The sequence below is a fragment of the Topomyia yanbarensis genome, chromosome 1, assembly GCF_030247195.1.
Source record: "Topomyia yanbarensis strain Yona2022 chromosome 1, ASM3024719v1, whole genome shotgun sequence".
In the NCBI taxonomy this organism is placed as follows: domain Eukaryota; kingdom Metazoa; phylum Arthropoda; class Insecta; order Diptera; family Culicidae; genus Topomyia; species Topomyia yanbarensis.
The window spans coordinates 74,061,329-74,133,417 of record NC_080670.1 but is presented as its reverse complement, the minus strand read 5'-3'; the positions used below and the strand labels follow the sequence as shown (position 1 = coordinate 74,133,417).

Below are 72,089 nucleotides of genomic sequence, written 5' to 3'. Positions count from 1 at the left end.
TGCGACAAGTTTCGAAAATACTGTGAAATGGTTTTTTTTAATGAAAAAAATTCATCAAATTTCCATGAACATTTAAAAAAAAGGTCATTGCGGGAGAGATGCCGCATGTGCGGGTGAGATGCCGCACCATGGTCACAAACTGAAAAATGGTGAACAAAAATATTTTTACCTATCATTGATGTTTTTGTGATTAGGGGTCTTCAGCTGAGTTTCATGAAGTTTGATTATACCTATAAATCGGCCAGCACCTTCATTTTTCTTAAGGGGGTAATACCGTTTCTAGAAACATTTTTTTATTCAACATTTTAAAAATATTTTATTTTTGCAACCTTGTGTAACGGTTTAGTTGGAGTAACTTAATCAAGGGTACTGTTTATTTATATGTTTGTACGAGCGATTTATTGGTAGGGGTTCCTTAAAAGCAGTAATGTATTTATATAACTTTGGTTTGTTCTTGAAAGATTCATTTTAAAAAGCATCAATTGCCAAAATTGACATCACTACAAATCAATTCCGTTTACTAAAATTAGTGCCTGAAACTTTAAAGAATAAACCGAAGTAACTAATACTTAGATACATATCGCCCGCTCAAATATATAAATAAATAGACTCATATTCCTATATGCCACTGTTTTAGGTCCGTTAGTTTGCGGATATACCTTATTAATAATCTATACCTGACGCAAATGATCATTTAATAACATTTCTAGGTGAAAAAAAATACATTTTAGCTACGTATCCTCCGCCATCGAGTGCGGCATCTCACCCGCAACTTTGATGCGGCATCTGTCCCAATTGTATGGGAGAGATGCCGCACGACGACAGTTTCCTCTGAAATTATGGATGACCGTGCTCATGATGGTTTCTACCTTCCGATACTCCGTAATGCAACTGGACGCACATAAGGGGCCGTACACCAGTGGCGTAGCCAGGGGGGGGGGGGGGGTTTGGGGGTTAAACCCCCCCCCCCCAAACCAAAATTAATTGGATTGAAAAAAAAATGATGCTGATGAATTTAATTTAATATTCCACAAAATATTTTTGGAAAAATATTCTCTGATCACTACATTGAGAACTGTGTTTAAAGCGTCATGAGAACTTTTGGAAAATTATGGGAAGGGGATCTTGTAACTTATCTCTTAGCCAAAATCCCATAGTTGTCAAATTACTTCAATGTGAAATAAAATAACTGTCTGAATTATTATGAGCTCATTTTTGGAAAGATACTTCAAAATATGGATTAGAGACAATTTTTCGAATGGGAATCTAAATTTGAATAGGTTGATTGCATATAAAACATAAGCTTGTTTACCGAAAACTTACATACATTTCAACATTTGCTGAAAATGTATTTTTTTAGATTGTGTAGAGTTTAGACAACAATTCAATATGGTTAACAACAAGAATAACATTTCAGAAACTAGTTGAAAGCTGATGTAATTTTGTCTCTAGCAGGTCAGGATCGGTTTTATGAGCATTGGATTTTTGTTGTATTATCAACTATATGAATAGCCTCTTAGCAGGATGCAATGAATGGCGTACTAAAATTTTGTGTGCTACGTACTAGTACTGCAAGTTGTGAGGTTGACTAATAAAGAAAAGTAAAATTAATGCTCGATAAATTTTAACGGTCACGATCACATTCATTCAAAACTGCCAAATTTCGATGTTAAGTAACATTGAAGAATTTCAAAACGTCAAACTGTTCATCTGCTGATAGAATAATTTTGACGGTTAATCCTCCTAGAAGTAATTATAGACAAGAATTACTCTTCAACCAAATTTGGGTCGAGACTTAATGTCTCCAGCAAAGTTTTCGAAAGTGCTATTTCAAACAACTTTGTCAAAGACATAAATATCCCACATATTCAGAGTATCGAAATATAGTAGTAGAAAATCTTTACAACAAGCTATTCTGAAATTACTGTATTTGATAAATCTCTTCTGCGGTAATTAAATAATAAATTCACATTGCGTTCAAGGTGCCTTTGAAGCTTACAAAAAATTAAGGGAACTGGATATAAAACAAATAATTCCCAGATATTAAAAGGACTCAAAAACACAAAGAGTGATTCCATTTTCAGGAGCTAGCATCAATTCGGCGCAAGCTTAGTCCGCCCACCAAGTTAGTGTCTGATGAGATGAAGTCGAAACGCAAGTTTCAGTTCCATCCATCTATAATTTAGTTATAGGTTTTGTGTTCTCAACTCGCAATGATTGTTTCAAACAATTTTATCCGTAGCGCAGAAAAAAATAGTTTTCACCTAAATTTTTCTTCACTAAGAAGAAATATTGCAGGCCCAGTCCATTGAAATCCCTATATGTTGAATTCATGTAGCCTTCATATTTTCAACAAAATTGTTTGAAATGACATTATCAAAAACTTTGCTGAAGGCACCATGTCTCTTAATATTTTTGAAAAATTAATTCACCATAATTACCTCTATGAGAGTTAATCACTAAAATTTCTATATCAAAGCAGGCGCTGTTTTATGTTGATAACTTCCAGAAGTTGTCAAACCTTCAAAGTCAAGGATTATTATATTATATTATATTATTATTGGCGATAGACAAAATAAAATAATATTGGCTAAAACCGTGACCAAAAGCCATCTCCATCTGTCATTATATTAGGTGATCTTGAACGTTGAACATTTTTTAGATCATTTATCCCACTTTAAAAGATCGCAATTTTTGACTTCATTGACATATTATACAAGAAAATAATCTATAGAGGTTTGAAAACTGTTCCATGTTGATCCTTCTTGTTTGTAGACTGGAATGACATCTGTTAGACTACTTATGTTTTTGAGTTTTCAATAATTTATCAAACTCATATTAAATTTTAGCATTTTTTCAAAAAACTTGTGATTTTCATCAAAACCCCCTCCAAACCAAATTTCTGGCTACGCCACTGCCGTACACTAATTACGTAAGGCTTTTTTAGAGCTTTTCAACCTCCCCCTCCCCCAAATAAGAGTTCGTAAGATTTTGGTGAACTCCCCCTCCCCCTACATAAGAAAAATCAAATTGTTAATTCATGAAATAATAAGATAGCGAAAACGATATGTATAGAATTATTACAAGAAAACTCATGACAAAATTTAATTGTAATCATCTGCAGAATTTTATTTGCATGCCAATCTCGCCCAGTAGAAATAATAACTGTTGTCAGAAATTCAGTAGCTCCAATTTGGTCCACATGATCTGCTTTGCTATATTCCACTTCCTTTGAATCTATTTTCTTGTGATGTAGAATTTAAAAGAGTTTATAACCTCTTCTGGCATGAATTTATTCTGAGTTCCAGCTGTGATGCTTATCCTACGCATAGCTCCGAGTTAACCGTCTTCGAATTTTCTTGAATTAAAATTCAGTTCACACTCTGGAAAAATTCGACTTTCAAGATCTTTGACAATCGCATGTTACAACATTTTCCAGATACCTTCCTGGTTTGAATCGAACGTTTGAAAAGAACAAAGTCGGTCTAACAACACGAAGGGTATCAACACTTCTTAACTTGTAAGGCATATTGTGATTATTTTAAGGATTATTTTACATCTCCAGTGTTGTAATTCTTCAAAAGACAAACTCACAATATCATATTACCGTATAAAAGCGACCCTATATACGAGATATAGAAAGTGCGGCATCTCTCCTGACGCGACATCTCTCCCGAAATTACCCTACAACTGAATTAAATTTGAGTTGATGTAGTTTTCAATGATCACCTCTCTACCAATAGCGCAACGTTTTGCAGGGATACCTCTTTCATGTTGATGGTGTGAACATTTGAAAATAGTTATAGTTTTCCCATAATGCAAATATTTTGTAAATTTTCTCAGGACTACAAATATTGTATTTGCCATGTAGGATGTATTATTAAACTTGTTTCGTGTGAGGAATGGCAAATGATGGTTAATGCCGTGACCTTATTTTTATAGGTATATTATGCGCTATATTGATTCCTTACATCCTTATTATAATTAATCTAAGTAGTATTTTTTGAGCCATAACCAGTATACATAACCTAAATCTTGCAAAAGAGCTAAATTTTCGCTAGAGTTTTGGGATTCAAAAATACAATTGCTTTAGGTGATGCCACGAGTATAATTATATGAGAAATCTTTTATCTCACTACTAGGTGAATTACTTGATGATCTATACCTTCAAAATTTAGCTCACGATTGAACGCAGCGCCTAATCCAAAGGATAAATACTGAACTCTAGAAAAAATTTCACTATGAGGTCAACTCACACATTATTTTGTTTTTGAAATGAACTTACATATAAAATTTTGAAAAATAGTTCATTTATTATAGAGGTAATTCACAATTTTCAATGTCGAATTCCTTGAACCACGTAGATGTGTTTTCATACCCCGATATTCAAAATCGATTTAGTTTTGCCCCTAAAACACCAGTAATGCAATTCTCTGTATGAAAAGGTCTCCTTATTAATTCGTGAAAGTTAGTAACCGAGGAATAAAAATACAAAATGTTTAATATCTCTGCCGCTCGTGAACGGATTTTGACAGTCTATAGCTTGTTAGAAAGGTATTTTTACATTTTTTAGCTTTCTATTTATGTGCAGCATGTGGCAAGGCCTATATATCGAAAAACAAAAATAATAGTGTCAAATGGTAACGGTAGTCCTTTCATTTGAAACTAGTTTCGTTAAGATCGGTTCATCCATTGCTGAGATAATTACACGACATTTTGTAAATACACACATACACCTACAGACATTGTCTCAATTTGTCGAGCTGAATCGATTGGAATATGAGACTCGGCCCTCCGGGCCTCGGGAAAAGTTTTCAATGTTTGAGCGAATCCTATACATTGATACAATCTTATATTCGTACACCTCTAGTGTATATGTTGAATATTGTTTCATAAATGTTTGCGCTATTTAATATACGTATTGTTTTGTAAATGTGGTAGTAGAATCATCATGTGTCATTTTCTTATCATTCGTAATCTAAATTGTGCAAGTTTCCGTCAGAGTTGAAAATAATCGAAGCTCTTTTTTGACGGCTGCAAATGAACCTGACGCGACTCGCGGTGAATAGAAAAAATATTCATTCGAATATCCATCCTTATTCATTCAGTTGACTATCGGACAATATATTCATTTCACTAATTATCTAGGAAAATGTTTTCAAATGCCAGTAAAGCATATGAAACAACAATCATCATCGCTTACATTGTGCCAGGGCCTACTTTGATGCGTTTGATTCGTGGCTGCACGGTCGCTTCGTGTAATAATCGGAGACGAATGAAAATCTGCATGGATGAATGGGCGGTTTGTTCGTTTGACGTTTTCAGCATTCGTAATCTAAATTCTGCAAGTTTCCGTACACTACACATAAAAAATTATTACTTGGTGTGAAAATGGCACAATTTCATATTTGTACACTTGTGAAAAGTCAATTAATTTGTCAATTTTAAGACCTGTTATTTCTTTATGTTTTGTTTTACTTAGAAAAATAGATTTTATGACTACAGAAAAGTGTTCATTGGCACAGTTTCCTCTACACTAGTTTAAGAAATTCCCTCAAATTAACGTAATGGTTAAAAAAGTAAACTAGCTGCCATTATGGACGAAAACTAATTATTACTCACTAAAATGAAGGTAAATCACTTCATGGAATCATTGAAATTGTTCAAAGGTTGCGTCCAACTTTTTAAAATGTCTTTGAAAACTTTGATGTGGCGAAAGGTAGCGCAGATATTGCGAAAAACTTGAACTGTAAACAATTTTCGATGCGGGATACACGATTTTTAATTATAAAAATTTGGGAAAATCGAGTAATTAATGTTATATACATGGTAAATAAATTGAATCATAGCATTTAAGTATAAGTCTGCTCTGGTACGGCTCGTAATGTATGGAGAACGGATAATTACAATGCCTGTGTTCTGAGCAAGAAGCTGTTCATCAATGAGAAGAACAAAGAATTGATTTTTTATTTACTAAACAACATTGAAACATATTATCGGAATATTGGAAAGATTGTAAACTTTGTCTACGAGTCCAAATTCAACATCTTTGACTCAAATGGCTGTTGTTTCGAGTGGAGAAAATCGATCTCAGACCTGGACGTAAAAGCCTTACAACAGCAGCCAAGCGCAAAGACTGTGGGCTTTTTTGTATGGGGTATTATATGTCCACTAGAAGTGCTAGAAATGTGGTCTTCATTGATGGAATGATGAATCAGAATGTGTATTTTAATATGAATATCTTAAAATAAATTTTAAAGCAAAGCTTCCGTAAAATGGTACTTTTACAAAGAAATGGTGGATATTGGAAATTCTATAAGAAGAAGAACCTAAAGCATAAGGCATGCAAAAAACTTAAATTTATAATTTATAATTGTTTGAATGCTATGGATTCTCCATTGCGGACCCCGTTTATTAACTGATTAGAAAAATAAATAAGAGTATTTGGATAAAAAGGGCAAAACTATCCGGATTATAATGAGAATGATCTTAGAAACTACTATTTAGAAGAATGGGATAAAATTTAAGCTGAATACACACAAAAACTAGTGGTCAGCATTCCAATACAATTGAAAACTGTAATTACAAACAAAAGCTAGCACATTGAATATTTATTATAGAAATTTCAATTGATATTTGAAAAAAATATGTGTACTGTACGAATATGAGATTGCGTGTATCATATTTGGAATCATGATTATTTTTGAAAAAATGAGCATTTGTAGTACAAAGATAATTATTGTATCTTCCCTATGCTGTCTAGTAAACTATTTCTACATATATTAAATGTCTCGCAAACTTATTTGTACTTGTAAAATGCATATAAGCACTCCGCGTAGCGGTGTACGAAAATGAGATTGTGTCACTGTACATTTCTTTTGTAAGAAATGTAAAAAGTAAGTAGCCATAGGTCTGAAAATAATTCGAATCTCGAAAAACTGTTCAATTTATATTTATTATTTACCGTTGTGAACCCATAAAAAAATTTTACAAAGAAAGCTCGACCGACGAAAAATTGATTGCACACTTGGCAGATTTTGACTCTTATGCCAGTGTGTTCCTCTGACATTTTTACACATAAAACCATGTAAGTCCACGGTGGACGCTATCAACTCAGTGGTCAAGACCGCCGAGATGGCGATCCAACGGAAAGGCGAGGTGCGTTAGTGACACTTGGGATGCCATCGCGCTCTCGTTACGCCGACTTAGCCTGCCGGTGGGTCTGTACCGGATCTTAGAAAGCTTTTTCCGGAATCGTGTACTACTATATGAGACCGATGCCGGTCAGAGAAGCATTAATATAACTGCAGGAGTCCCGCAAGGATCAATTCTGCACCCGGTATTATGGAACCTTATGTATGACGGGGTTCTGAGATTAAATTTCCCTCCTGGTGTCGCCGATTGATGTAACATTGGAGGTCTACAGGGAGTCAATCCCCGAGGTAGAACTGACTGTAGCACATCTTTGACTCAAATGGCTGTTGTTTCGAGTGGAGAAAATCGAACTCAGACCTGGACGTAAAAGCCTTACAACAGCAGCCAAGCGCAGAGACTGTGGACTTTTTTGTATGGGGTATTATATGTCCACTAGAAGTGCTGGAAATGTGGTCTTCATTGATGGAATGATGAATCAGAATGTGTATTTTAATATGAATATCTTAAAATAAATTTTAAAGCAAAGCTTCCGTAAAATGGTACTTTTACAAAGAAATGGTGGATATTGGAAATTCTATAAGAAGAATAACCTAAAGCATAAGGCGTGCAAAAAACGTTTAGAGTAAATTTATCATTGTTTGAATGCTATGGATTCTCCACTGCGGACCCCGTTTATTAACTGATTAGAAAAATAAACAAGAGTATTTGGATAAAAAGGGCAAAACTATCCGGATTATAATGAGAATGATCTTAGAAACTACTATTTAGAAGAATGGGATAAAATTTAAGTTGAATACACACAAAAACTAGTGGTCAGCATTCCAATACAATTGAAAACTGTAATTACAAACAAAAGCTAGCACATTGAATATTTATTATAGAAATTTCAATTGGATTTTTGAAAAAATATGTGTGCTGTACGAATATGAGATTGCGTATATATTTGACTATCTTTGGAATAATGATTATTTTTGAAAAAAATGAGCATTTGTAGTAGGGGAATTATGGCTAAAACCGACACCTTAAGCTTAACATTTTTTCTAAGTTGCCACAAAACCAATAAAATTATAGTTTTTATGCAGAATTCTTCTTCAGAAAATTCTTAACAAGACTTAATTTTTTCAGCGCTTCAAAAAATTAATTTCATTAAAAATTATTGGTTGTAAAACTTGGAAAACAAAGTGACTTTTTGTAGGCACTGCGGGTAAAACCGACACCCTATAGGGGTAAGATCGACACCCCCTTTAATTTATTTTCTCTCCACTTTATTAAAATCTTTATCTTTATTAAAAATTAGATATATGCGTGATTAATAAAGTGTGAGTATGTATGATGCAAATATGTGCTTTTTATTGCTTCATCATGTAGTGAGACGAAGAAAGTTCGAAAGCGTAGTACTATAAATAAGAGTATTTTATGCTATAGGATTATTTATTGATGAGTATTTCCAAATAATCCTTGCGCACATCATTGCAACCTCCAGTGTCATATTATTTCGTAAGAGAAGATTTGCAAGCGTTCTACGTTCTGCTAATTGGATTAATTCACTTATAAGTGACACACACACACTTCTTAGTAAAAACTATCTTTTTCAGATTTGATTTTTCGGACTCTGATCATCAACGATCTATTGGGGTATACATAAGATCACTGTCTCATTGTGATAAAGTTCGTCTATGACAAACCAAGAGAACACTAGAAATTCGGTTTGATGAGCTTTGTGCAGAAATAGCAAAAGCTTCGATAGAATCAGATAAGCAAAAATTCCAATTTTTGATTTTTAAAGAGACTTACAAGAAATAAACACATTAAAAATATTTCTGTGCATTTCTGTTGATACTATAGTGTCTAATAGGCTAATTGAAGTGTCACAAAGATCCCCAGTATTTTGAAATGAATCGCAAGTATACACAACCATCTTAACAGCGTGTCGGTTTGACCCTAACCATAGGGTGTCGGTTTTACCCCAACTGCGCACATTTTTTTATAAAAGCGATTAAAAATATTGAATTTCTCAAACTCGTCTTCAATGCACCTAGTTGATCATAGGATAGGCCGATAATAATAGGTACTGAAAAATGTGGTGATTTGAAAAGCTTTGGTTCGGTTAAAACCTTAAAATCTACCAACGAAATTTAACATCCAGACGAGTATGAACGCTGCTGTCGTATGTTTTTTTTTATGACATTCGGCGTACTAACGTAAATCCAATTTTTCTTCAAATGCTCTAAATAAACGTACTAATAATAATATATCATTATGAAATGAATAAAAATTTGATTTCTAGGAAATGCTGTGGGGTGTGGGTTTTACCCACAGTGTCGGTTTTTTTCCACAATTCCCCTACAAAGATAATTATTGTATCTTCCCTATGCTGTCTAGTAAACTATTTCTACATATATAAAATGTCTCGCAAACTTATTTTTACTTGTAAAATGCATATAAGCATTCCGCGTAACGGTGTACGAAAATGAGATTGTGTCACTGTACATTTCTTTTGTAAGAAATGTAAAAAGTAAGTAGCCATAGCTCTGAAAATAATTCGAATCTCGAAAAACTGTTCAATTTATATTTATTATTTACCGTTGTGAACCCATAAAAAATTTTACAAAGAAAGCTCGACCGACGAAAAATTGATTGCACAATTGGCAGATTTTGACTCTTATGCCAGTGTGTTCCTCTGACATTTTTACACATAAAAGCATAATTCCGCTAGCGAATGACGGATCTCAATAGTGGCATGTCTGTAATAATATACGTACATGGAACTATTGAGAACCAGAGCTACAGGTCCAAAGCCCTGGTAAAGGAGGATGGTTGTGATGATTTGAGCCGCGGTCACCACGTAAAGCAAGATAGGTCATAACCCCAATTCCAAGGCGTGAAGCGACCCGTGCCGAGGGATGAGTGATCGAGGGGGTGAAAAAGATGCTCGATCGTTAACGGAGCCTGTGGGGTACCTGGGCAACCCCACAGTAAGCGTCCCTTACCACGTTAATGCGGAGCTCTAGCGTGGCGGACATTTATTCTCGCGCTACTCGTGGGTACTAAAATGGAGAACAAAAATAAAAATAACAATAAACAAACGGAGGTGCCAAACCCCTTTGCTAGAGGTGGTTTGGCGAGGACTCCCCCGTGGGGAGAGTAGTGGAACGACGAGTGGTGCATCTGATAGCACCAGTGACCCCCCAGTAGTGGTAGGAAATAGCCCTACCAACGCACTGGACGGGCCACTATCCGCGATGCGCAAAGTGGTGGAGCAGCTCGATTCAATTATCGAGTTCACTAGCACAAAGCAAAACATAAGCAAGGAGTTGAAGCAGAGTCTCCTGGTGCTCCGGAAAACTGTTCGTGTCGCAAGACAGGAACAGCAGGCTTATGCCAAAAGGGGGGAATGTCGGGAGAAGTCCGACAGAGAAACCCAGACAGTAGCCTCCAAGAGGGAGGGAAGAGAGAAGGTCGATACAGGCACTCAGACAGTGGCCTTCACCTTCTATGGAGCAGCCATGTCAATCGGAGCGGCGGCCGAGTTCCCCTCGAAGGGAAAGGCAAGAGCAATCGTAAGACGGCGCCGAACGCGAAGCGCCCTAGGAAGTCGCCAGGCGAGGGTGCAAAAACCGACACCACACGGCGTGCAACCGTTAAAGCCAGACGCCGTTTGGTCGAGGTAAGCGAGGGCGAGAGTGACCTCACTGGGCAGAACGATGGTACCAGCAACCCGGCGCGACCGGAGCAGGGGGGGGGCGTAAACCCCTGGACGCAGGTCACCAAGAAGAAGCTGGCACCGACACCGGAGATACCGCGGCCCGCGAAGAAGGCCAAGGACAGAGGTAAGGCCTTGTGGTTAAAAACCGACAAGGACAAATACGCCGACGTCCTAAAGTCGATGAAGGCCTCTCGGCCCTTGGGCAATATGTGCGTAGCGTGAGACGCACCAACACGGGAGAAATGCTTCTGGTGCTGGAGCGAGGCGCACAATCTAGTGCAGTGTACAAGGCCTTGGCCCAAGAGGTCCTTGGTGAAGGCGCCCAAGTCAGGTCGCTAGGGGCGGAAATGACTCTCCAGTGCAAGCATCTGGACGAGTTCACGACCGCAGAAGATGTCGTCGCAGCCGTTAAGGAGCAATGCGACGTGACAATCGAGCGGGCCTCTGTGCGTTTTAGAAAGGGACCCTCCGGTACCCAAGTAGCCTACCTCAGGCTACTGAAGGCGGATGCCAAAAAGGTAACCGAGAAAGGTAAGCTGAAGATCGGCTGGTCGGTATGCCCAATTAGCATACCCCAGCCGCCTTCAGTGGATAGGTGCTATCGGTGCCTTGAGTCCAGCCACAAAGCCTAGGAGTGCAAGGGCATAGACAGGAGCAAACTATGTCGTCGCAGCGGCGAGGAGGGGCATAAGGAGCGGGGTTGCACTTAGGCGCACAAGTGCCTTATCTGCACCGCTAAGAAGCAAGCCCATAAACATGCTATGGGCGGACCTTCGTGTCCCTTCGGTGAGGTAAATAAGAAGAAGCCGTCACGTCACACAGCTAAATCTTAACCATTGTGCAGCAGCCCAACAGCTGCTGTGGCAGTCGGTCTCGGAGTCGAGGACAGATGTCGCCCTCCTATCAGACCCGTTCAACATCCCTGCCGGCAACGGCAATTGGGTGTCGGACGGGTCTGGAATGGTGGCAATCTGTACAACGGGACGGTTCCCGGTTCAAGAGGTAATACACTCCTCCGCCGAGGGTGTTGCGATTGCCAAGATCAATGGTGTGTTCTATTGCAGCTGATACGCTCCACCAAGGTGGCCAATAGAACAGTTCAACCAGATGATCGACAGGCTGTCGTCAGACCTAGTGGGCCGGAAACCGATAGTCATAGCGGGAGACTTTAACGCTTGGGCAATGGAGTGGGGCAGGCGCTGTACAAATAGCAGGGGTCAAGCGCTAATGGAGGCGTTTGCGAAACTCGATACTGTGCTAGCTAATAATGGCTCCGCTAGTACATTCCGTAGAAACGGGGTGGAGGCGTGGATTGACGTAACATTTGCCAGCCCGAGTCTAGCTCCAGGCATGGAATGGAGGGTAGACGAAGGCTACACCCATAGCGATCATTTAGCAATCTGCTTTAGGATCAACTATGGTGTGCAGCATCCGAGGGCGGGAGATCCCTGTCAGGTACGCGGGTGGAAGTCAAATCACTTCGGCAGCGAAGCTTTCACCGCGGCCCTGGGACTGGAGGCCAACACCGACAGTCTAAGCGGGGATGCGCTGGTAGCTGTTCTATCACGCGCGTGCGACGCCACTATGCCGAGAAAAACACTGCCAAGAAACGGCAGATGCCCGGTATACTGGTGGAGTGCCGAGATTGCAGCTCTACGGTCAGCCTGCCTAAGAGCTAGACGTAGGATGCAAAGAGCTCGCACCGAGGATGCAAGAGAGAACCGCCGTGAAGTGTTTCGAGCTGCGAAATTGGCCCTTAACAAGGCTATTAAAAGCAGCAAGAGAGCGAGTTTCGACAAGCTGTGTGAGAATCCAATGCCAATGCGAATCCGTGGGGTGACGCCTACAGGATTGTGATGGCCAAGACCAAATGGGGCTCTTCACCCCCAGAACGGTTTCCGGACCGGTTGGCAACGATTATCGAAGTATTCTTTCCGTCTCGAGCCACAAGCCCCTGGCCACCTGCACTACGAGACAGTACGGGCACTGCCGAAATGGTGGCTCCAGTGACGAATGAAGAACTACTCGCAGTGGCAAAATCCCTAGCAATGAACAAAGCTCCAGGGCCGGATGGAGTTCCAAACAACGCTCTCAAGGCAGCGATCATAGCGAACCCGAACATGTTCAGGCTAGCTATGCAGAGATGCCTTGACGAGTGCCGTTTCCCTGATAGATGGAAAAGGCAGAAATTGGTGCTGTTGCCGAAGCCCGGGAAGCCGCCAGGCGACCCATCGGCGTACAGACCAATCTGTCTGATCGACACCACTGGCAAACTGCTTGAGAGGATCATCCTCAACAGGCTAACCCCGTACGCGGAAGGTAGGGACGGCCTGTCAAGCAACCAGTTTGGCTTTCGGAAGGGTAGGTCCACAGTGGACGCTCTCAACTCAGTGATAAATACTGCCGAGATAGCGATCCAACGGAAAAGGCGAGGCATTCGATACTGTGCGTTAGTGATACTTGACGTGAAGAACGCATTCAACAGCGCAAGCTGGGATGCCATCGCGCTCTCGTTACACCGGCTTAGCCTACCGGTGGGTCTGTACCGGATCCTGGAAAGTTACTTCCAGAACCGCGTACTGCTATACGAGACCGATGCCGGTCAGAAAAGGGTTCCGATTACCGCCGGAGTCCCGCAGGGCTCGATCCTAGGCCCGGTGCTATGGAACCTCAGGTATGACGGGGTTCTGAGACTGAAGTTCCCTCCGAGGGTCAAGATCGTCGGCTTTGCCGACGACGTAACCTTGGAGGTCTACGGGGAGTCAATTCCTGAGGTAGAAATAACCGCAGAATACGCGATCAACACGGTGGGGGAATGGATGAGCGTGAGAGGCCTGGAGCTCGCTCATCATAAAACGGAGGTAGTTATCGTCAACAACCGCAAGTCGGTACAAGATGCAGTTATCCAAGTGGGAGAAGTCGAGATCACTTAACAGCGAAGTATGAAGTCTCTCGGAGTCATTATAGACGACAAGCTGACCTTCGGCAGCCATGTCGACTATACATGCAAGAGAGCGTCGACTGCGATTGCGGATCTATCTAGGATGATGTCCAACAGCTCAAAGGTGTGCGCCAGTAGACGTAGGTTACTGGCAGGCGTTGCCGTATCTATCCTCAGGTACGGCGGCCCGTCATGGTCAAGAGCACTGAGGGTAACCAGTTACCTACAGAAACTGGAGAGCACCTACCGCGTGATGTGCCTCAGAGTGATATCTGCCTACAGCACGGTATCACTCGATGCATCCTGCGTGATAGCGAGCATGATGCCATTCGGGCTGGTCATTCGGGAAGATGAGGAGTGTTTCGAGCTACGTGGAAATAGAGGAGCCCGTGAGCGCACCAGGGTGACCTCGGTCGCCAGATGGCAGCGTGAGTGGGACAAGTCCTCCAAAGGTAGGTGCACCCACCGGCTGATACCTAGCATATCAAGCTGGGTGGGTAGACCCCATGGGGAAGTTCACTTCCATCTGACACAATTCCTGTCTGGCCATGGCTGTTTCCGACAGTACCTCCACAGGTTCGGGCACGCGGAGGTCCCAGCCTGCCTGGACTGCCCAGGTGTAGCCGAAACTACCGAACACATACTGTTCGTATGTCATCGGTTCGACGTCGAAAGAAGAGCAATGCTTGACGTCTGTGGCTGGGACACAACCCCTGATACCCTTATTCAGCGGATGTGTCAATCGGTGGAGAAGTGGAACGCAGTCTCGGCTGCTACCACCCAGATTGCCTGTAGGCTACAGGTAATCTGGCGAACCGAGCAACAGACGACGAGCACGGCTAACTAGTGATTGGTTAGTTGGAGCGAAAAAGGCCAAGCGCAAAAAAGGGAGCGAATGGTCTGTTCATGCTGAGGCAGGTTTGGCGCAGCGACTGGCAACCGCGTAAGGGGTAAACCCAGCCACCCCGAAGCAAGAAAAAAGAGTCAGTGTATAGGCGTATAAGTGGACTGCCTCATGCCAAGACGGGAGGGTCGTAGCGTAGTATGTTGGGACTTAGCTATCGATGCCTCATGGCGTGGCAGAGGAGTGAAAGGGTGAGCATCCAAATCAGTCTCACACGGCATGTTAAGGGTGAGCACAAAAGTCAGCCTCACATGGTATGGTATGGTAGAGGCTAGCACAAAAGTAAGCCTAGCAAGGAATGAAAAAGGTGAGCACACAAGTCAGCCTCGCATGCTATGTAAGAAGTGGGGCCTAAGCAAAATGTCGCACATGGGATGCCAGGGGGAGTGACAGAGGTACAATAGAGTGGCACGATCGAGAGTGAATCAGGTGATAGGGTGAGCACCCAAGTCAGCCTCACATGGTATGGGTGAGGCGAGCACAAAAGTAAGCCTAGCAAGGAATGAGTAAGGTGAGCACACAAGTCAGCCTCGCAAGGAACGAAAAAGGTGAGCACAAAAGTCAATCTCATGTGGAGTGTTTGAGAGTGAATCAAGGTGCGATAGAGAGAGCACCCAAGTAAGCCTCATACAGTACGTATGAACGAGTGAGTGAGAGTGAATGAGTACATTGAGTACAGTCATCCCCCCAGAAGTAATACCGAGAGGTAGTTCCTGGGAGGAACGATGACGGAGCCCAATGGAGTTTAGTCGGTATTAATGGCAGCGTCACCATTCGAGCCCGACACGCCCCCAGTGCACCCCGTGCGGTAGCTTGGACCCTTCCAATAGCACGTGTACTGGGCTAGGACGTAAATGTCTTCTCCATTGTAAAAAAAAACACATAAAACCATGTAAGTCCACGGTGGACGCTATCAACTCAGTGGTCAAGACCGCCGAGATGGCGATCCAACGGAAAGGCGAGGTGCGTTAGTGACACTTGGGATGCCATCGCGCTCTCGTTACGCCGACTTAGCCTGCCGGTGGGTCTGTACCGGATCTTAGGAAGCTTTTTCCAGAATCGTGTACTACTATATGAGACCGATGCCGGTCAGAGAAGCATTAATATAACTGCAGGAGTCCCGCAAGGATCGATTCTGCGCCCGGTATTGTGGAACCTTACGTATGACGGGGTTTTGAGACTAAATTTCCCTCCTGGTGTCGCCGATTGATGTAACATTGGAGGTCTACAGGGGGTCAATCCCCGAGGTAGAACTGACTGTAGCACACGCGATCAGCAGTGTGACGAAATGGATGAGCGCGAGAGGACTGGAGCTCGCTCAACATATGACGGAGGTGGTTATCGTCAACAACCGCAAGTCGGTACAACATGCAGTTATTCAAGTGGGAGAAGTCGTGATCACTTCAAAGCGGAGTCTGTAGATTCTTGGGGTCAGCCATGTCGACTATGCGTGCAAGAGGGCTTCGACGGCTGTTGCGACATTATCGAGGATGATGTCCAACAGCTCTAAGGTATCCTTAGGTACGGCGGCCCGTCCTGGGAGAGGGCACTGGGGTAACCAGTTACCTTCGGAAACTGGAGAGCACCTACCGCTCGATGTGTCTCACAGTGATATCTGCCTACCGCACGGTATCACACGATGCATCCTGCGTGATAGCGAGCATGATGCCTGTCGGGCTGGTCATCCGGGTAGACGAGGAGTGCTTTGAGCTGCGAGGAGTCTGCGAGCGTACCAGGGTTACTTCAGTCGCCAGATGGCAGCGCGAGTGGGATAACTCCATGAAAGGTAGGTTGTTCCACCGACTAATGCCTAACATATCGAGCTGGGTGGGTAGACCCCATGGGGAAGTTCACTTCTATCTGACACAATTCCTGTCAGACAATGGCTGCTTCCGACAATACCTCCAAAGGTTTGGGCACGCGAAGGCCCCCGTCTGCCCTGACCGCCCAGGTGTTGACAAAACTGCGGAGCACATACTGTTCGTATATCCTCGTTTCGACGTCGAAAGAAGAGCAATGCTGGACGTCTGCAGCCGGGACACAACCCCTGATACCCTTATCCAGAGGATGTGTTAAGCGGTGAAGAAGTGGAACGCAGTCTCGACTGAAACCGCTCAGATTGCCTGCAGGTTGCAGAGAATATTGCGCGCCGAGCAGCAGACGACAAGCATGACTAACTTGTGGTTGGTTAGTTAGAGCGGAAAGGGCTGAGCGCGGAGAAGTGAGCGAATGGTCTGCTCATGCTTAGGCAACTGTGGCGCAGCGGGTGGCAACCGCGATAGTCACACCGAAGCATGGCAGAAGAGTGAATGAATAAACGTATGTATGGACTGCCCATGCCGAGATGGAAGGGTCGTAGCGAAAAATGTTGGTACCTATCGACATCGATACCTCGTGGCGTAGCAGAGGAGTGTAGGGTGAGCGTCCAAGTCAGTCTCGCATGGTATGCTAGAGGTGAGCACACAAGTCAGACTCACATGGCATGTTAGAGGTGAGCACACAAGTCAGCCTCACACGGTATGTAAAAGGTGAGCACCCAAGTAAGCCTCACATGGTATGCTAGAGGTGAGCACACAAGTAAGCATCACATGGTGTGGCAGGGGTGAGCACCCAAGTAAGCCTCACAGGGTGCCTCACAGGAGCGTCAGGGTGTGACAGAGCGAGCCCCCAAGTAAGCCTCATACTGGATGTGTGCGTGCGTGAGCGAGAGTGAGTGAGGACATTAAGTACTGCCATCCCCCTAGAAGTAATGCCGGGATGTAGTTCCTTGGGGGAAAGATGGCGAAGCCCAATGGAGTTTAGTCGGTATTACCTGTTAGTTTAGTCCTGGTCGAGCCAGACACTCCAGTACGCTTCCGTATAATTACTTGACAACGATTAAGCACGTGTTCTGGGTCAGTGTGTAAATGCATTCTCTATTGTAAAAAAGAACTCATAAAACCACCTGAAACTTAAATATAACTTGTGCCAATCCCAAGGTACAGCGATTGGAAGCAAAAATCTCAGAATTTCTCATCAAGTTTCTTGTTATATCTCAATAACCAAACAGAATGGCAAAATTCTGAAAACGCCATTTTGTAGAGATTTTTCAGACAAGTAATGTGGAATGTTTAACTCAGTTTTCCCCAAAATGGCGTTTGTCATAAGATAGCACAACGGCGACGAACTGTTATGAAGAAGCCCACGCTCACCAACGGAATATGAAATTTCATTTTCCAATTACATTTTCAATAATGTACTAATGAACTTAGGAAAATAGTCTTTAGGTTAAGTATTTCTTAATCGATTAATGGCCGAACAAATGAAATTATTTGATAAATTACAGTTTTAAATCCAGTAATGCTTAAAAGATGGCATGAATTTTAAACTAAAAAGAACACCCACCTTAACTGCTTCTGGAACAGTAAGTTCTTGTTTTAAAATTTTCAGTTTTATGCAGTACGAATCAAAAGTGTTCGAAATGCTAAATCAAAAAGTTCTACCGGGAATGAGATTGTTTCCGTTCCAATTACACTCCCATATAAAATACTACGCTGCTGAACGGTGCTTTAGAAATAACTACAGAAGCATGTTATCAGATGCCTTACTGATAAAAATGTATCACATATAACCAGCGTTGCCAGATGTGGAGATATGTCTTCATTTTGAAAACATTTGAAAGGTTGTGAAGGCAAGTTTTTCATTTTGAAGACATATTTTCTCGGATGTCTTGACTAATTTCTGGCAGAATTCTGGCTCAAAATCTACAACCGATTCAGAATCCTGACCGGTGAAGACAAATGAAGACATTTTTTATGAAATGTGAATGAAATAAAATTGGACTAAACCGTTTTGCGCGTTAAGGGCACAAGACCTAATATAAATTAAGTTTTGTTTTTTTGTGTTTCGAATTCATCTCGTCAGTAACTAGCACCATCTGGGTGTCTGGTTAGACGATGTATCAAAACTAGTTCCTAAATTAGCACTAGTTAGACACAAAAAATTCCAAACAGTTCACACGACATATGTGAACGCCTAAAGCCACATGTCCCGAGTAATGTCTCGGGAAGCAAATATAGCTCTGGTTTGCTGACGTTGACGAATTCGTGTATGATTGAGCCACTAAGGTGCTTCTTATTGGCGGCTCTGTCTGAGAAATCTGCCTCACGAATGGAAATTTTCCCTTTTCACATTTCTTATAAAAGAAATGTATAGAATTCGCTCAAACTTTCAAGATTTTTTCCGAGGCCCGGAGGGCCGAGTCTAATATACCAATCGACTTAGCTCGACGATTTTGGACAATGTCTGTGTGTGTTTGAAACGGACAAACTCTCATTTGTGTTTTTCAGCAATGGCTGAACCGATCTTATCCAAACCAATTTTAAATGAAAGACCTATCAGCCAGCTATTAATTTGTTTTTGATTCTGATGTTTAGTTTCCAAGATATGAATGTTTGAATGAGTAAAAATGGCTTTTCTTTGCAGTTTTTTTTAATTATCTGCCGAAATTGGCAACATAGATTAACAATTTATATATTGTTAGACAGCTTTGCTTTTCTTTGCAGTTTTTTTTTAATTATCTGCCGAAATTGACAACATAGATTAACAATTTATATATTGTTAGACAGCTTTAACGAATACCTTTCGGACAAGCTATAGACATTGTTGAAATCGGACTATTATCAGAAGAGATACTTAACATTAAATGCGTGAGAATTTTTTTTATCATTTCCAATTGCCAGAAATATGATCAAAAACATGCAGGGCTGTAGAGAGAAATTACGGGCCTGGGGGGTCTAGCTTAAGGGCCCTCTCCATCATTGTAGATTTTTCGAACACAGAAACTGTTAAGCTCGAAATCTGAAAAATAAATATCAGCTATGTATTTCATGGAGAACTATAAGAGAATAATGTTGTTAATTTCAATGACTTTTATCATTTCAATTCTTTTTTGTTTATTTTTCGTCGGTCTCTATCCGCACTGAGTGCCTATCACTGACACCAAAACCAGATATCGGTTCATCTACACCGGGACCAACGAGTCTATTTCCCTTGTGAATAAAGACGTGACACAGAGTTTTCACCTCAGAACATCCTAACGACCTCGGTTGGGATTGAAGCCAGATCCACTGAACTAAGCAGCGTTCACACTTACCACTCAATCATAGGCGTCGTCTATGATCAAAATTCAAAAGCAAATCAAAAACAACAATGATTAAGTTCAAATAGCATAAAATACGGAAAAAATATTCAGCTATGCTTTCGGTTGAGTGTCATTAAATTACTGCCATCAAATTCTGTACCACCACCTCGTCCCATTTGTTCGCCACATACATACTTTGACAGTTTTAAGTCTTCTTCAATATTGCTCGGTAGGGCCGATTTCTGGTGTGTTGGGAGAGTTCTTGTCCTTGGGCGCCACCAGATACTTGTAGGCGTTATACCACTACAAGTCCTTCTTCCGTATTGGCAGTATTCAAAATTCGGACAAAATAGCGTGGAATAATCGTGTTACTTCATGAAAGATATTATTTTCATGCACTTTTTCACATAAATTTCCTTGTTGACGGGCTCGGTCGCAATGAAAATGTCGCATCAAACCACAGATACAGCAAGCCTGCCGAATCAGATATTTCTGTGTGATCTTCGACAGCTTCATATGCTTGAAAACATCGGCCACTGTTCCTCCCGGTTGTCATTACGCTGAGTTGATTTGGTTACTTTTAATGGTTTCACTTACTTGGCGTGCAAGTACTTCGAATTCAAGCAATACGCGAGCAAAATTTATCTATGTTTCTTCTCTTACTTGGACGACACTGTCCAAGAGCAAATGTCAAATAAAAAAGTCTGCACGATGGTAAATGAGGGTTTTGCGAATTTGTTGAATTTCATGCAAAGAAATCCGTCAAGTTTAAGCTGACCAAATTTTTATCGTAAACCCTTTTAAATATCTCTACTAAATTTGGAGTGGTTTTGAAAGTAGCCGATTTATCAATATTTTCATATTTATCCAGAAATCGGTATTGCATGGATTTTTTCGAATCTTTGTCTGGTTCCACCTAGAATTCCTCAAAAAACAACACATTCGGCCAAGTCGGTGCGCTACAACATTGCCAGTCTCTGAAAATACAACTTCTCATTTTTCGGTAATGTTGCTGATTTTTTTTTTGGTTTTAAGGAAAACTGATTCAGGTCATTATCGCGAGTGCTTTATTTATTTATTTGGTGCAATATTATTAAAGAACCAATAATTAAAACTTTGCAGAAATTTCGCAAATAGTAGCAAAATGGAAATGTTATAAATTTTAATTAAAACAAAAAGAACATTCAATGGGAATAGAATTTAAAGAGAGAAAAATAACAAAAGGAACAAACGAGGAAAAACTAATAAATAAATACAATGAAACAAAAGGAAAAAGCTACAAAATGACATTAAAATAATGGAAAAAGATTAAAAATATGCAAATAGTCTAAATTTGACAATATCAAATAAAGAAAAAGATCCAAAACGGAAAAACGACAAAAAAGGACAAAATTAAGACAATGTAAAAATTAAAAAAAAAACTTGCATGTGTGAAAACAATTTGAATAAATAGCAAAATAAGCATAATTAAAACAATCAAACTAAACGAAGGAAATGAGAAAAAATTAGACAAGCATTGCAGAAATAGAAAAATATTGCAAAATGGGTAAAATAGTGAAAACGGGTAAATAACGAAATTAAAGCTAAAAAATTGATACAGCAGAAATATAAAAACAAGACTACAATATCAAATATAGAAAAGAACGACATGGATCCTCTGAGATAGTCGTTAAAAAACAATTATGCAAAATGTTTAAAAAATCAGTACCACATTTAAAAATTGAAAGCATGAAAACAGGAAAATAAAAAAATGTTTCAAAACAGAAGAAATGATAAAGTGCAAGAATGGAATAAAAATAAATAAAATAACGATGAAAAAAAATCTCAAAGAAGAATTAAAAATAAAAATAAATGGGAATAGATTGTAGAAAAAATAGAAAGTGGAAATAGCCCAAAAACAGACAATAGTGAAATCATAAAAAACATGTAAAAGCCAAATTGTTTAAATGGGTAGAAATGAAAATCCTAGCGGAAATTGAAAAAACAGGAATATTATCGTGAAGAAAAACTAGAGAAAATTAAAAAAAAACATAAATCTTTAAAAAAACCGAAAACATGCATGTGTCAGAAAAGAAAATGTTAAGTGTAATGGAACATACCAATAAACAAAAATGGGTGAATATTGAAAAAATCCATGCAAAAGAAATACATAAATTTCAAAACTGATAAATGGAGAACAGAAATTTTCACAGCACGAAAAAAATTAAAACGAAAAAATAGAAAAAAAATAAGCAAATGGGAGAAATCTATAATGAAAAATATGGAAAAAAGGAGGATACATAAATACTAAAATAAGTTTATTGGAAGATATGTAAAAATACAAATAAATAATAGAAATTAAATGTTGAGTTAAATAAATTAAATAAATTTAATGAAATCAATTGAACAAACGAATACAAAAGAAACAAAAAAAAAAACGATAGATAAAATGCAAAAATGGAAAAAACATGAAAAGATGAAACGAATTGAAAAATTGGGACAAATGAAAAAAATGAGACAAATTTTAAGAAAGACACAAAAATGGTAAAAATAGAAAAAGAAAAATATGGGGCAAAATATACAAAAAAGTAAAATAAGGTTAAAACAAGAAAATAGAAAGAATATAAAAACTGTTTGAAATGGAAAAAGAATCAAAAAAGCAAATATGAAACAAAAGAAAAAAATCAAAAATTCATTTAAATTGAGAAAGCTTATTAAAGATGTTTGACCAGTCGAGCATTCTAGAAGAAGGTTGCTGAGATTTTTTCTTATTTCTAATACATTATTTTGTGATTCATTTAGCAGCCACGACGGATTGAAATAAGTAGAAATAGAAGTCACATGTCGTCCTGAAAAAATAAAAAATCACAATTGTACTAATCATTAAAAAACCACTGTTTTCTTGAGGGGTGAGCGTAGCGTTGTTGGTAAATCAATTGCCTTGTACGCAGTGCACCTGGGTTCGAGTCCCGACCCCGCACATAGGGTTAGAAATTTTTCGTAAGAGATTTTTCTAACCCGAAGAGGCAAATGACCTTAAGGTTAAAACCTCTATAATCGAAAAAAACTGTTTTCTTGAAACCTATAGATTGAATTGTTTCGACTTAATCAAAATCAATTTCGAGGGCCCAGAACTTTTAACTTTAACTAACTTATTTTTTTAAATAGTTGGCCAAAATTATGAGATAGTTGTTGTAAAGTATGAAATAGAAAAGAAATTTCAGTCTTTTAAAACACAATTCACAAAAAAGATCTTGTTTTTTTGCCCACTGCGCGTTAAAATCGTGTTTGGGTTCTTAGATTCAAAGTTTTCCTTTGATTAGTTTCATGCAGTATAAACTTTATACACTCAAGTTTTTTTTACGCGGTTTTTTTGCGCGGTATTTTTTTACGCGGGTTTTATTTACGCGGATTTTGAAATTTACGCGGTTTTCATTTACGCGGATTTTGAAATTTACGCGGTTTTCATTTACGCGGTTTTTGAAATTTACGCGGTTTTCATTTACGCGGTTTTTGAAATTTACGCAATTTTCATTTACGCGGATTTTGGAATTTACGCGGTACCCATCAATGAGGTTCCCTTTATCGCGGATTCTTAAATTTAAGTGGTCTTCATTTACGCGGATTTTGAAATTTACGCGGATTTTGAAATTTACGCGGTTTTCATTTACGCGGATTTTGAAATTTACGCGGTTTTCATTTACGCGGATTTTGAAATTTACGCGGTTTTCATTTACGCGGTTTTCATTTACGCGGCTCGTATCCCCCGCGTAAAAAAAACCTGAGTGTAATGTAATAATGTACAATTAATTCTATAATAGAAATTGGAAGAAATTAAATCCTACCAACATTGAAACTCTAATTGAATTTTCAAATAAAGTGTTATTGAAAAAATATTTGACAGAATAATTCCTTCTGTTCAAAGTCCGGGCCCCCTTCAAGACTCCGGGCCCGGGGTGAAACACCCCGTTCCCCCTCCCCTCTCGGCGGCCCTGAAAACATGTAATCTATTATTAACGCAAAAACGGCTAATTTTAGGTCAATAGTATCTTCGGAGAATTTAATGGAGGTAATATGCCCTTTCTTTTGGTATTGTGCTTTTGCTGATTAATCCCCCTACGAGTGAGATATTTTCATAAATTTTCTTGGAAGATATTGTATTGAAATTATGTCTTCAGCAAATTTGTAGCTCTTACTTTTGCGAATAACTTTACCCTTTGTCACCTATTTATTGTTCAATATAGTAATAATCCATTTAAATAAGCCAAACATTATTTCGATAAAACACCCCCCCCCCCCTCACCCAAAAACAAATATTGGATTGAAGTTAAACATTTATTTATGCTGACTGATTTAATGCAATATTACAATTATAAGAATTATCTGATCCTGAGTTCTAAAATCAATCATGATCCTCAGATTTCCTTTCATATTGAGCTCGCTTTTGAAGAGATGTACCGTAATAAGGGTCTTTGTTTAATAGGAAGCGAAGTTGATTCAATGTCTATGAAACATAGAACTGCTCACCAAATCATTGCATAACTTTCAACAATTGCTAAAAATGTTTTTGCCTTTCTCATTCGACTTTGCAAAAGCTTAGTCTCAAATGAAAGATACAATCCCATCGGCTGCTATTGATTTTTTTTGTTGATTGGACTTCCGGTTCTGGAGTTACGGGTTGAAGAGTGCTACCACACAGCAAATACCCATATAAACTGAAATGAAAAATTCTCACAGGGGGGAGTTATGGAATATTTCAAAATCCAATTTGTATTTTTGATGCCAAGTGATTTTAAAATGCATAAAACGTTGAGATTTGATGTAACATCGAAAATTTTTTTTTGACGAAGATTGACTGGCACATTTTTGCCTTGCTCATTTAGAAAGGTTATGCAATCACTCTAAAAATCGTCAATCATCCCGGCCGGGAGGGAGTATGCAGTGAGGGGTTGCTACTTTAAAATTAAAACTAAAAATTTCTTAACAAGTTGAAAATTTTCGGCAGGGCCCGGACCTCCCAATTCATCCTCCTTGATCCGCCGCTGGTTTCAAGCGATGTTTCAGTATCGACACATAGTATCTCAAGATCATGGCTGTCGATCCATTGTATGTATGTGCAAATCGTACTGAATATGAGCGACCGAAAATAGACGTCGCAAGGACAGAACATGCTTCGTAAAACTCGTTTAAAATATATTAGAATATAAAAACCGGATATAAACTTCAAGCATAAAAATCGGACTGGGACATTTCTTTGTAAGAGTCGAATAAAAAAACCTTCAGTAAAAAAACCGGAAAGAAATATACCCGATTCTTACTAAGTAGTTTTTGTTAGCCGACTTTTTATCTTGAACATCAAAATATGAGGATGCTCCTACGAGCGATTTATTTATTTTAAAACGATTTTTATACTTGAGGTTCATCCTTGCCGAGTTTTATGGGTGAAAACTTTTTAAGCGATTCTTATGCTGAAGGATTTCTGTCCGATCTTTATGCTTGAAGTTTATTTACGATTTTTATATTTTAATATGTTTGAAACGCCATGGAATTGTAGTCTGGACAAATGAGAAAGGCACAATTGCACCACTACGTGGATTAAAACAGATTTTTATTTTGGGAATGCGTCGAGTTGAGACGAAAACGTAATATGATTAATAACGAGGATAGCACTTTCCGAATGTAGAGATAAATTTATGAAAAATGGCGTTTTCCATTCGACTCTAGCAGGTCCTGATCGATTTTGACGAGCATTTGATTTTTGTTGTATAACCAATTACATGAATAGGTCAAATAAATGTTCAAAAACATTAATTTAAGGTCAAGATAGCATCATTTTGAAACCGTCAATTTCGGAGGTTTAGTATCTTCGATGAGTTACAAACGTTAAACAGCACTTCATTTGATAAAATATTTTTGACATTATATCGTCCAAGAAGCATTGATGGCAAATTTACTCAGGTTAATATTCATGTCTACAATAAAGTCTGTACAAATTCGCTAAAGACACGAACTCTGTTACTTTTTTCTGAAAAATTAATTCTGCATAATTTTAAAACTTAAAAAATTGTGCGTTTGGACAGTAAGTTAGATTTTCACCAAACCCCCACCAATCAGAATTTCTGGCACGCCGCTGAGACGTCCAAAAAATTGTTTCAAAATCGTTCAACACCGGTCCAACGATGGACGTTTGTTGAACGGTTATTTGGACGTTGTCCAAATTGGTCCAACGAACGTCCTTCATTGGACAATTTTGAAACCATCCGTTCTTAGAGGGAAGAAGCGGAAAGCAGTGCCCCCAGGATAGTCGACAGAAATGATACTCGGTGGTTTATATTTTTTTTTCTATCTATTTTGAATTTAAAAATTATTTGTATTTATGAAATGTATACTATTTTCAAAATGGCGAATGACCCTTGAGGTTAAAGCCTCAATAAATAATAATAATAACACCTAGCCCCAGATAGTGGAGTAAGACATTTTTAATGTCAAAAAATACTGTCCTTCCCGTCATGTATGGGAACCAAGACCTACGGTTTGTATCTGCGCATCCGAACCAAGGGTCCGGATCCAAACACTTGTCTGGCTCTAAGCACCAAGTCTGGGTCTGGTTCAGGTCCGGACCTGGTAATGGGAAAAGGGGATGGGCTAGATCAAGGGGCTAGTACGGATCCGGATACTGGTCCAGATCCGGGAACTGGTCCGGATCCAGGTACCGGTCCGGATCCGGGAGGTCCGGATTTGGGAACTGGTCCGGATCCGGGAGTCCCGGATTTGGGAACTGGTCCGGATCGGAAGCTGTGTCGGAGCTTGGCTGGGTCCGGAAACTGCCTAAAAATTTTATTTCGCTGAGTAGGTTTGATACCCAGTAAAAAAAATCCGGAATTCCGTCCGGCTTCTTCCAATATTAGGACGGATTTCTGCCTAAATTTGGGCAGAAATCCGTCAGAATTCCGGTTGGTTTGACTCGATACTAATACTATCATAGAAATCGACCGAATTATCCTACATACTAACAGAGCCGAGGTTGACGTGTACTGAAACAGTGTTTGGTTGTGTGATGCACATATATGAACAGCAACCGAAATTTCGTCATTCCATTTCATTTAATACCGCAATTGGCAATTGCGTGGTCTGTTACAGAAAAGACAATAGAATCTTACCCAAAAGTAATAGAAACATACCAGTCGGATTTTGGGAATAGTTGTATAATAATGTTTGGTCTATTTGGGCGTTTTATACATCATCCTTTGCTATTTTTTCTTCTTCCATTAATAATTGAAGATTTCCTTACCAATAATCGAACTGCTGAATTCTTCTGCGTCATTTTCCGTTGCCTAAAGTAAACTCTTGAGGTACTGAATTCTTTTGCATATTCTGTACACACTTTCTCAATATTACTTAGTGTTGGAAAAGTCAAACAAAAATTTAGTTCTACATTTTTAGCTCCAGAAATCTGTACCATTCTATACTTTCTAACATAATTCTGTAATCTGTACTGGACAGAAACTGTACCAATGAATTTCGAAAAATCTCTGCTTTTGTAGATAAATCTGTACTTGTGGTAAGACTGATTAGGGGAAAGTGAGGCAATATCGTCATGTGGATCGAGTTGAGCACCCCCGTTTTCCAAAAATCTATGAAGAATTTTCGATTTTTGGGTTTGCACGAATACTCCATCAACCACCATTAGATGATGTAATACTTCAATTGCGACATAAAACAAATCTTAAATCTCAAAAAATACGAAAAACTAACGGGGTGTCAAAGAACTGAAAATGTTATAAGATTCAAGCTATATAAAATAAGCATTCGCATGACGTATGTGTATGTATATGTGGTTTAAAAATGCATATTTCTCCGAAATATTTAACGTCTTTATAACTATTTCAAACAAAAATTATTTAACAAAACTTTATAGTTTCAACAAAAAATCTGCGAAAATAGCTCTACAGCATGGGACAAAATGAGTATCACGCAAATCTCATATGAATTTATGCATTAAATTTCGAAAAGTTATCCCTATGTAAACGTTTTATATCTGAAGTTACTACGAACGATGAATAATAATTTTTCCTCGAGAAAATTACTCACAAAGATATTATTAAAACAAAATGGAAATTTGTATCTAATAGTTCCCAAAAAGGCTATTGAAAAACTATAAGATGAATTTCATTCGCAACTAAATGTCTCTATCAATAGAAAAAATGATTCTTATTATTATAAGCGAAATAAATTTTAAATTTTGTAATAAAATATAATCTTTTGTGACATGATCATATTGCCCTCAAGCCAAAAATCGATCATTACAAGCAATGATTATTTTCAAAGACTTTGAATTTTCTTCAGCACGTTTAATAACTGCATATGAAGAATATATTGTATTCTACCAATCGAGGAAAATTTGGGATTATTTGTATGTTTTGCTACAGATATATTTGCCTTCAACTTTAGGTTGCTCATTTTGCCTCACTTTCCCCTATTACTATTTTCAGTGTAGTGTTTTTCCTCATACTGATTATTGTCGAAAGTAGTGTAACTTTGGTTCAATACCCGGGATGGCAACAGGACGCTGGTTGTTTATGAAATATTCGAAACTTATCTGGCTACGCGTTATTGTTATTATTTATCATTGAAAAGAATTCTAGGTGTGTCTTCAAAACTGACGACTACGGTTTTGTTTTGTTTACTGTCTTTGTAATTCTATTCTATTCTATTCTAACGCTTACACAGCCAGTATTGAAAAGCATCCTGGAAAACACCGCAGTTATTCTTTAGTGTTTTTCTTGCCAACAATAATATTTGAAGCATATTATGTGTATTATATCGCAAATATTAAAACGGCCAGGTCTACTGTGCAGAGTAGGGATAAAAGGTGTTTCAAAACTATACGGCAATTAATTTATTCATTTAATGAATAATTCAACTAAAGAATCGTTTTGAATCTTGAATGAGGAAGGAACGAGGACAACCGTACCGACCGTTTCAGTTTATAGGGAATTGGGATATATCGTTGGGAGTGACTTGGCTAAGAAGGTTAATGTCACTCCTTTGGTCCTTGGGGATGGGGCAGAGGGATTTACTCTTTGCCCTGGCTCATAAGCCTAGGTTAAAGCGCTTTTACTCGCTCTGCCGGTCCATTTTGTTTCTTATCAAATAAACACAAATATTGAGACTAGAGCGACTAAAGAATAGAATAATGCTAATCGCATTATTCTATTCTCCAGTCACTGCAACCTCATCATCTGCGTTTGACAGGAAAAAAACAAAATGTAACAGATACACGTCATCTAATTTCATGCTATAAGCACCACAATGGCTGTCTGTGAAGCAAAGAATCAATTATTTGACAATGGTGTTCATTTTCAAAATGTTTGCCCTGGGTTAGCGGTAGGCAACTTTCACTAAAGGAGTCTAATGTCGATGATACAACTCGACCGGATTCATTACCACTAGGTACGCCATTTCTCACCCTAGCAGGTGATAGTACCAATGTCTTGGTCAGGCGAGAGGAATCCTACAGAGTATCATAGGAAACGGAAGCCATTATATTCAACTCCCTATTCCATTAAGTATGCTCCCGGAATGGAAACATTCTTGATGGACCCAGGTTGTTGGCAGATCATTCAAAATGCATCTAGTTACGCTCCATTGAAGGAAAGGTCATGTCTGCAAACAAAACCAGTCCGTTGTTTTGTTAACTTGTATTACCCTTCTCCTCTACAAACTCCTCCCACGAACGCCGCTTCATATTCAGGAAAGTACCAGCAAACCTCACTGAAGCACTGACGTGAAACCCCTGTTTCTGATTACCACTATGGCATCCAAAACAATAAACAACAACAAAAACGAAAGTCCAGAAAACCTCCCATGGCATGACAGCAGGAATCCAATGGATCGATCCCTGGTTCCATCATTATCATTCAATATATACTTCCCATAATCGCGTTTTTGTCTTATGTTCTATGAGAGTCTTATTTTCATAGTATTGTCTTACCAGTATTATACTGGTATATATAATATTGTGCGTCACCATAAAATGATCTCTTTCGGACAACAAATAGTGAATAGTCATAGAGCATTCCTCGACCGTAGATAAGGTGAAAATTAAGATGCCAATACATTTACAAAAAATACTTCGGTGCGTTTTAATATAAATAACCCGAAGATTGTCGCAGAGTGTTATAGACAATATAGACAATTAGGTATAGTCAACTTAAATTAAAGATGATTACCGCAAATGAAACGATATGAAAATGTGACGTTAATGAAATTCGGTGAAATTGTGAGCTGCTCGCTCACGCCTGCAGTTGGACGCAAATTAAGTACAGTCCATGGCTCACTGAATTCTTCTACAGCACAAATATTTGGTTCAGCAACAACTTGCAGCTATTGTTCGAATAAGTATTTTAGACACGCACGATACGTTGGTACTTTATATTCCATGTGGTGCGTGGAGTAGCTGCTGCTACTTTGTAAATTTCTCTCCCCATTTTGGTTCTTGCCAATTCAGTTAACAGTGGCGGTCGATCGGTTTAAGTGAGAATACACAAAAAAAATATTGAGATTTTATATATATATATATATATATATATATATATATATATATATATATATATATATATATATATATATATATATATATATATATATATATATATATATATATATATATATATATATATATATATATATATATATATATATATATATATATATATATATATATATATATATATATATATATATATATATATATATATATATATATATATATATATATATATATATATATATATATATATATATATATATATATATATATATATATATATATATATATATATATATATATATATATATATATATATATATTTTCTGCACATAGGGTAAAATGCATATTTTCACCATGCTAACGAGGGTGCCTCACTAATTCATTAATTACTCGGCCTACTGGAAATGGAATGCGTACAAATTGGCATCAACAGGTTTGCTTCGTTGCTAGGAAACAAGATAATAACACAAATATTCTGAAAACGGTGAAATTCTCGTGTTTGAGCGCAAAGAAAACTGAAATCGAGTGTTCCTATTGTTGCGCTATCATTTGACTCAATGCGTTGAACAAAGATGGCAGACGCTGCTCTAACCAATGGCTTCAAATGGGTAGGGTGATAATAGAAACATACAGAAAATAGGCTGATCACCTTATTTGGAGCATGAATAAAGACGTCAATTTAAATACAGTGAAGATCCGTTTTTATCAGTCCCTTGGTTAATTTTAGGCTAATAAAACAGGAACATTGACAAAATTGGGACATATATTTTTCTTTCTTTTTAAGAAACCGCCGCTCTTAAAATATTCTTCTTCAGTCCCTAGATATAGCCTTATAGTTTTTCCTGATTATTTAGCTTTAAATTTCCTTTAAGAGGGCCTGACAGTGATCTCTAAGATAAGAAATATATGCTCAAGAAAGGATTTACTCGAATTCAACTTGGTTCACCTGCTTGAGGCCATCATACTACCAACTATCAATTTTCATATGAGGCTCATAAAATCGTGTCAAAAGCTGATAAAATCGGGGGTAGATAAAATCACAAATAGTCAAGACTTGTCGTACATGCATTTTAATGTATTTTTATTCAAATATTGTTGTAAACGATGACATGTAAAATCATTTACTATTTGATACTCCGTTCATTCATTTTAATTTATGTTTTAATACATTTTTTGAATAAAGCTATGTATGTTTACATTCGTAATAATTAACATATATAAATTTTCTATTTTTTGGTGTGTCCGTGTCCGTCGTTTCAGTACAGAAAATTGTTCTAAATTCGAGGCCGTTACTGTTCAACCACACCTTTCAGCTACCGATCAGCTCCATTGCTAATAATCCATCGCGCATAGCTCACACAAATTTTCGAAAGCACGGTTGAAGCCATGAATCAAAGTCTTTAGTTCGGGAATGCGTAATGTTTGTGGTGATATATACCGATATGAAATGTATTCAACAGATGCAAAGATAAGCTTTCAAATTACCGGCACGGAACTAACTGATGTTCAGTAGCTCATTCGCCCCCTTTCGTTTCGGATGAAACGGTTGAACATTGGTAATTTGTTTCAAGTTTTGTGCAATTCGAGAACATCGAGGAAAGATGTGCACGTTTAGATGTGCATTTGCGATCGGCGTGACGCTCGTGTGTTTAGTAGCTGGCGAAGAAGCTGTAAAAGATTCATACTTGGCGGCGTTGCAGAACTCGTACAAGATTAATGGCAATAAAGGAAATGGTGTGTTGCATTCTATTGAGATGCGGTAGTTTCGTTTGATGAACTAATATCTAAACCGCTTTGGCGTATATTCCGCTTGGGCGTGTTGCTCTTAATTACTTTAAGTTAAAGTGTGTAACTAAAAATGTGCATTGCAGAAATAATAAACATATCGAATAAGGTGGTTATCACGAAAAATATTGTAGGTTTAAACTTTGTTAGGCATGTTTAATTGGGAGCCAGTGAGGTGAGAATTAGGAAATACAAAACCAAAATAATTCGCATCTTTTTTCAATATGATAAAATTGAGGGTGCTGTTAACGTTTTACATTTCTTACAAAAGAAATGTTTAGGATTCGCTGCACGTTTGAAAACTTCCGAGGCCCGGGGGGCAGAGGCTCATACACCACTCGACAAATTGGGATAATGGCTGTATGCATATGTCTGTGTTTTTAATGGTAAGGTTTAAATAGCTTCAAAAACCTGGTCTATAGTGCATTGGAACTGTGTGGGACTCATGAGGCACTTTCGTGCCTAATCACAAAAAACACTCTTTACTTTTTTTTTCACACTTTTCCCCCTCGGAAATACATCAAGGAATTATTTCCTGTGGGTCGTGCTTTTGTCGCACCTCTTTCTTTCGTTCAATTTTAAGGCCTCACGTGGTCAACGAAATGGCTCGACTTTTAAGGTTTGATTTAACTATTGCTTGTTGTCTCCATCTATTTCCTCAGTGACGCCCCGACGACCCAAACCTGGTGTTACGTAGCGTACTACTCAACTGGTCCCCAGTTGTGGACCTAGTCTACACCGACGGAGAGTTTCTCTTGAAATCTGATTTGTGGTTTCATGGCGGCTTTCGAGCCGATGGCGCTACTTTGTTGGTCCCTTCGCCACTTCCTCTGCAGCTCGGAGAGCATACTAGTAATTAGTCTGCTGACAGCATCACACACACACACACACACACACATATATATATATATATATATATATATATATATATATATATATATATATATATATATATATATATATATATATATATATATATATATATATATATATATATATATATATATATATATATATATATATATATATATATATATATATATATATATATATATATATATATATATATATTCATTGTGGCACATCTCTTCGACGATACTGTTAACTGTCACACCAGGCATACCCCTTCAAAATTCTTTGAACCTATAGCATTCAAAGACCACGTGTTCCAGTATCTCTTGCACGTTCACTCATTCCGGGCAAAGGGGTGAGGGAGCATGTCCAAACCGATGCAGGTACTTTCGGAAGCATCTGTGCCCGGACAAAAATTGCGTCAAATGGAAGTACACATCTTCATGCTTCCTATGCACCCACCTTGTTTTCTCTGCGTTGTCCAAGTATTGCTGCCACTTAGTCAACGAGTCGGTTCCTTGCATTTCGTGCATTTATCCGCTGGTAGAATTCCACGTCCTTAGCCCGAGGTGTGCAGTTTGGGATCATCCTGGCAATTATACATATTACCTTCGACGATATCGTTATGTACGCATTGGCGAAACGTGCTTGTTAATTTCGTCCGGTTTCGCTTTAAGTTCAACGCAGCAGATAAAATATTTTGAAAAATAACTCATCAAAACAGAAATTCAGAATGTATTTTAGATTGTATGTTTCCCATTGCAACTATGAAAAAACTAACACTGCCTTCAACAAAATGTCAAACGAAATGAATCAATGAAGAATGTTTGTTGGACGAACCTTTCTTTGAGGGAGTGTCTTAAAAACAAATGATCCTTCGAATTGTATGACCTTAACGTTAAACCCGGAGGCCCGGAGATCGGCCACAAAAACCGTAGTCTCCGGGTCAAATCCGGAGGGTTGGCAACCCTATGAGCCCGTCAGCCATCTAGGTTTCCACGATGCCTATTTTCTCTGCCGTCAACATCTCCACCTCCTCAAGGGTCGGTTATCGTGAGGATAACGTTATCTGTAAAGCCGACGATGTCAACTCCCCTGGGCATTTCCAGTGTCAACACTTCTCCCTGCTCGCTTTGACTGTGCGGATAGTGTCCACGGTCGATATCCCTTTCTAGAACCCGAGCTGCCTCTGCGATAGCCCGTTCTCACTTTCAGCGTAGATCGTCAGCCTGTTGAGGGTGACCCTTTCCATAAGTTTACCAAGAGTATCCAACAAGCACATAGGCCGATAAGATGTTGGATCTCCTGGTAGCTTCCCTGGCAACAACACCAGCTTCTGGATCTTCCATCTATCCTAGAGGTAGCCATCGTCCAGGCATTTCTGTAGAACTATCTTGAACATGTCCGGAAACACCAGGATCGCTATCTTCTGTGGCACGTTGGGGATATCGTCCGGTCCGGGAGCTTTCTTCGCTTTCAACCCTTTTGCCACTATAAGCAGCTCGTCGTTGGGGACTCGATTGTCTCCAGCATTCCAGGATTCCCGACGGTCTTTACGGAAGGTGCTAGCTGAACCTTCGTTGCACAGTCTTACATCCAGCTTTGCCAGGGCTTCCAACATGCTGTAACCTCTTGCGATTGTCAGTCTACTATCACACTCCACGGCCTAAGCATTAAAATTGGGCGACGGGTTGTACGTAGTCGCCTCTTGTGATTCCATGGTTATCTATGGAAGCAGGGAGACCATGATCCTTCATGGGGAGTAGTGTTTAGAGCCAGATCGGCGTACAATCGGGAATAGTCCATCCTAACCTAGTACCATCAACTAAATGGTGACCAGTTTTGATAGTACCCCGAGACCTGCCAGGGTTTCAACGGAAGGGAAGCAGTCGTGCTCTTAGCCCACTTGCCATTTCCGTCGGTGACATCCTTTCTTACTCAGAGAGTAAAACAGCATATCTGTCCGCTCAAAGCCGCCGTCCAATTCGTGATCCGTGTCCTGTCTGTTGACATTCGCAATGACCAGTATGATGTAATCAGGATGTTGCTGGCGTCGATCCTGATGTGTCGGTTAGCACTCCAGTTGGGCTAGAGTGCTTTAATTGCTAAGATTTTTGATTTCTAAAATCTAAAGATCCTAGCTGAAGCGGCACAGATTCGCTTCGTCGGAACTGCGTTTGGAATTATGGCATTTTTTAGAAGTAGAGCCCAATGCAGCCCCAACCCCACCACATCCTAGCAAGACTCCCCAACTCGTACTAGGTCTGGAGGGGGTGTAAATTAAGCCCCTGAACTCCTGTCGTTCCGGTCCCTGCTCCCCCCTGCGTGTGGATGTACACTAATGTCATGTAATGTCTCAGCAATGGCTGAGCCGATCTCAACGACACAATGAAAGACCTATCGTGACCATTAGACGTTATTATTTTTGTTTTTGGATATGCTGTTTACTTTCTGAGATATCAGTGATTCTGCCAAAACACGATATGTTTCAAGCACATAACTTTCAAACAAGTTCAATTTAATCACACTATAGCATAGCATAGTATAGCAAAAACGACCGCACTCATCATGGGTGGCTGATACAGTGAAATCTTTTTATACAATAGTATAGTTCACTGCACACCTGGCCATGTCCTTGCGATCGCCAAAGGGAAGGATATGTTAGTTGAATACTGACTTAAGAAGATGCGGGGAACCCACGCAATCTCCATAGGTATTACGGATGTTAACATTGGTTAGTAGGGAAGGAAAACGGGATGTGGGTTTGGAGTGATTTATATAAAATTCCACTAAATGGATAATAAAAATTAATTATAAATTAGATTGATCTCACCAAATTTACTTGGCTTATCCGCAAGAGGTGTAGGCTTCAAAAAGTACCGTTTTGTTACTTTTTCCGAGCATTCCGCTTAGATTAGTTACGGCATTAATCAAAAATCTGAGATGAAGTTGACGAAGAAGGCATCGATGATGATCCTGGTCTAACTGCTAATCACTAACAGACCGATACCAATGCTGACGTTTTCGCTAAGCTGAGTATATTATTGTGCAGGACAGTTAAACACAACAGATTCGAATGTGCTAGAAAATATTGCACTTTTCGAATTTCCTCGCGAGAAAAAAGCCAAAAATTGCAGCACCAAGAACTTTTTTTGTGAAGAAACGTGACAGGTTAAGAAATCGCGACCACCTTTGGTCAAAGCCTACTCTTCACAAGTTCAATTTAATCATACTATGCGGATATAATCAGAAAGATTATAAGGATACCTTTACAACATGCTATAGATTGTCACAATTCGTTCTCAAAAGGCGGAGATATTAATAATTGTAGTTATATTGCTAACAACTAAAAATGAGACCGTTGTACAAAGATCAACGGTTTCCTGGTGTTTTAAAACTAAATCGATTTTGAATATCGGGGTATAACCGTGAGTTTGATGTGTGATGGTATGTGAATATAAAGATCGTCATATAATCCTCCTAGTAGTGAGGCAAAAGCTTTTTCATATAGTTTATATTCATATTATACTCGTGGCATCACCGAGAGCAAATGTTGTTGAATCCATGACTTCTAATGAAAAATTGAAATACACATGAAACTTCCTAGGAATGCTCCTATTTTCGCCCTGTTTCTATCAACACCCTATTCACACGAAGCCGTTGCTTAGAGAAGCATCTGCCATCTATGTTTAACGCACTGGTTCAAATATTAGTGCGATAATTAGGACATTCGAATAATTTTTGTTGAGCTCTAACAGAAGAATTCCACCATTCTTATGCCGTTTTACTTGTCGTACAAATGATTTTTCATGATGAATGTGACTAAAACATAATTATTTGCAAAAAATTAAAACTTGTGTTACAAGAACGTTCCAGTGTTTATGTCCAGGGACACTTTCGATAATTACTTGCTTTTCCAAAAATTTAAAATGTACGTATTTATGTGTTCCTATGTTAATCAGTATGAATTTATTTAAATGAGTATATAGACATGCAGATGTATATATGTATAAAACAATTTGGGAGTGGATCACGAATTGGACGGCGGCTTTGAGCGGACAGATATGCTGTTTTACTCTCTGAGTAAGAAAGGATGTCACCGACGGAAATGGCAAGTGGGCTAAGAGCACGACTGCTTCCCTTCCGTTGAAACCCTGGCAGGTCTCGGGGTACTATCAAAACTGGTCACCATTTAGTTGATGGTACTAGGTTAGGATGGACTATTCCCGATTGTACGCCGATCTGGCTCTAAACACTACTCCCCATGAAGGATCATGGTCTCCCTGCTTCCATAGATAACCATGGAATCACAAGAGGCGACTACGTACAACCCGTCGCCCAATTTTAATGCTTAGGCCGTGGAGTGTGATAGTAGACTGACAATCGCAAGAGGTTACAGCATGTTGGAAGCCCTGGCAAAGCTGGATGTAAGACTGTGCAACGAAGGTTCAGCTAGCACCTTCCGTAAAGACCGTCGGGAATCCGGGAATGCTGGAGACAATCGAGTCCCCAACGACGAGCTGCTTATAGTGGCAAAAGGGCTGAAAGCGAAGAAAGCTCCCGGACCGGACGATATCCCCAACGTGCCACAGAAGATAGCGATCCTGGTGTTTCCGGACATGTTCAAGATAGTTCTACAGAAATGCCTGGACGATGGCTACCTCTAGGATAGATGGAAGATCCAGAAGCTGGTGTTGTTGCCAGGGAAGCTACCAGGAGATCCAACATCTTATCGGCCTATGTGCTTGTTGGATACTCTTGGTAAACTTATGGAAAGGGTCACCCTCAACAGGCTGACGATCTACGCTGAAAGTGAGAACGGGCTATCGCAGAGGCAGCTCGGGTTCTAGAAAGGGATATCGACCGTGGACACTATCCGCACAGTCAAAGCGAGCAGGGAGAAAGTATCGAAGCAAAAGAGAAGGGATAATCGCTACTGCGCCGTGGTGACTGTCGACAATAAGAATCCGTTCAACAATGCCAGATAGGTGGCGATCACCGCAGCGCTGCACAGAATGCGGCTGCTGGATTATATGTACAAGGCTCTGAAAAGTTACTGGTCTACGAAACGAACATGGTGCAAATGTCGATAAGGGTCACGGCGGAAGTACCGAAGGGCTCCATACTCATCACAACAGTCTGGAATATAAGTTGCAACGGAGTGTTGACACTGGAAATGCCCAGGGGAGTTGACATCGTCGGCTTTACAGATAACGTTATCCTCACGATAACCGACCCTTGAGGAGGTGGAGATGTTGACGGCAGAGAAAATAGGCATCGTGGAAACCTAGATGGCTGACGGGCTCATAGGGTTGCCAACCCTCCGGATTTGACCCGGAGACTACGGTTTTTGTGGCCGATCTCCGGGCCTCCGGGTTTAACGTTAAGGTCATACAATTCGAAGGATCATTTGTTTTTAAGACACTCCCTCAAAGAAAGGTTCGTCCAACAAACATTCTTCATTGATTCATTTCGTTTGACATTTTGTTGAAGGTAGTGTTAGTTTTTTCATAGTTGCAATATATATAATCGAAACATTACTGTAATCGTCAACTCAGCCCACACACCTTTTATAAGCAAAAAACCCCATAATTGAAAAATAATCTCGAAAACTCAACGTAGGAGTTGGGTATTTTTATATAGAACTAGCTAATACCCATCGCGCGTTGCTACGTTTTTAACGAAATAGGAGGAAAGCATAATTTGTTCCGAGGCGCCATCTGGCGGGCAGATAATCCCCAAACAATAGCACACAAACACGCCCCATAACAAATGCCTACTATGTATAAATTTTCACTGCAGGTTAAGCCGTTTGGGAGTCCATGAATCGATAAATATATATATATACATACAAACTTAGACTTATATATATATATATATATATATATATATATATATATATATATATATATATATATATATATATATATATATATATATATATATATATATATATATATATATATATATATATATATATATATATATATATATATATATATATATATATATATATATAATTATAACTAGCTAATACCCATCGCGCGTTGCTGCGATTTTCGACGAAATAGGAGGAAAACACAATTTGTACCAAAGCGCCATCTGGCGGGCATATAATCTCCAACTAATAGTACACAAACACGCCCCATAACAAATACCTACTGTGTATCAATTTTTACGGAAATCGGTTAAGCCTATAAGTTAAGGAGTCTATAAATCATATACATACAAACTTTGACTTTTTTATATATAGAAGATAGAAAGATAGATATAGTAGGGTGGGGCATTTTTATATGGAAAAACGTAATCATAACCACATCAGCCGAGCACAGAACTTTTTGGTTCCATTTGGGGTCCCAAACAACTGTGCAAATAAGAGGCGAATGACCTTAAGATTAAAACCTCTACAATCGAAAAAAAAACTGCAAAATTTGGGTCCATTGGTTGTGACCCGGCGTAGCGCATTGGGTTTAAAATTTGTATGGAAATTAGTATGGGAAAACCTTCTTTTTAGCATTTTCAATTTTACAGACTATTCGATAGATCGAATTAAATGACAAAAATATTTTTTTTCAACACAGCGGGTGTACCAATGATATTTCATATAGCATACCAAAATAGCATAGCATACATGCAGTAACAGAATTCTAAACTAAACTGTTATTCCGGACCCCGTTGGTCTAAAAAACAATTTTACTGAAGGGAGCAAATATGAATGAATTCATTCTTTCCTAGGTAATGCTAAACCTTTCTGGGGGTGTTGCAATATTCTTATGGGGTGATGGAATACTTATTAAAGCAATTCCAAACTTCCACAATTATATTGAACATAACCAGCTATTGAATCATAATTTTGCACAAGCACACTTGCACTTCTGGGTAGGTTAAAACAGATATACGAATAATATTGTGAAGATAGTGAAGAAACTGGATTGGTTACTCATCCTGACTTTAATTATGATCTACTTCCAGTCTCACAATAGGACTAAAAAGTCCCCACTATGACTGAATACCCAAAAATTGAATGGGAAATGTGAAATAATCTGAAAACTTTATTTAAATGAAAATAATACATAAAAATTTGGACATGAGAAATCTTCAAATACTCTAAAGATGTTGATCATATATTAACTGATTATCGTTTTTCTAGGACTTGTTCGGATAGCCCGTGAAGACTATAGCAGTATTCCTTCCACTTCGTACGACTACAGTCTCGCTCCCTCCACTAACTATGGGCCGCCACCTACTGGATCGTATGGAGCACCGCCAAAAGCTGTCTACGGACCACCTAAACCAGTATACGGTGCATCACAGCCAATTTACGGACCACTAGCACCTAACGACAACGGAAAACCCTACTTAAGCCCTGAAAGCTGGTTGCTGAGCAAGTTAAAGCTAAAGTTCAGCTGGTTTACACTTGCAAAAATTCTGCTCAAACTAGTAATATTCAAAAAGATCGTAAAGTTTATAGCTCTACTATGTCTACTGTTCTTCATTCCGACACTGAAGCCAAGTGAAAGCAATAGTGACCAAAGTGGTGGCGATAGCGGGGGAGACGATTACCGTCGACGAAGCTATAATCTGCAATGTGGGTAGAATTGATAATTTTAAGTAGAAAATGAGTCTGTTACTTCTCTGCATCATTGCGCATTCAAATTAGAAATCAAATATTCATAAAACACTGTCCGTTGTAGATGACTACGACACCCGACTTAATGAGGTGACACGGTTCGCTCTGAAAGCCATGGAAGCTTTCACGATTGATAACGAGCTCTACTGCCCAGAGGAGAATCTGTTGAGCTGTCGGGCCAAGCGAATGTTTGATTACATCGATGAGGAATATCCACTTAAACAGTAAGTTGAACAAATTATACACATCTTATAAAATACTATCGGTTGGGAAGATAAACAAACGCAATAATGATTTTCTTGAAGTAACCATTTTCATGAAATTGAGTTGAAGTGGGTGTGCATCAACATGAGCCAATAGCTAAATTCATGGACGACTTTAAATAACTAGATCCACGTCTTCTCTGTCAATTCTGTTAGAAAAATGCTAAGCGTCCATGTAGCAACGCTGTTTACTAATCCTTGTCAGCGGTCTAGACAATCTGATTGAGTTCCTGAAGGGAACCTCACCTTTTGATAAAGATATTTAGTTCCATGCCGATTTGTGAATAGCGCTGTTCATGACACGCATGCATAAGAACGGTGTAGCACTGTGTTCTATTCCTGCACTGGCTCATAAGAGGGATTCCATGAGAAACCGGCCGACTGCATAATACAATGTGTCCCACATTTATATAGGGTTACCAACCGTCCTTATTTGAAAGGATATGTCCTTATTTTCGAGGTTTTTGGAAAGCGTCCTTATTTTACTTCAAATGTCCTTAATTTTAGTCTCAAACCTTGGCATATACAGGGTGGTTCAACATGAAGTTTTTTAAACAGGGTATTTTTTAGTAGTTAAGGGGTACTAACTGCAAACTGTCATGCTATTGTAGTTTAGTATTGTTTGCCATTTCATAATGGAAAGACTTACACTGGTTCACCATCTTCCATTTATTCAACTATATTTCGAAAATCAGCGATCTGTGGAAATGTGTTTAGTGAACTCCAATCATAATATGGTTGACATCTTCGGCCAACTGACTCAACTATTCGCCATACAACCAAAAAATAAGCGTTGTAGTTCTTGTTATTGGATGATTAGCGTACAAATCGACCACATCCAGCACGCAGTGAAGAAGCTATGCGGTCACATCCTCAAGCATTGGAAACCAACATTACTCGAGTAATTAGCCAGATACCACTTGAAATACTCGAATCCGTCATCAAAAATTGGACCAATTCAGATAAACTTTTTTCCAAGAGAATCAATTTCAATTTCTTCCAGCGATTTATTTTTGTGAATGCATACTCTCTGCGACTCATGGCGACCAAAATTTGTTTTACTCAGAAGTAACCATAATTTGTTGGATAGCTCAATATAAGGTTTGGCCAAAGTGGTATCTTCTTAACTAACTAAACTAACCATAATTTGTTGGATAGCTCAATATAAGGTTTGGCCAAAGTGGTATCTTCGTTTGGTATTGGCACTACATCATTCTAATTTGTCTCGATTGAGATTCAACATCCCAGTTCAACCGCTGAAAAATTAGTCAGAATTCCGACTGTTTTTTTCAGCATTCTGGCTCAAGTGACATAACTGGCATAATATTTGTCAGGGATGTCCTTAATTGCCTCTCAGTCCATTTGGTAACCCTAATTTATACGTTCACCGCATTTTTCAGGATAACTTTTTTTTTCTTTCGATCAAACTGCACTAAATTTTCAGCGGTTTTTTTAAACTTAATAAGCGATGTTTCTCGAAATTTCGATGCTCTGGTGCGTTTCGTTTGTTTGTTATAGTTGTTTAAGTGAAAAAAGTGGTATCCCGTATTTAAACGTTCACCCTACTATTTTTTGGATAACTTTTTTTTTCTATTCACGCAAACTGCTCCAGATTTTCAGCGCTTATTTTAAAACTTAATCAACGATTTTTCTCGAAGTTTGGAAACCTTTAATAGATTGAACGGATAAATAAGAGACACATTTTTCACTTGAATTGCCATAACAAACGAACAAGATGCACCAGGGTTTCCAAACTTCGAAAAAATATCGTTGATTAAGCTGTAAAACAAATGTTGAAAATCTGGAGCAGTTTGTGTAAAAAGAAAAAAAGTTATCCAAAAAATAGTAGGGTGAACGTATAAATGTGGGACACCACTTTTTTCACTTAAGCTGCCAGAACAAACGAATGAAACGCACCAGAGCTTCGAAATTTCGAAAAACATCGCTTATTAAGTTTTAAAACAAACGTTGAAAATTTGGTTGCGGTTTATACAAACAAAGAAAAAGTTATCCTTAAAAAATGGGGTGAACGTATAAATGTGGGACACACTGTATGTCCATTGTTGATTCGAACGAATCATTGCAGTTGTGTTCGGTTTATGAATTTCCATTATGTTCTCTGGAAATTTCAATATTTTGATATAAGACTAATTTTCCAAAATGGCGTAGTCGTTTTTGCGTGCATAATTTTCATTTTTTTTTGTTAGATTACTGTATTTTTAAACAGCAAATCTATCTGAGAACGAGGGAATGAATACTTCTGTACGAAAAAATAAACACAAAAAAAAAATTGCGTCATTTTTCACAAAACAAAAATTTATATTAAAAATTTAAATGACAAAAAATCCCATTGTTTTACATTTTTTATATTTTGTCGACAAAAATCGAAACAGAAACCAATCATTTTGAATGTGATTGCCTGATAGAGAACTTATCGGTAATTTTTTTTCTGACAATAACTTTCTATATGTTTTTAAATTTCATACTATTTGACACACAAAACTGTAATATTATTACAGAACATCATTTCAAAATAAAATGCATAAAACAAAAATCTTCCAAAATGCGATAGTTGTCGAGATATTTTGAATTTTGCTCCAACAAAAACAATTAATTGGTGTAATTTACCCTTTTTTAAAATTATTCACGTTTCCCCATCATAAAATATCAACAGTCTAATATTTATCTTTTTAAAGACGTAAAAGAAGCTATCACCGTCACCGAGGACAGTGATTTTACGACATTGAACAGGAGGGCTTTTCTTTAACGTTCTGCGTTACAGACCATTAAAGATTTTGCTGAAGTTTAGGCTACGAAACCCCCAGGTGACGAGAACTTCAATTTCGTTAACTTCTGCAATAATTTGGTTAGAGCAGTACACGCCAGATCTAAGTCCAAAGATAAGTTTACTATGAATCTCTAGCAGTACACGTAGAACAGAGAAGACACAAAGTGGATTTGAGATGATAGAACTTCCTCAGCCCGGAGGAAAACCTTTTCGGATTAATGAGGACTTTTTTTATTCAGTTCGTTTATTTGATAGGCACAAATGCGTTAGCTTGGCGATGCCAAATCCTTTTGTTTTTTACATTTTAAATATTTAAAACTAGGAGGTTACAATGCTAAGATTTTTTTTTTATATTGAGAGGAAGAATTCTACAGCTATCTTAAGACCAGAAATACAGTTCTATATACAAGAGGGGGGCAAACGATTATTTTATGAAAAAAATTAAACAAGGAACCCAGTTTGATATTCAAAAGGGGAGGAATAGTTTTTTACGAAACATTTTACAGCTATCTTAAAACTAAATATACAGTTTGGTATATAAAAGGGGGAACAAATATTTATGAGAAATTTCACAGATATCTTAAAACTAGGGATACAATTCTATTTACAAGATGGGGGACAATAGTTTCAATAAGAATAAAATTGGCAGTTATCTTAAAACTAGGAATACAGAATACAAATTTGATTTTTTTAAGGAGACTTATGCTTGGTTAAGATATTCAAAGGGGGGCTTATTTCCATCATCGATGTAGCAGCAGTTGTATCAAGGACAGGGGAGAGAAGGCGTATATGATGAACATGAATAGAAGAGCAGAACTTGTAGCTTTCGGGCAAACGGGAGATCAGCGACACAGTGTCTTGTCAGTAGGTCGTCGAGTACCGGGTTGGCGGGTGGTATTCTTCAGACCCGCGGGGAAGTTATATGACCATCGAGTCGCTCTCGCTTCAGCTTTCTTCTATGCAGGGCGATGGCGGTCACATAGTGGCACTCTGGTATTGGTCGGATCGACAAGGAAGAACAGGGAGCTTCTGGAAACGAGAAATAAGAGAGAGGGGCTAAATTGGAATGTTTATCGTTTTTAAAAAGAAGTAAATAAGGGACATATAGGAAAGATCTCGATTTGCCAGCATATTCCGAACTGGGACATTGGGTGGTCTACCTCGGGTCCGAAGGTAATTCTTTAACTGAGACCTGGCGTCACAATACCCGGCGCATACCCAGACAACGTGATCGGTATCGTGATAACCTTCATTACAAGCGCACCATCTACTCTCTGCGCATCCAATGTGTAGTGGTTGGACATAAGCCGGGACATTACACGTATGAAATCCCGACCCACATCCATCCCCCTGAACCAAGGCTTCGTTGATACCTTCGGGACAATAGAATGTAACCATCGTCCAAGTTCCCCATTGCTCCACGAGTTTTGTCAACTGTCGAGTGTCCTCTGATGACAAATACTGAAAAATACCTTGACGCAAATTGATCTTTCGTAGATATCACTTTCTAAATCAACTCTTCGAGCTCTCGATCGAAGCAGTTCGTTTTCTGGTGCTGTGCATAAAGTGAACAAGAATATATATTGTCAGTGAAGGTCAACCATTGTTTGAGGCAGTCTTTGTTCGCCGGTGCCCACGCTGGTGAAGTGAATACCAGAATAGCCAGACACGCCGCTATATAAGCTAAGTATTATTTTTCTTTCTTTCATTTCCCTTTCCCCGATCGGTCTCTACTTTTCCCTTTCCCCTGAATACAAGTTTCATCTCTCGTTTACACCACGTGCTATCCTCGTGCCTTAATGGCCGAGGGCGAAGGAACATTGGATGGGAATGATATTCCCATGGATTTACCGGATAAACCCGAAATTACTCCCTCCCCTGATTCCCCCAGTCCTCCCCGTATTTAAACATACCCAGCCAGTTCAAATGGACCCTGGGTGGTGTATTTCCGGCCCAACACGAAATCGCCCAATATTCTAGAAATATCACGGGAGCTGACTGCTAACTACCCGGCCGTAGCTCAGATAACACGTGTTCGAGCTAATAAGATACGCGTTATAGTAAATGACCTCGATCAGGCAAACCAGATTGCTCGCAGCGAGCGTTTTACGAAACGATTCAGGGTGTATGTGCCTTGTAGGAAAGTGGAGATCGATGGAATCGTCGCCGAACCAGGTCTAAAGCGCGAAGACCTGTTGAAGTACGGGGTTGGCTGCTTTAAGGTCCCTTCACTTCAAAAGGTGAAGATTCTGGAATGCAAGCAATTGTATTCCGCAAAAACTGAAAATGATAAGACAACTTATTCTCCGTCAGACTCGATTCGGGTGACTTTCTCCGGGTCTGCTCTTCCCAACTATGTCCTCCTGGATAAGGTTCGCCTACCTGTTCGCCTGTTTGTATCGCGGGTAATGAACTGCAGCAATTGCAAGCAACTGGGCCACACAGCCACTTATTGTGGCAATAAAAAACGGTGCGGCAAATGCGAGGGAGAGCATGAGGATGACGCTTGCGGTGGAGAAACTGAGAAGTGTATTCACTGCGGGGGCCCTCCGCATGCTCTTAAGTCATGCCCGGCGTATAAGTAGCGCGGGGATAAAATTAAGCGCTCCCTTAAGGATCGCTCGAGGCACTCTTATGCAGAAATGCTAAAGAATGCTTCGCCATCTGTCCCTTCCGAAAATTCCTTTGCTCTTTTGGCTGGCGTTGAGCAAGAATCTGACGACGCACAAGAGGGAACATCATTGGTTAACCCAGGGGAATCCAGGAAGAGGAGAAATCTAGCCTCCCCTAAATTGCCTCGTAAGGGTGCCAAGGTGTCGTCCCCTCAGAGTGCGCCAACTACAATCAATAAATCCAACGGAAGTGATGCACTGCAGCCGAAGCAATTTGCTCCAGGACTTGGAAATATTAATTCTATCAAGGAGTATCCACTTCCAGGGACACCAAAAACCCCAAGTGTCCCCTTTTTCCAACAGACACTCAGTCCAGTAACGGACTAATGAAATTTTCTGACATAGTGGACTTAATTTTCACAACTTTCAATGTTACTGATCCTCTTAAAAGCATTCTGATACATTTTCTCCCTATAGTGCAAACATTTTTGAAGCAGTTGACTACCAAATGGCCCCTCCTTGCAGCGATCGTATCCTTCGATGGCTAAGTCATCGAACGAGGTCACCGATTCGATCACTGTTCTACAGTGGAACAGCAGAAGTATCCTCCCGAAAATAGATTCCTTTAAATTTGTACTAAATAGTTTAAAATGTGATGCTTTCGCATTATGTGAAACTTGGTTAACTTCCGATATAAATCTCAACTTCCACGACTTTAATATAATTCGTCTGGATCGAGAAAACCCTTATGGAGGAGTACTTTTGGTGATCAAAAAGTGCTATTCTTTCAACCGAATTAACCTCCCTTCGACACCAGGCATTGAAATTGTCGCTTGTCAAGTTTTAATCAAAGGTAAGACCTTAGAATTGCTTCCATCTACATTCCTCCTAGAGCCTCGGTAGGGCACCGAACGCTTTGTAATATCACGGAATCCTTACCGGCACCGCGGCTAGTTCTGGGAGACTTTAACTCGCACGGTACGGTATGGGGTTGTCTTCATGATGATAATAGATCAACATTAATCTAAGATCTTTGCGACAATTTCAACATGACCATCTTAAACACGGGAGAAATTAAGCGGATTCCTACACCACCAGCACGCGCAAGCGCGTTGGATTTATCGCTTTGCTCGACATCGCTACAGTTAGATTGCATGTGGAAGGTGATCCCTGATCCCCACGGTAGCGATCATTTGCCTATCGTGATTTCAATTGCTAACGGTTCAAGACCATCGAAAGCAATCAATGCCTCGTATGACCTCACACGGAACATTGATTGGAAGAGTTACGCGACCGCGATATCCGTTAAAATCGAATCCACTCAAGAGCTTCCTCCGGAGGAAGAGTACAGGTTTTTGGCTGGCTTGATTCTCGACAGTGCGAATCAAGCTCACACTAAACCAGTACCAAGCGCGAATACCCATGGACGGTGTCCCACACTGTGGTGGGATAAAGAGTGCTCAGAGCTGTACGCGGAGAATTCCACTGCATATAAGGCCTTCCGGGAAGACGGGTTACCCGCTAGCTATCAACAGTACGCGTCGTTAGAAAAGCGAATGAAGAGTCTAATGAAAGCCAAAAAACGCAGGTATTGGCGCCGGTTCGTCGACGGGTTAACGAGAGAAACAGCGATGAGCACTCTTTGGGGTACGGCTCGACTTATGCATAACCGAAACAGTACCAACGAGAACGTGGAATATTCAACCCGTTGGATATTCGCTTTCGCCAAGAAGATCTGTCCGGACTCTGTCCCGGTACAGAAAACGTGCCGCGCCGCGTCTCCTCACGATACCGCGAACGAAACACCGTTTTCGATGGTGGAGTTTTCACTTGCTCTCTTATCATGCAACAATAACGCCCCAGGGTTAGACAGAATCAAATTCAACTTGCTGAAGAATCTGCCTGACACTGCAAAAAGGCGCTTGCTGAACTTATTTAACAAGTTTCTTGAGGGTAACATTGTCCCTCATGACTGGAGGCAAGTGAAGGTCATCGCCATTCAAAAACCAGGAAAACCAGCCTCCGACCACAACTCGTATCGACCGATTGCAATGCTGTCCTGTATTCGGAAGTTGTTCGAGAAAATGATCTTGTTTCGCCTCGACAATTGGGTTGAAGCAAATGGCTTACTGTCAGATACACAATTTGGCTTCCGCAAAGGCAAAGGAACGAACGATTGCCCTGCGTTGCTTTCTACAGAAATCCAAATAGCCTATGCTAACAAAGAGCAGATGGCATCAGTCTTCTTGGATATTAAGGGGGCTTTTGACTCAGTTTCTATCAACATTCTGTTAGAGAAGCTGCACCAACATGGTCTTTCACCTATTTTAAATAACTTTTTGCTAAACATGTTGTCTGAAAAGCACATGCACTTTTCGCATGGCGATTTAACAACATCGCGATTTAGCTACATGGGTCTTCCCCAGGGCTCATGTCTAAGTCCCCTGCTCTACAACTTTTACGTGAATGACACTGACGATTGTCTTGCCAATTCATGCACGCTAAGGCAACTTGCAGACGACGGGGTGGTCTCTGTTATAGGGCCCAAAGCTGCCGACTTGCAAGGACCATTACAAAATACCTTGGACAATTTGTCTGCTTGGGCTCTTCAGCTGGGTATTGAGTTCTCCACGGAGAAAACTGAGTTGATTGTTTTTTCTAGGAAGCGTGAGCCAGCGCAACTCCAGCTTCTATTAATGGGTGCAACGATCAACCAGGTTTTCAAATTTAAATATCTCGGGGTATGTTTCGACTCTAAAGGTACCTGGGGATGTCACATTAGGTATCTGAAACAGAAATGCCAACAAAGGATCAATTTTCTCCGAACAATAACTGGAACATGGTGGGGTGCTCACCGAGGAGACCTGATCAGGTTGTACCAAACAACGATATTGTCGGTGATGGAGTACGGGTGTTTCTGTTTCCGCTCCGCTGCGAACATACACTTCATCAAACTGGAGAGAATCCAGTATCGTTGCTTGCGCATTGCCTTGGGTTGCATGCACTCGACACATACGATGAGTCTCGAAGTGCTGGCGGGCGTTCTTCCGCTAAAAATCGATTTTGGGAACTCTCATATCGATTGCTCATCCGATGCGACATTCTGAACCCGTTGGTGATTGAAAACTTCGAGAGGCTCGTCGAGCTTAATTCTCAAACCCGATTTATGTCCTTGTACTTTGACTACATGGCACAGTGCATTAATCCTTCTTCGTATACTCCCAACCGTGTTCGTTTCCTAGATACTTCTGATTCTACTGTATTCTTCGACACATCCATGAAGGAAGAGATTCGTGGAATCCTGGACCATATACGCCCTCAAGTGATCCCCAATATATTTTATAATAAATTCCGAGAAGTCGACTGTGACAAAATGTTCTACACTGACGGATCAAATCTCGATGGGTCCACTGGCTTCGGTATCTTCAACAATACTATCACCGTTCCATTCAAGCTCAATGATCCCGCTTCAGTTTACGTCGCAGAGTTAGCTGCAATTCAGTACACCCTTGGGATCATCGACACTCTGCCCACAGATCACTACTTCATCATTTCGGACAGCCTCAGCTCTATCGAGGCTCTTCGTGCGGTGAAGCCTAAAAAGCAATTCCCGTATTTTCTGGGGAAGATCCGGGAGTCCTTGTGTACGTTATCTGAAAAATCTTATCAGATTACCTTTGTTTGGGTCCCCTCTCATTGTTCTATCCCGGGCAATGAAAAGGCCGAGTTATTAGCAAAGGTGGGCGCATTAAATGCTGACATATAGGAAAGACCAATCTGCTTCAACGAATTTTTTAGTATTTGTCGTCAGAGGACACTCAACAGTTGGCAAACCTCGCGGAGCAATGGTGAACTTGGACGATGGCTACATTCCATTATCCCAAAGGTATCAACGAAGCCTTGGTTCAGGGGGATGGATGTGGGTCGGGATTTTATTCGTGTAATGTCCCGACTTATGTCCAACCACTACACCTTAGATGCACATTTGCGGCGTATTGGGCTTGCAGAGAGTAGTTTGTGCGCTTGTGACGAGGGCTATCACGACATCGAGCACGTTGTCTGGGTATGCGCCGGGTATTTGGACGCCAGGTCTCAGTTAAAGGATTCCCTTCGGTCCCGAGGTAGACCACCCAATGTCCCAGTCCGAAATATGCTGGCAAATCGTGATTTTCCCTATATGTCCCTTATTTATACTTTCATAAAACGATAAATATCCCAATTTAGCCCCTCTCTTTTTATTTCTCGTTTTTAGAAGTTTCCTCTTGCCGTGTGGAACCGATAAGCTCCAGACTGCCACTATGTAACCGCCGTCCCCCTTATCACTACGGAATCTGAAGCGAGAGCGACTCGAGGTCCGAAGGATTCCCTTTGAAGGATTCCCCGCGGGTCCGAAGAATACCATCCGCCAATCCGACCTACTAGACTGAGGCGCAAATTTGTTTCACTGATCTCCCGTTTGCCCGAAAGTTGCAAGTTTTGCTCTTCTCTACCGGTCACCATCTACGCCTTCTCTCCCCTGTCCTTGATACAACTACTTCTACACCGATTTTGGAAATGACCAAGCATAAGTACCCGATAAAAAAATCAAATTTGTATTCCGTATTCCCAGTTTTAAGATAGTTGTAATTTCTACTCTTTGTTAAAACTATTGTCCCCCATCTTGTAAATAGAATTGTATCCCTAGTTTTAAAACATCTGTGAAATTTTTCATAAATATTTGTTCCCCCTTTTGTGTACCAAACTATATTGTTAGTTTTAAGATAACTGTAAATATTTCCTAAACAACTATTACTATTGAATTCCTTGTTTTAAAATTTTTCATGAAAAAAAATCTTTTGCCCGCTCTCTTATATATAGAATTTTTTTTTCTAGTCTTAAGATAGCTGTAATTTTTTTCTCTTTTATAAAAAAAAATATTTCAACATTGTAACCTCCTAGTTTTAAGATATTCAAAATGTAAAAACAAAAGAATTCGGCACCGCCAAGCTAACGCATTTGTGCCTATCAAATAAACGAAATGAATAAAAAAAATCACTTTCTAAAGCGCTCACCTTTGCTAAAGAGTCGGCCTTTTCATTATCCGGGATAGAGCAATGAGAGGGGACCCAAACAAAGGTAATCTGGTAAGATTTTTCAGATAACTTACGCAGAGACTCCCGTATCTTCCCCAGAAAATACGGGAATTGCTTTTTAGGCTTCACCGCACGAAGAGCCTCGATAGAGCTGTGGCTGTCCGAAATGATGAAGTAGTGATCTGTGGGCAAAGTGTCGATGATCCCAAGGGCATAGTGAATAGCGGCTAATTCGGCGACGTAAACTGAAGCAGGATCATATTATTATAAAATATATTAGGGATCACTTGTGGGCGTATATGATCCGGGATTCAACGGGTCTCTTCCTTCATGGATGTGTTGAAGAATACAGTTGAATCAGAAGTATCAAAGAAAGGGACACGGTCGGGATTATATTGAGAAGGATTGATGCTCTGTGCCATGTAGTCGAAGTACAAGGACATAAAACGAGTTTGAGAATTAAGCTCGACGAGCCTCTTGAACTTTTCAATCACCTGCGGGTTCAAGATATCGCATTGGATGAGTAATCGATGTGATAGTTCCCATAATCGATTTTTCAGCGGTAGAACGCCCGCAGCCATGAGTCTCGAAAGCTGTGCATGCAACCCAAGAAAATGCGCAAGCAACGATATTGGATTCTCTCTAGTTTGATGAAGTGTATGTTCGCAGCGGAGCGGAAACAGAAACACCCGTACTCCATCACCGACAATATCGTTGTTTGGTATAACCTGATGAGGTCTCCTGGGTGGGCACCCCACCATGTTCCAGTTATTGTCCGGAGAAAATTGATCCTTTGTTGGCATTTCTGTTTCAGATACCTAATGTGACATCCCCAGGTATCTTTAGAGTCGAACAAGACCTCGAGATATTTAAATGTGAAAACCTGATTGATCGTTACACCCATTAATAGAAGCTGGAGCTGCGCCGGCTCACGCTTCCTAGAAAAGACGACCAATTCAGTTTTCTCCGTGGAGAACTCGATACCCAGCTGGAGAGCCCAAGCAGACAAATTGTCCAAAGTATCTTCGGCAGCTTTGAGCCCTGTAACAAAGACCACTCCATCGTCTGCAAGTTGCCTTAGAGTGCATAAATTGACAAGACAATTGACATCAATGTCATTCACGTAAAAGTTGTAGAGTAGGGGACTTAGACATGAGCCCTGGGGAAGACCCATGTAGCTAAATCGCGATGTTGTTAAATCGCCATGTGAAAAGTGCATGTGCTTTTCAGACAACAGGTTTAGCAAAAAGTTATTTAAAATAGGTGAAAGACCATGCTGTTGATAGAAACTGAGTCAAAAGCCCCCTTAATATCCAAGAAGACTGATGCCATCTGCTCTTTGTTAGCATAGGCCATTTGGATTTCTGTAGAAAGTAACGCAGGGCAATCGTTCGTCTCTTTGCCTTTGCGGAAGCCAAATTGTGTATCTGACAGTAAGCCATTTGCTTCGACCCAATTGTCGAGCCGAAACAAGATCATTTTCTCGAACAACTTCCGAATACAGGACAGCATTGCAATCGGTCGATACGAGTTGTGGTCGGAGGCTGGTTTTCCTGGTTTTTGGATGGCGATGACCTTCACTTGCCTCCAGTCATGAGGGACAATGTTACCCTCAAGAAACTTGTTAAATAAGTTCAACATGCGCCTTTTTGCAGTGTCAGGCAGATTCTTCAGCAAGTTGAATTTGATTCTGTCTAACCCTGAGGCATTATTGTTGCATGATAAGAGAGCAAGTGAGAACTCCACCATCGAAAACGGTGTTACGTTAGCGGTATCGTGAGGAGACGCGGCGCGGTAAGTTTTCTGTACCGGGACAGAGTCCGGACAGATCTTCTTGGCGAAAGCGAATATCCAGCTTAAATATTCCACGTTCTCGTTGGTACTATTTCGGTTACGCATACGTCGAGCCGTACCCCAAAGAGTGCTCATCGCTGTGTCTCCCGTTAACCCGTCGACGAACCGGCGCTAATAACTGCATTTTTTGGCTTTCATTAGACTCTTCATTCGCCTTTCTAGCGACGCGTACTGTTGATAGCTAGCGGGTAACCCGTCTTCCCGGAAGACCTTATATTCAGTGGATTTCTCCGCGTACAGCTTTGGGTACTGGTTTAGTCTGAGCTTGATTCGCACTGTCGAGAATCAAGCCAGCCAAAAACCTGTACTCTTCTTCCGGAGGAAGCTCTTCAGTGGATTCGATTTTAACGGATATCGCAGTCGCATAACTCTTCCAATCAATGTTCCGTGTGAGGTCATACGAGACATTGATTGTTTCCGATGGTCTTGAACTGTTAGCAATTGAATCTACGATAGGCAAATGATCGCTACCGTGGGGACCAGGGATTACCTTCCACATGCAATCTAACTGTAGCGATGTCGAGCAAAGCGATAAATCCAACGCGCTCACGCGTGCTGGTGGTGTAAGAATCCGCGTCATTTCTCCCGTGTTTAAGATGGTCATGTTGAAATTGTCGCAAAGATCTTGGATTAATGTTGATCTATTATCATCGTGAAGACAACCCCATACCGTACCGTGCGAGTTAAAGTCTCCTAGAACTAGCCGCGGTGCCGGTAAGGACTCCGTGATATTACAAAGCGCTCGATGCCCTACCGAGGCTCTAGGAGGAATGTGGATGGAAGCAATGCAAAGGTCTTTGCCTTTGATTAGAACTTGACAAGCAACAATTTCAATGCCTGGTGTAGAAGGGAGATTAATTCGGTTGAAAGAATAGCACTTGTTAATCCCCAAAAGTACTCCTCCGTAAGGTTTTTCTCGATCCAGACGAATTATATTAAAGTCGGGGAAGTTTATATTTATATCTGAAGTTAACCAAGTTTCACATAATGCGAAAACATCATATTTTAAACTATTTAGTACAAATTTGAAGGAATCGATTTTCGGGAGGATACTTCTGCAATTCCACTGTAGGACAGTGATAGAATCAGTGACCTCGTTTGATGACTTAGCCATCGAAGGATACGATCGCTGCAAGGAGGGGCCATTTAGCAGTCAGCTGCTTCAAAAATGTTTGCACTATAGGGAGAAAATGTATCAGAATGCTTTTAAGAGGATCAGTAACATTGAAAGTTGTGAAAATTAAGTCCACTATGTCAGAAAATTTCATTAGTCCGTTACTGGACTGAGTGTCTGTTGGAAAAAAGGGGACACTTGGGGTTTTTGGTGTCCCTGGAAGTGGATACTCCTTGTTAGAATTAATGTTTCCAAGTCCTGGAGCAAATTGCTTCGGCTTTAGTGCATCACTTCCGTTAGATTTATTGATTGTAGTTGGCGCACTCTGAGGGGACGACATCTTGGCACCCTTACGAGGCAATCTAGGGGAGGCTAGATTTCTCATCTTCCTGGATTCCTCTGGGTTAACCAAAGATGTTGCCTCTCATGGGTCGTCAGATTCTTGCTCACCGTTAGCTAAATCAGCAAAAGGATTTTCGGACAGGACAGATGGCGAAGCATACTTTAGCATTTCTGGAAGTGTATGCTGAGCTACCATGCGGTTACAGCGTTTCCATGCATGTGGGGTGTACACATAGATTTTTTATGTTCAAAAAATTATATCTCCGAAACCTCTAGATCTGGGTCAAAAATATGTTTGGAGATGTTGTGTAGAATTGAATGATCAAATAAAAATATAAAAGTATGGAGTATTCAAGGACCCTCGCAGTGAAAATCAAAAAAAAGCATTTAATGCATATTTTGCTAGCACAAAACTCAATATTTTATATATATGATTGTCATATTTGGAGAAAAAAATCGTTCTACACATACCATCAAATCTCAACCGTTACTAAGTTATTGAACTTTTTGTGTTGAAAACTTTGTTGTCTTAAAATAGCTCTAACTCAAAAAATGTACTTTGTATTTCAATTTTTTTTAGTTCCATTGGATAGGTGAGAAAATTTCCCATTGAATGATGTCCTCACAAGTTTCAGTTAATGAGGTTAAGTAACCTTTTCACAGTAATTTAATTAAAATTTAACAATTTTTATCGCTTTTTCGTTCATTTCGCGAAAATCATAATAATTAACATCACCATTTTAATAATTCAGATTATTAGGCTTGAAGAGCTGCATAATTTGCTCTTTGACATGATACACTTATCTTTTCTTGTTTTCATGTGTTTGGGTTATTGAACTTGGATATTTTTATCTTATTTTCACTAATACTAGCTCTTATTGAAAAAGTATGGCACTTATTGTACCTTTTCTTATTTTTATTTGAAAGCCAGGAAAATTTTGCAGAGAAAGTGTATTTATCTTTCAGTTAAGTGAATTTAGTATTCTTTTAGAAGTTAATTAGTTTAAAGTTAGTGTTACATTTGCGTTATTTTCTTAAAATAGTTAATAATAAACATCTCCATTATTATCATGGAATTAATGCATCTCAGCAAGTTCTACAACTGTTTCTTTGACTCCATGCTATTATCTCTTTTAGTTTGGAAGCAAAATCATTTTTATCCCCTCGTTTCATATGCAAAAACAACGATTTCGAACCCACTACATTTGAGCTGTGTTGACTATTAAAATGCAGTGAAATGAAAAGCGATAGAGATAAAGTGTCAAATTACAAGTAATAGCAAATATGGGCTCCAAATGAACAATAGTAACGATAAATTTAGTTGATTAATAATTAGAATAATTACAAAACTGTAAAAAACGCTAATTTTGAGTTATTTTACTAATAAAAACTCATTTAATACACTTAACTAAAAGATATTTGTACATACATCGAAAGGAAATTTTCTCAGCTTTCCAATGAAATGGAAATAACGATACAGAGCATATTTTTTAGATTAGCGTTTTTTAAGTACTTGCAAATCGATTACAGGAAAAGTTTAGTAATGAAATTACAAGGAAACGAGAAGAACAAATTATGAATCGTCCTAAAACCCAGCTTTTGTATAATAGATATTGTTATAATCATAATTCATTATTTAGAGAAAATTAACAAAACCTCATTAAAACACAAACTTTTAACTACTTTACAACTAAAAAATAATTAAAACAAATTAACTGAAGGATATAAGAACACATTTCAATAGTAAATTTTCTCACCTTTCCAATGAAACTAAAAGATTTAAAATACAACGTATACTTTTTGAGTTAGAGGTATTTTAAGATAAAACAATTTTACACACTAAAATTTCAATAAAGTAGGGGAGACCGGAGCTAGTTGGCGGTGTTTCAGTTTTCAATTTTTACTGCTTTGATATAGGTAGATCTTGCAAAATAGAACACGCGGCATGAAAGAGCAGACTGTTGGCAACATCTCTGATTTTTTTAAAGTGTTTGATGCATTGTCTCCATTTATAGAGATAAAAATATGTGACGCGGAAAACCCGCCAGCTTACCGGCCCCGGGGTAATTTGGCGGTATGTGAATATACGCCAAAAACTAAGCAATAAAATGGAGATTCAATTATTTCAAGGGTCCTTTTGGAACGTGCTGAATATCTTTTCGAGAAAACTGTATATTAACCGACATTTGCTATTATATTTCAGTTTCAATACCCCAGCATTTTGACTTTGACGCATACTCCCTATTCAAAAGCAAATTTTCGAAATTCTTCATGCAATTGGCCGGAATAAATGTCTCCTACATTGGCGAGATACACAAGAAAAAGATTTTCTTACTTTGGAGTGAATTCCAGAAATAATTTTTTTTGATGACTTTTTTGCACTGTAAATAGTACCGCCAACTTACCCCGCGTACAGCACCGCCAACTTACCCCAACCGCATATTTTATGAAAAACTATTTAAAACATAACTTTTGTTTGTGGATAGTTGTAATATCTATACGGATACTGAAAGCTCTTTTCACGCGCTATCGAAAAATATAATCATTCAGGAAATAGATTGAAAATCACGCTAAATAACGCAAAGTATTTAAAATTTTGAAAATTTACCTGGTATGGTCGAAAACACAATATTACCCACAACTTCCACCAAACAAATCGTTTTGCAACAAAAACACATTGGATGACGGGTTTCACATAACTTGAGGTACACAAGAAGAGGCAGCGCTATATGTCTAATAGAAACAGGGAAGAAGGGATTCCGCCAACTTACCCTAACCGCCAACTAGCCCCGGGCTCCCCTAAAGTCGCAGCAACGCGTGACGGGTATCAGCTAGTATAAAATAAAACCCTGCAGAACATGCGCTGTGGGTATGCATGTTCAGGAGTATTTCAGTTCTAGACTTATAATTTTGACAGTTCTATGATATAAAACTGAAAATTTCAAAACTGGAACTTGCCTTCCCCCATGCAGCAGTTTTAGCGGGTGTTCTTGTTAGTTTAAAATTCATGCCTCGCCTAAATGTCTTCAGCGTTACTGAATTCAAATTTTTTTCTCCAGTCTATCGGGTATCTGTGTCTGTGCTGAATACTCTCTATATATTGAAAACACAGCTCTATTCATGTTTTAAAATCAACAACAAATAGAACGGCATCATATAACAGTTTCAAATTTCTAGTCTAGTCTAGTCTACACATACACAGCCAATACATGTAGGGATCCTGGAAAATTGAAAATTGATGATTCAAAATTATACGGCTATTAAATTATTCACTTAATGAAGAATTTAATCAACGAACTATTTCAAACATTGAATAAGGAAGAAACGTGGACAACCGTACCGACTGTTTCAATTTGATGGGGATTTGATAAATCGTTGGGAGTGACTTGCCTAAGAGGGTTAATGTCACTCCTTTGGTCCTAGGTTCCTGGAATGGGATGGGACATAAGTATTTAGCCTTGTCCTGACTAATGAGCCTAGGTTATAGCGACTTTACTCGCTCTACATCTTGTCCTGGCTCGCTATCTGCAAAGAAACGTAGAACATAATGTCTAACGCATTTAGATATATGAAAATGAAATTTTTATTTTTAAATCAAAAGCTTACCAGAAAAGTGTAAACCTCTTATGTAGCGAGCTAGGTATTAATTTAAGTTAGATATCCTAAAAATATTGGTAATTCTGACCACTACAAGAGTATAAAAATGAAGCTAGGTATATTTATACCAGACATACGTGTGTATCCCGATTCCAAGCAACCGTTTCCGTACGCGTTATCGATGTTTGCACGCCAACCACAGATTATGGTAAGTAACAAGATGTACTAGAAACAAGCAAGAGCACAATACTGCTGTTTTATTAAAGCTATACCACAGTTCTAATGAAGATACAGACTATAGTATTCTAAGTAGAAGCAAAGTCAATAGAACTCAATAGAACTTTGGGGAATGTCAACAACTGAAAAAATGTGTATTCTGATAAAAATTCACTAAGCTGAATTTTTGAAAATGAATTTTCAGATATAGTGCACTTTATATTCTTCAATTTTGAATTTTCGAACCACTCTAATTTCCAAAATTTTTCGGCAAAAAATGAAAAATTCAAGGATTTTTATGAACTGGAAAACAGACAGAGAAAGAATAACCGGAACGGTGGGAATGAAGAAACGGTGAAATTCACCTTCATTGGAAACACTGAGAAAAGATATGTTCTCAAGCAGGAATCGAACCTGCGATCTCCCAGTCTCTAGTTGGGTGCGTTAACCATTCTGCCATCGAGGAACTGTTATGATCCCATCACATATTCCCAGCAGTATCGTGATCACCGCCGCAGCCTCCAATACTTCCTAATTGACCCATCGACCCCCAATGTCTCCTATAAGCAGATCGTCACCTCTCCCCCTCATCGATCGGGCAAAATCTCGATCTGTGGGGCGTCAGAAAAGTGGGGCTGGTCCGGACAAAACCCCCAAAATTTATTGTCGATTTTCATACCTTTTAAATTTATTTCTAAATGTACCATACCTAAAGCTGTATTCACCAAATTTTTGAGCCAATCGATTGAAAAATATAAGTGCTATATTTTTTTGAACCGAACAATGAAATCTGCAAGAATTTGAGTGACAAAAAGTTTTTTTTTTATTCTAATTAATCTCGCTTTAATAGGTACTACAATGATAATTTAACAACACATATAGACGTTTCTAATGGCAAATCATCTCAGGAATTCAATGGTGTATTTGAGAAATAATGAGTATTTAAAAAGTTACCAATGAAATCAATATAACTATGTTGTTTAACACGGATTTATTTACATGCAGAGTGTCATCTCTTTATCGGTAAAAGCGCATGAAGAATCTCATCTAGTACAACTGACGTAGAACTTTATAGAGTTTTCAAAAATCATAATGTCATCTTGCACCGTTTTGTGCCGAAGGTTGATATTTGGTCATTTCTAAAATTAGTTTTTTTTAAGGAGACACAAGGTATTTTTTGATTTCATGAATTTTTGCAGTATTATTTATAGGTGGATTTCTTTTTCGAACGCTGCCTGTAAATTGAGGCTTTGGGGCGATTTCCTTGATACAAATATAAGTATGCCTTATCTATGGTTCGTGTTTCTACATTTTCAGTTATCTGCAGTATGTAACGAATTACTTGCGCAGCAATTCAAATAAATAGACGCCAACGATGCAAACTAACTGCAACTATTGTTATATCTTTCCATGAATCCTATCTCTTTGGTAGGTATTGATCGTTGGCTTTACTGGTGACTGATGTAAGGTAAACGCGTGAGTGTGTGATGTGTCTTTTCTACCCGATTTTTGGTTAATGGCCAGTGATGCAACATTTATTTTCAAGTGCAAACTCCCTACTGAATCTATCACAATCAACAATCAAATTCAAAACCTCTCTCAATAATTCACTTTCAAATTGACGAAAGTTTCATGCAAAAACGAACGCCCACGCCTTTATTTCAAAGCATACACAAACAGTGCAAAGTATGCTCAGGATATTTTTGCACGAAAAACCAAGTCAGTACCCATGAGGATAGATATTCATATCATAATGATGCATCTTTGGAATTGAAAATCAATGGAAACGTATTGAGCGGTAGGGCATTATTTGAGATCTTCATCAAAATCAAATAAACCTGTCATCTTTTAATAGCTTTGGCGAAAACTATAAATAAATAAACCAATAAAACAAGAATTTAAGGCATTCTATCAATCACCCTAAGATATACTATCTTTTATAACTAATCTAATGGAAGCGACATTTTTTCACGGTGATATTCAGATTGGACTGAAGATCCACAAATAAATGTATAAAATTACATCATATTTCTGTTCACGTACGATCTGTTTTGAAAAGTTAATAAAATCCGCTAGGGCGAAATCAAAAAAAAACATTTGAACCACCCTATGCTGTCTAATTCAGGAATAATTCAGGTTGCAGTTGAAAACTGGAAAGACCAACCAGCGACAATCGTATTCTCTCTGGTTGTAAACAATAGAATCGCGTCGGAGGTAGTGCGCATTTTTCATATAATGATGAGCTATCATGCGCACTGCTTCCGACGTCGTGGATTAGCACTGAACAAGAGAAAAAACGATTGTCGCTGGTTGAATTTTCCAGTTTTCGACTGTAACGATAATACATCAAATCCTCAAAAACCGCTTTGAGTTGGTTGCTTGCAGAAAGTATAAGGCAATTGTAGCAGCACGGAATAAAATTGTGTATGGAAATGGTGTAGGGATAGAAAAAGGATTTCATGATAATGAAATACAGGCTAGATCTAAGAGTAGTACACATTATTATTCTGATAAAGGCTATGAACCATTTGTAAATTGTTTAAAAAATGAATTTCACAGACAACCTTGGAGCAAACTAAACAGCACCCCGAGAAAATCCGAAAAAAATTCTTTTTTTGGGATCTGAAAAAATCATCGAACTAGAAAAAGGTACATTGAGATGCATGGAAATCGTAACTCTCCACCTAACCATCAAAAACTAGTTCAGGCAGATTCCCGATGTGGTCAACTGCATCCGGGTGCTTTTCTTCTTTATTCCACGCGAAAAGATCAAGGCACGTGCAATCAACCATCACGGATTTGAACCAAATTTGGAGGAATTATTCATCTAGGACCAATATATAAACCAAATGACTATATTGTGTTTAATCTCGAAAATGATCCGAGCGCATTATTTACTACTGTACAATAGTTCTCTTCAAATAGTTAATTTCACGAACAATGTAGAAGCGACCAAAAATTAAAGTCGCAAGGATAGAATATGCTTCGTAATGCCCGTTTCAAATATACTAGAATATAAAAATCGGAAATAAACTTCGAGCGTAAAAATAGAATATGCATAGTAAAACCCGTTTCAAATATATTAGAATTTTAAAATCGGAAATAAACTTCAAGCGTAAAAATCAGACGGAGATTCTTCAGCATAAGAATCGCTTAAAAATGTTCACCCGCAAAACTCGGTAAGAATGAGCCTCCAGTATAAAAACCGGTTAAAAATAGATGAATCGTTAGCTGGAACATCCGTATTTCGTGATGTTCAAGATTAAAAGTCGGCTAACAAAAACTATTTTGTAAGAATCGGACATATTTTCTTCCGGTTTTAATACTGAAAGTTTTTTCATCCGACGCTTGGAGAGGAAAGTCCCAGTCCGATTTTTAATGCTTGAAGTTTATATCCGATTTTTATATTCTAATATATTTGAAGCGGGTTTTATGAAGCATGTTTTGTCCTTGTGACTTTTATTTTTGGTTGCTCAATTCTACAAAAGTTTCTAGCTTGCTATGCTTCAATATTTTTCTTATAAAATAAGATATAATCAATTTTACGAATTATACACACATGAACAAACACTAACATAAACGGTTTTCTGGGGTAGCCTGGTTTCTAACGGGCTGCGGCAACTTAATCGCCATCTATTTTTTTTTATTTTGATATTGAAAATGTCTTACTGCACTATCTGTGGCAGGGTGTCATTCTAAAATCTAAACTCAAACGATGTCACGTTTTTGCGTCACTATGTGAACTTGTCACTTGTGAACGCTAACAACTTTGTTATTTATAAACGGATTTCCGTCTTTTTAGTACCGAACAATTCGGAATTAACTGAAATTATGTTTTATTGCTATATTGTTTTTTTTTATTTCAATAGCACACTATTGAAAAACAAGCAAAAATGAATAGATCTCGGAAAACGTGAAAACTCCCACACATCAGTCAATCTATCCCGGGCAGAGCCGACAATAAGGAGCACCTAAGCAACTCAATCAGCTACGAGAGGCTATATATAGAGATACCGCGTGTTCGTTTGTATCAGTCCTTGCTCGATTTTCGCACGAGTAGGACATGGACAATAATGGCCGGACGATGCGATAAGTTCGAGTCGTGTGTACATGATGATTTGCAAAGTGCGTGGGTAGGGTGGCCTTGGTTTTGAACACTGCATGGTACGACGTGTTTGTATGCCGCTTGTGAGTTTGCGTTGTGAATGGGACAAAGGGGACAAATTAATTTATTTTTATGATTGTGTGCGTGTTCGGTTAATGAGACGCCAAATGCTTCTGGTTATTGGTATGTAGGTTATAGTAGGTAGGGTTATGAGCCTATTGGCACACACGTTTTTTATTTCGGATATACCTGATGTGTTTTGGCGCTAAGGCGTCTAGTATGTTTATGTATGTTTAAAGCACGTTCTGAAAAAGCGGGAATAATTAAACATAAAAGCTTGGGATTTAGAATTCTTGGAAACTGGCTCATTTATCTTTATATGATAAATATTGATCAAAACACTAAATATTTCTTAATTTCAGAATTCTGCGAATGTACATATCGAACGGAAGCGCGAAAGCACTTCGTACGCATGCTATAGCAAATCACGCGCAACTTGGAAAAAACGATAACTCCAGTGACGATGGTGGTGAACAAGAGGACTGAAAAGAAAACCCAGCACTGCTATTGGTGCACAATTATACCACTTGTAATAAGTAGCGGGTTCTGTAGGTGTTGATATTTTTAACAAGTAATTACTCCCGCCGATGCATTTACTCAGAAGAAAGTGTGTCTGAACCAGTGCCAAAGTTTGGTTGCTTGTCGGAAGTGTATTTATGCCTAGGTATTTATTGTTTCATTTATTGATTTAATCGTGATTGTGAAATACTATCTATTATTTGAAAATAAATGGAAATATTCGTAGAAACAATCATGATGAAACGCCTCCTGCATTTTCATCCAAAGACCAATCACTAGCTTTTGGTGGTGTGTGTTGTCTTGACTGTACGTCAATACAGTTGGACACGGACAAACTTCTTATTGTATAGGGGAGAGTGGGGATACATGAACCACTTTTTTTATTCAGTTCGTTTATTTAATGGGCACAAATGCGTTAGCTTGGCGGCGCCAAATTCTTTTTTTTACATTTTGAATATCGCAAAACTAAAAGGTTACAATGCACAAATATTTTTTAATATTGAGAGGAACATTTTTTACAACTACTTTAAACTAAAAATACGATTCGATATACAAAATTGAACAATATTATTTTTTACAAAAAATACATTTTACAGATATCTTAAGACTACGAATGTGGATTAATATAAAAGAAGGAGAACAAACTTTTATAAGAAATTTCACAGCTATTTTAAAACTAAGAATACATTAGATTACAAGATGGGAAACGAAAAAAAAAAATGAAAAGGTTCAAGGCTATTTTAAAACTAGGAATATAATACAAATTGGTTTTTGTAACAGCAGCAGGAGTTGTATCAGGAACAGGGGGAGTAGGCGAGCACGATGACGGGGAAAAAACTTGAAACTTTCAGGCAAAGAGAAGAACAGTGCCATGAGTTAAAGCCTCAGGCTGGAAGATGATAGATGCCTAGGATCGGGTTGACGGCGGAGAATCCTTCAAGAGTGATCAGACCATTGACCTGCTCTCGCTTTGACTTCATTTTTGCAGGCGTGGTAAAGGTGACGGCGGTCACATAGTGGCACTCTGGTGCTCCAAAAGAAAGGACAGAAAACTTCTAGAAACGAGAAATAAAGGATATGAGCTAGATTAGGATATTTGTCGATTTAATAAAAAGGTAGATGAGAGACATATAGGGAAAATCGCTAATTGCCAGGATATCACGAACTGGAACATCGGGTGGTCTACCTCGGGCCCGGAGGGAATCCTTTAACTGCGATCTGGCGCCACAATACCCAGCGCACGCCCAGACAACGTGATCGATGTCGTTATATCCTTCATTACAAGCGCACCGACTCTCTGTGAGCCCAATACGCCGCAAATGCGCATCCAATGTGTAGTGGTTGGATATAAGCCGGGACATTACACGTATGAAATCCCGATCCACATCCGCACTCCACCATCGAAAACGGAGTTTCGTTCGCGGTATCGTGAGGAGATGCGGCGCGGTAAGTTTTCTGTGCCGGGACAGATCTTCTTGGTGAAAGCGAATATCCAGCGGCTTGAATATTCCACGTTCTCGTTTGTACTGTTTCGGTTACGCATACGTCGAGCCGTACCCAAAGAGTGCTCATCGCTGTTTCTCTCGTTAGCTCGTCGACAAACCAGCGCTAATAACTGAGTTTTTTGGCTTTCATTGGACTCTTCATTCGCTTTTCTAACGACGCGTACTGTTGATAGCTACCGGGTAACCCGTCTTCGCAGAAGGCCTTATATGCAGTGGAATTCTTCGCGTACAGCTCTGAGCACTCTTTATCCCACCACAGGGTGGGATACCGTCCATGGGTATTCGCGCTGGGTACTGGTTTAGTCTGAGCTTGATTCGCACTGTCGAGAATCAAGCCAGCCAAAAACCTGTACTCTTCTTCCGGAGGAAGCTCTTCAGTGGATTCGATTTTAACGGATATCGCAGTCGCATAACTCTTCCAATCAATGTTCCGTGTGAGGTCATACGAGACATTGATTGTTTCCGATGGTCTTGAACTGTTAGCAATTGAATCTACGATAGGCAAATGATCGCTACCGTGGGACCAGGGATTACCTTCCACATGCAATCTAACTGTAGCGATGTCGAGCAAAGCGATAAATCCAACGCGCTCACGCGTGCTGGTGGTGTAAGAATCCGCGTCATTTCTCCCGTGTTTAAGATGGTCGTGTTGAAATTGTCGCAAATATCTTGGATTAATGTTGATCTATTATCATCGTGAAGACAACCCCTTACCGTACCGTGCGAGTTAAAGTCTCCTAGAACTAGCCGCGGTGCCGGTAAGGACTCCGTGATATTACAAAGCGCTCGATGCCCTACCGAGGCTCTAGGAGGAATGTAGATGGAAGCAATGCAAAGGTCTTTGCCTTTGATTAGAACTTGACAAGCGACAATTTCAATGCCTAGTGTAGAAGGGAGATTAATTCGGTTGAAAGAATAGCACTTGTTAATCCCCAAAAGTACTCCTCCGTAAGGTTTTTCTCGATCCAGACGAATTATATTAAAGTCGGGGAAGTTTATATTTATATCTGAAGTTAACCAAGTTTCACATAATGCGAAAACATCATATTTTAAACTATTTAGTACAAATTTGAAGGAATCGATTTTCGGGAGGATACTTCTGCAATTCCACTGTAGGACAGTGATCGAATCAGTGACCTCGTTTGATGACTTAGCCATCGAAGGATACGATCGCTGCAAGGAGGGGCCATTTAGCAGTCAGCTGCTTCAAAAATGTTTGCACTATAGGGAGAAAATGTATCAGAATGCTTTTAAGAGGATCAGTAACATTGAAAGTTGTGAAAATTAAGTCCACTATGTCAGAAAATTTCATTAGTCCGTTACTGGACTGAGTGTCTGTTGGAAAAAAGGGGACACTTGGGGTTTTTGGTGTCCCTGGAAGTGGATACTCCTTGTTAGAATTAATGTTTCCAAGTCCTGGAGCAAATTGCTTCGGCTTTAGTGCATCACTTCCGTTAGATTTATTGATTGTAGTTGGCGCACTCTGAGGGGACGACATCTTGGCACCCTTACGAGGCAATCTAGGGGAGGCTAGATTTCTCATCTTCCTGGATTCCTCTGGGTTAACCAAAGATGTTGCCTCTCATGGGTCGTCAGATTCTTGCTCACCGTTAGCTAAATCAGCAAAAGGATTTTCGGACAGGACAGATGGCGAAGCATACTTTAGCATTTCTGGAAGTGTATGCTGAGCTACCATGCGGTTACAGCGTTTCCATGCATGTGGGGTGTACACATAGATATTTTATGTTCAAAAAATTATATCTCCGAAACCTCTAGATCTGGGTCAAAAATATGTTTGGAGATGTTGTGTAGAATTGAATGATCAAATAAAAATATAAAAGTATGGAGTATTCAAGGACCCTCGCAGTGAAAATCAAAAAAAAGCATTTAATGCATATTTTGCTAGCACAAAACTCAATATTTTATATATATGATTGTCATATTTGGAGAAAAAAATCGTTCTACACATACCATCAAATCTCAACCGTTACTAAGTTATTGAACTTTTTGTGTTGAAAACTTTGTTGTCTTAAAATAGCTCTAACTCAAAAAATGTACTTTGTATTTCAATTTTTTTTAGTTCCATTGGATAGGTGAGAAAATTTCCCATTGAATGATGTCCTCACAAGTTTCAGTTAATGAGGTTAAGTAACCTTTTCACAGTAATTTAATTAAAATTTAACAATTTTTATCGCTTTTTCGTTCATTTCGCGAAAATCATAATAATTAACATCACCATTTTAATAATTCAGATTATTAGGCTTGAAGAGCTGCATAATTTGCTCTTTGACATGATACACTTATCTTTTCTTGTTTTCATGTGTTTGGGTTATTGAACTTGGATATTTTTATCTTATTTTCACTAATACTAGCTCTTATTGAAAAAGTATGGCACTTATTGTACCTTTTCTTATTTTTATTTGAAAGCCAGGAAAATTTTGCAGAGAAAGTGTATTTATCTTTCAGTTAAGTGAATTTAGTATTCTTTTAGAAGTTAATTAGTTTAAAGTTAGTGTTACATTTGCGTTATTTTCTTAAAATAGTTAATAATAAACATCTCCATTATTATCATGGAATTAATGCATCTCAGCAAGTTCTACAACTGTTTCTTTGACTCCATGCTATTATCTCTTTTAGTTTGGAAGCAAAATCATTTTTATCCCCTCGTTTCATATGCAAAAACAACGATTTCGAACCCACTACATTTGAGCTGTGTTGACTATTAAAATGCAGTGAAATGAAAAGCGATAGAGATAAAGTGTCAAATTACAAGTAATAGCAAATATGGGCTCCAAATGAACAATAGTAACGATAAATTTAGTTGATTAATAATTAGAATAATTACAAAACTGTAAAAAACGCTAATTTTGAGTTATTTTACTAATAAAAACTCATTTAATACACTTAACTAAAAGATATTTGTACATACATCGAAAGGAAATTTTCTCAGCTTTCCAATGAAATGGAAATAACGATACAGAGCATATTTTTTAGATTAGCATTTTTTAAGTACTTGCAAATCGATTACAGGAAAAGTTTAATGAAATTACAAGGAAACGAGAAGAACAAATTATGAATCGTCCTAAAACCCAGCTTTTGTATAATAGATATTGTTATAATCATAATTCATTATTTAGAGAAAATTAACAAAACCTCATTAAAAACACAAACTTTTAACTACTTTACAACTAAAAAATAATTAAAACAAATTAACTGAAGGATATAAGAACACATTTCAATAGTAAATTTTCTCACCTTTCCAATGAAACTAAAAGATTTAAAATACAACGTATACTTTTTGAGTTAGAGGTATTTTAAGATAAAACAATTTTACACACTAAAATTTCAATAAAGTAGGGGAGACCGGAGCTAGTTGGCGGTGTTTCAGTTTTCAATTTTTACTGCTTTGATATAGGTAGATCTTGCAAAATAGAACACGCGGCATGAAAGAGTAGACTGTTGGCAACATCTCTGATTTTTTTAAAGTGTTTGATGCATTGTCTCCATTTATAGAGATAAAATTATGTGACGCGGAAAACCCGCCAGCTTACCGGCCCCGGGGTAAGTTGGCGGTATGTGAATATACGCCAAAAACTAAGCAATAAAATGGAGATTCAATTATTTCAAGGGTCCTTTTGGAACGTGCTGAATATCTTTTCGAGAAAACTGTATATTAACCGACATTTGCTATTATATTTCAGTTTCAATACCCCAGCATTTTGACTTTGACGCATACTCCCTATTCAAAAGCAAATTTTCGAAATTCTTCATGCAATTGGCCGGAATAAATGTCTCCTACATTGGCGAGATACACAAGAAAAAGATTTTCTTACTTTGGAGTGAATTCCAGAAATAAATTTTTTTGATGACTTTTTTGCACTGTAAATAGTACCGCCAACTTACCCCGCGTACAGCACCGCCAACTTACCCCAACCGCATATTTTATGAAAAACTATTTAAAACATAACTTTTGTTTGTGGATAGTTGTAATATCTATACGGATACTGAAAGCTCTTTTCACGCGCTATCGAAAAATATAATCATTCAGGAAATAGATTGAAAATCACGCTAAATAACGCAAAGTATTTAAAATTTTGAAAATTTACCTGGTATGGTCGAAAACACAATATTACCCACAACTTCCACCAAACAAATCGTTTTGCAACAAAAACACATTGGATGACGGGTTTCACATAACTTGAGGTACACAAGAAGAGGCAGCGCTATATGTCTAATAGAAACAGGGAAGAAGGGATTCCGCCAACTTACCCTAACCGCCAACTAGCCCCGGGCTCCCCTAAAGTCGCAGCAACGCGTGACGGGTATCAGCTAGTATAAAATAAAACCCTGCAGAACATGCGCTGTGGGTATGCATGTTCAGGAGTATTTCAGTTCTAGACTTATAATTTTGACAGTTCTATGATATAAAACTGAAAATTTCAAAACTGGAACTTGCCTTCCCCCATGCAGCAGTTTTAGCGGGTGTTCTTGTTAGTTTAAAATTCATGCCTCGCCTAAATGTCTTCAGCGTTACTGAATTCAAATTTTTTTCTCCAGTCTATCGGGTATCTGTGTCTGTGCTGAATACTCTCTATATATTGAAAACACAGCTCTATTCATGTTTTAAAATCAACAACAAATAGAACGGCATCATATAACAGTTTCAAATTTCTAGTCTAGTCTAGTCTACACATACACAGCCAATACATGTAGGGATCCTGGAAAATTGAAAATTGATGATTCAAAATTATACGGCTATTAAATTATTCATTTAATGAAGAATTTAATCAACGAACTATTTCAAACATTGAATAAGGAAGAAACGTGGACAACCGTACCGACTGTTTCAATTTGATGGGGATTTGATAAATCGTTGGGAGTGACTTGCCTAAGAGGGTTAATGTCACTCCTTTGGTCCTAGGTTCCTGGAATGGGATGGGACATAAGTATTTAGCCTTGTCCTGACTAATGAGCCTAGGTTATAGCGACTTTACTCGCTCTACATCTTGTCCTGGCTCGCTATCTGCAAAGAAACGTAGAACATAATGTCTAACGCATTTAGATATATGAAAATGAAATTTTTATTTTTAAATCAAAAGCTTACCAGAAAAGTGTAAACCTCTTATGTAGCGAGCTAGGTATTAATTTAAGTTAGATATCCTAAAAATATTGGTAATTCTGACCACTACAAGAGTATAAAAATGAAGCTAGGTATATTTATACCAGACATACGTGTGTATCCCGATTCCAAGCAACCGTTTCCGTACGCGTTATCGATGTTTGCACGCCAACCACAGATTATGGTAAGTAACAAGATGTACTAGAAACAAGCAAGAGCACAATACTGCTGTTTTATTAAAGCTATACCACAGTTCTAATGAAGATACAGACTATAGTATTCTAAGTAGAAGCAAAGTCAATAGAACTCAATAGAACTTTGGGGAATGTCAACAACTGAAAAAATGTGTATTCTGATAAAAATTCACTAAGCTGAATTTTTGAAAATGAATTTTCAGATATAGTGCACTTTATATTCTTCAATTTTGAATTTTCGAACCACTCTAATTTCCAAAATTTTTCGGCAAAAAATGAAAAATTCAAGGATTTTTATGAACTGGAAAACAGACAGAGAAAGAATAACCGGAACGGTGGGAATGAAGAAACGGTGAAATTCACCTTCATTGGAAACACTGAGAAAAGATATGTTCTCAAGCAGGAATCGAACCTGCGATCTCCCAGTCTCTAGTTGGGTGCGTTAACCATTCTGCCATCGAGGAACTGTTATGATCCCATCACATATTCCCAGCAGTATCGTGATCACCGCCGCAGCCTCCAATACTTCCTAATTGACCCATCGACCCCCAATGTCTCCTATAAGCAGATCGTCACCTCTCCCCCTCATCGATCGGGCAAAATCTCGATCTGTGGGGCGTCAGAAAAGTGGGGCTGGTCCGGACAAAACCCCCAAAATTTATTGTCGATTTTCATACCTTTTAAATTTATTTCTAAATGTACCATACCTAAAGCTGTATTCACCAAATTTTTGAGCCAATCGATTGAAAAATATAAGTGCTATATTTTTTTGAACCGAACAATGAAATCTGCAAGAATTTGAGTGACAAAAAGTTTTTTTTTATTCTAATTAATCTCGCTTTAATAGGTACTACAATGATAATTTAACAACACATATAGACGTTTCTAATGGCAAATCATCTCAGGAATTCAATGGTGTATTTGAGAAATAATGAGTATTTAAAAAGTTACCAATGAAATCAATATAACTATGTTGTTTAACACGGATTTATTTACATGCAGAGTGTCATCTCTTTATCGGTAAAAGCGCATGAAGAATCTCATCTAGTACAACTGACGTAGAACTTTATAGAGTTTTCAAAAATCATAATGTCATCTTGCACCGTTTTGTGCCGAAGGTTGATATTTGGTCATTTCTAAAATTAGTTTTTTTTAAGGAGACACAAGGTATTTTTTGATTTCATGAATTTTTGCAGTATTATTTATAGGTGGATTTCTTTTTCGAACGCTGCCTGTAAATTGAGGCTTTGGGGCGATTTCCTTGATACAAATATAAGTATGCCTTATCTATGGTTCGTGTTTCTACATTTTCAGTTATCTGCAGTATGTAACGAATTACTTGCGCAGCAATTCAAATAAATAGACGCCAACGATGCAAACTAACTGCAACTATTGTTATATCTTTCCATGAATCCTATCTCTTTGGTAGGTATTGATCGTTGGCTTTACTGGTGACTGATGTAAGGTAAACGCGTGAGTGTGTGATGTGTCTTTTCTATCCGATTTTTGGTTAATGGCCAGTGATGCAACATTTATTTTCAAGTGCAAACTCCCTACTGAATCTATCACAATCAACAATCAAATTCAAAACCTCTCTCAATAATTCACTTTCAAATTGACGAAAGTTTCATGCAAAAACGAACGCCCACGCCTTTATTTCAAAGCATACACAAACAGTGCAAAGTATGCTCAGGATATTTTTGCACGAAAAACCAAGTCAGTACCCATGAGGATAGATATTCATATCATAATGATGCATCTTTGGAATTGAAAATCAATGGAAACGTATTGAGCGGTAGGGCATTATTTGAGATCTTCATCAAAATCAAATAAACCTGTCATCTTTTAATAGCTTTGGCGAAAACTATAAATAAATAAACCAATAAAACAAGAATTTAAGGCATTATATCAATCATCCTAAGTTATACTATCTTTTATAACTAATCTAATGGAAGCGACATTTTTTCACGGTGATATTCAGATTGGACTGAAAATCCACAAATAAATGTATAAAATTACATCATATTTCTGTTCACGTACGATCTGTTTTGAAAAGTTAATAAAATCCGCTAGGGCGAAATCAAAAAAAAACATTTGAACCAC

At 38.8% G+C, this 72,089-nt stretch overlaps 1 protein-coding gene across 1 annotated transcript; it reads left to right on the top strand.

The window, feature by feature from the left end:
• Positions 1-31,742: 31,742 nt before the first annotated feature.
• LOC131677946 (uncharacterized) lies at positions 31,743-63,403 on the top strand. Its single transcript, XM_058958050.1, has 4 exons — positions 31,743-32,093; positions 40,147-40,584; positions 40,691-40,850; positions 63,012-63,403. Exons 1-4 carry the CDS (start codon positions 31,961-31,963, stop codon positions 63,133-63,135), a joined length of 855 nt encoding a protein of 284 aa, XP_058814033.1. The 5' UTR covers positions 31,743-31,960; the 3' UTR covers positions 63,136-63,403.
• The last annotated feature ends 8,686 nt before the right edge of the window (positions 63,404-72,089 follow it).

Coding starts and splice junctions, on each gene's coding strand:
- LOC131677946 (XM_058958050.1), top strand. CDS start 31,961: ATGTGCACGTTTAGATGTGCATTTGCGATCGGCGTGACGCTCGTGTGT. Junction 40,585..40,690: donor ACGAAGCTATAATCTGCAAT/GTGGGTAGAATT, acceptor TGTCCGTTGTAG/ATGACTACGACACCCGACTT. Junction 40,851..63,011: donor GAGGAATATCCACTTAAACA/GTAAGTTGAACA, acceptor TCTTAATTTCAG/AATTCTGCGAATGTACATAT.